The sequence below is a fragment of the Pan paniscus genome, chromosome 21 (assembly GCF_029289425.2).
Source record: "Pan paniscus chromosome 21, NHGRI_mPanPan1-v2.0_pri, whole genome shotgun sequence".
NCBI lineage: Eukaryota > Metazoa > Chordata > Mammalia > Primates > Hominidae > Pan > Pan paniscus.
This window is the reverse complement of record NC_073270.2, coordinates 62,746,978-62,819,066: the sequence shown is the minus strand read 5'-3', so window position 1 is coordinate 62,819,066 and position 72,089 is coordinate 62,746,978.

Here is a 72,089-nt window from a genome sequence, read left to right as displayed (position 1 = left end):
GGCCAGCAAAGGCGGGGTTGTTGGTAAATGCCTCATCTTTACTCTGTCACATGAGAAAGGCTGCCACAGGAGAAGAACTTGTGTGCCACTCCCACACTCATCTCCCCTCATCCTGCCAATGAGGGAGACTTCCTTCCATCACAGTAATTTTACATGTCAACTTGATTGGGCCACAATTAATGCCCAGATTAAATATGATTCTTGGTGTGTTGGTAAGAGGGTTTCCAAATGGGATTGACATTTGAATTGGTTCACTTAGCAAAGCAGATGGCCCTCCCCAATGTGGGTGGGCCTTGTCCAAATTGTTTAAGGGCCTGTATAGAACAAAAGGCAGAGAGAAGAGGGCTTCACCCTTTTGCTTCCTGTCTACCAACTGGAGCTGGGACATCTCAGCTCATCGTCTCTCGCCCTTGGACTAGGATTTGCAACATCAGCTCCCCAGGTTCTCAGGCCTTCAGACTTGGGCTGAATTATCCCAGATCCTCCTGGGTCTCCAGCTTGCAGATGGCAGATAGCAGGGCTTCTCAGTCCCCGTATCTATGTAAGCCAATTCCTCTTCATATATATATATATATATATATATATATATATATATATATATATATATATCTTCTATTGTTCTGTTTCTCTGGAGAACTCTGACTAATACACTTACCATCCCCGTCTTCCAGGGGTGGAAACTGAGTCTCAGAGGTGAAGTCACTTGTCCTAGGTCCCCCAGCCAGGAGGAATTTTGTCCTGGAGTGGAATTCACATCTGCCTGTCTTTGGAGCCCTTACTGAAGCCCAAGGCTGTTATGAGGGCTTTCTTGTGTTGCTATAAAGGAATCCCTGAGGCTGGGTAATTTACAAAGAAAAGAGGTTTAACTGGCTCACAGTTCTGTAGGCTGTACAGGAAGTGTGATGCCAGCATCTGCTTGGCCTCTGGGGAGGCCTTGAGCTGCTTACAGTCCTGGCAGAAGGTGAAGGGACAGCCTGTGTATCACAGGTCAGAGCAGGAGCAAGAGAGAAGTGGGGGGAGGTGTCACACACTTTTAAACAACCAGATCTTGTGAGAACTCACTCACTACCATGAGGGCAGCATCTGCTAGGAAGGATCGCCCCTAGGACCAAAACACCTCCCACTGGACCCTACGTCCAACACTAGGGATCACAATTCAACATGAGATTTAGAGGGGACAACATCCAAGCCATATCAGCTTGTGTCTTCCCTGTTAACTCTTCCTTCCTGCTAATGATACTGTAATCAACAGAGCGCTGAGCCACTGGCTGGAGGAGGTCTGGTTGTGATTTATTCCAGTTTGGCCTCATCTGTAATCAGAACCACCCTAAACAGGAAACAAAGAGGATGTCTCCATCCCTGGGACCCCAGGAACCCCGGCAGGGCCTCCAGGAGGTTCTGCCAAGGGTACGACCCGTGTGGGCTGCAGCCCTGATGTTATTCCTGCCCTGAAAGTGCAGCCCCAAGCAGATTGTCACGGAAGGTGCACTTGTGATCAGCAGCCTGAAATTGAGGTTTCCTCACCCAGGGACAGAGCCATGTTCCCAAACACCTGGAAAAGATGAGTCCAGATCGCTTCTCCCAGCCAGCAAAGTCAGAAAACTGACTGCAGCTTTTCATTTCTCCACTGGTCTTTGTTGTGCAGACAGAACTTAACAAGGAGAAAGGGTTTGGGAGGATCTGCGTGTCTGCTCAGTTTTCTGTCTTTTATTTATTCCTTTGGTGGGTTCATGACATGGGAACTGCTAGAATATGCCCATTGTAGGAAAATTAGCAGATGCAGGCAGACCAACAGAAAATTGTTTTAAAACCTCTACTGTGACTCATCCGCAGAGCATCACAGTTGATAGACTGGTATAGAATGGGTGTTTCTTTTTTGAAAAATGAAATACCTGCTTACATTCTGCTTGGTGACCTGCTTTTTGAACGTGATGATCTTCATCGGTGCTCTCAACATTGGAAAGCATGGTGTAGTAGCTATCTGTTTTGTGGGACTGTTTTCCCTCTGTTTGTTTATTAGCCAGGCCAGCTCCATCCTCCCTTCTGACAGGACTGCTCTGATTTTCCTTTGAGAATCCTTTGCTCACAGCATGCAGCCTTGGTCCCCCTGTCTCTCTCTCTGTCTCTTTCTCTCTCTTCTCTCTGTCTGTCTCTCTCTCCCTTTCTTTCCCTCTCCTCTCTTCCTTTTGTTGAGACAGATAACTTTCTGACGCCTTCCCTTCACCCCCCACCTGATGTTTTTCTGTAATTACCAGGATTCCAGACTCTGGGACATAACAAAGCCCTAGGTAAACCACAAGCATTTGACATGGCCTCAGTCTCAGTTTGCAGAGGGCCTGTTTGACAGCTTCGAGAGCCACATAAAGAAGCTTCTCAGTTCTGAGCAGGGCTACCCTTCTGGGCTGCTCAGTGACAGATAATATTTTCTAAGACTTTAATTAAATCCAAACCCCTGATACAAAGGGGTGGCCCTCCATGGTCACTCAACAACCCAGGGGCCATCTGGGGCATGGTGGGAGCCAGGGTCCCTGGGGAGTCTGAGAGCCGCTGAGGCTGAGGGCTGTCCTCAGCTGGATGTGGCGATTCCACAGCTGAGGAATCTTGAGCTTAGAAAATCCAAATCATTGATGATGGGCAAGCAAACATGATCAGCCTTTGCCCTGGAGGGAGACATCAACTATGTAAACTACGGCAAACAAATCTGGCTGCTGCCCCAGAGGGAGACACTTTTCTGTCTACTAAGTTGTTTTCTTGTAAAGACAGTATAGAAGAAAAGCTGTCAGTGCCTCTGCTCACAAGATGTGCAGAAATGGGAGACACCATAGAGAATTTTCTCTCAATGTGAATGAAACAGGAAGAGGAGAAGTGTCAAGAAAGATGTTTCTTTGATGTTGTCAGAGTGTGAGGCTGAGATGCTAGGAAGCTCTAATCCAGCTATTCACTCATCATCCTGTAGCCTCTTCCCTAGTGTTCGGTATCTCCCGTGGCAAAACCTAGCCTCATGGCTCTTGTGGCACAGTGGCTGGCTGACGTAGCAGTCAGGATGTGCTTGGCAGCAAGACACAGAAGAACCATCTCCAATGGCTCCAATAATAAGGAATTTGTTACCTCACCAACATGAAGCCCGAAAAGGAGTCAGTGGCTCAAGGACGGGCAGATTTGGAGGTTCAGTGGTGCTACTAAGACCACAACTTTCAGCCCTGCCATAATCCCCAAATTGTCCTCATCCTCAGGCTTTGCTCGTGGTTGCAAGGTGGCTGCCAGAGCTCCACACATAATATCTTCATACCAACACAGAAGGAGGGAGAGCAGTGTCTTCTTCATGAGCCCGCTTAAGAGTGGTAAGAAAAAACTTCCCCAAAGCTCCCAGCTTCCAGATGTTCTGTCAACTCTTATTGGCTAACATCGTGTCACATCCTCTTTTCCTAAACCAATCACTAGCAAGAAATGGAATTACTATGACCACCTTGGACCAATCAAGTTTCACTGTTGAACTGAGCCACCCCCGAAGCCCATGGATTCCAGATAACTGAACCAAAATAGGATAAAGACAGGTAAGTGACAGGGCTTCAGATACAGCAAAAATATGTAAATAAAAATGTTGTGGACCAGGCCTGGTGACTCTTGCCTATAATCCCAACACTTTCGGAAGCCAAGGTGGGAGGATCCCTTAAGCCCAGGAGTTTGAGACCAGCCTGGGCAACATAAGGAGACCTCGTCTATACAAATCATTTTTTTAAATTAGCCAGGCGAGGCAGTGCACACCTTTGGTTCCAGCTACTCAGGAGGCTGAGGTGGGAGAATTGCTTGACTCGGGGCAGTCAAGGCTGCCGCAGATGTAATCACACCACTGCACTCCAGCTTGAGCAACAGAGCAAAGCCCCATCCCCGCCTTCCCCCTAGAAAACTGAAAGAAAAACCCAAAAATGTTGTAGACGCCCAGTTAAATCTGAATTCAGATAAATAACAAATACTTTTTGGCATACGTCCCATGCAGTTTTGGGGGGTATACGTCCCATGCAGTTTTGGGGGGCATACGTCCCATGCAGTTTTGGGGGGTATACGTCCCATGCAGTTTTGGGGGGTATACTTATACTAAAAGTTATTCACTGTTAAGCTAGAATTTGAATTCAACTGGGCATATTGTATTCTTTCTGGCAGCCCTAATAGCCAGTCAACACTGTCTGCTAGAGTTGGATCATCCCAGCAGCTGTGTGGTGGGAAGTTTTTGTCTGATGAGAAGAAAGCAAATCTATTTGGCTGAAATGGAATTCTTGGTAATGATCTCTCCCTGATACCCACACTGCTCCTCATGCCCCAAGCAGATCTCAGCACAGATGATGCTGCTGTTCATTACGTTTTGCTACTGTTCATCATGTTTCAAGTTGGAAAACAGAGTCATTTTTCCCCTTAATACCCTTCCCCCAATTCAACCCATCAGTTTTAACTCTCTCAGTCCTATTTCCAAGATACATCCTGACTTTATTCCCTCTCTCCCTGTCCACTCTCATCACCCCAAGCCAGTGATTTTCAACCAGGGTCCATTTTGATGCCCAAGGGACATTTGACAATGTCTGCAGAGAGTTCTGGCTGTCACAGCTCAGGGGGAGGGGACCCACTGGTGTTTGGTGAGGAGAAGCCAGGGATGCTGCTCAACATCCTACATTGCACAGGACGGCCCCACAGTGAAGACTTACTTGGCTCAACTTTCAGTAGTGCCCAGTGGAGAAACCCTCGTCTAGGCCAAGCGTCTTCCACCTTGGCTGAACAGCTGCCACGTGCCCCCTTGGTCTGCCAGCTGCCACTGGCTCTTTATTGCCCTAAATGTCCCCTCACCTTATGATTCCCCAGTTAAATGGTTTCAGTGACCCTTCTCTACTCTTCTTTGTAAACAAAACCCACATTCCCCCATGGCCTACCTGCTGCCAGCCTCCCACATGCACCTTCACCCGGCTGCTTTTGCTTTGTTCTTTAAATCATGGCTTCCTCTTCCTGCCAGTCCCAGCTCCCATGTCATCTCCTTCAAAAAGGCTTCCTGGGCCTCTGCTACCTGCTGCCACCTGCCACACTTTACCCATTTTATAGCCTCCATGTGACACCGACAAGAGACAGGGAAATACTGGGTGGAAGAGGGCAGCTCCCTGGCAGAGGCCCCGCCCCCAAGCCTGGAAACCTGCAACCCTAAATGGGAACAGGCACTCCTGTTTTCATGCCCAAATGTTGCCTTTTGGCCTGCCATGGCCCCCTATCCTGTACCCAAGTAAACCCCAAACCCAGGTTCCACGAGCAGATGAGCAGAAGAACGGAGTGGTGGAGGAGGAGAGAAGAGAAGGAGCGTCTGAACATCTGCTGGGGACAGTCAGAGAGATCGGCCCAGGGACAGCCAAACTCCAGGGAAAGATCATCTTCCCACCCCATTCCCTTTCCAGGTCCCCATCTGTCCTGCTGAGAGCCACCTCCACCACCAAATAAAATCCCTGCATTCACCATCCTTCAAGTCCATGTGTGACCTGATTCTTCCTGAATGCTGGACAAGGACCTGTGTACCAAGACTGAGCTGGTTAACACTTAAGCCCTCCATGCATGGCAAGGCTAAAAGAGCACACTGTAACACATGCCTACTTGGGCTTCGGGAGTCACAGGATCCCACCTCCTGGATGCTGTTGTGGGGCTGGAGCCCAGGGGTGCTCACCCTAGCTCCTGCACCTGCCTGTCTGCGTGCTCTCCCTCCTGTAAGGGGTTTGAGCACACACGGCAGCTGAACAGATGAGCCGTACCCCTGTCGCACATCCTGCAAGGGGGTTCAGGGAACTCTCCTGTTTCACATAGATATCCTTGTCAGATTCCCAATCTTTTCAATGATCTTATTTATAGGCTTTCCTATTGGTGAACATTTTCCCTGTGGCCCCTCCAGAAGCAAAGCTTTCTGAGGCAGGCACACTCTGGATCCTGCCCTCAGCGATACTGCACATGGTGTGTCCTCGGAAACCAACACCGATAAGTGTCCAAGACATATTTATTGACTAACTGAAAGACACACGTTTACATAAATCCACCAGTGAAAATCAGGGTTGGGTACAGAATTTGCAGGGCCCAGTGCAGAATGAAAAGGCGGAGTTCCTTGCCCAAAAATTATGAAGAATTTCAAGAGAGCATTAAACCCAGGGCAGGATGCTTCTAAGTGTGGGGCCCTGGACACATGCCCGTGAAGCCATCCCTGACTACAATATTACAACCACGGCCAAAGAATAATTTCTTAACTAAAAGTTCTTACTTCACTCAGTGCCCCCCAAACTCAAGTCCCAGCAGGGGTTCATTGGTAGGAATCCAGCTAAGAAAAATGTGGACAATGGAAGAAGTTTTTTTCTCAAGGCTAAATTGATGTCTCAGGGCTCAGTCTTAACTATTCTGCAACTGCTTTCCTTTTCTATTTTTGCTGGGAAAATGTCTTCTCTTTTGAGAAGTGATGGTGATGCTGGATGTAATTACAGAGTACAAGGTTTGAGACTCTCACCCCCAGTGTTTTGGGTGCTTGCTTTGTATGTTGCCTTATTCAGTGGACTCCGGCATCTGAGAAGCGTCCTTTGAAGAGTTTAGTGGGATGGCTTCTATGTCCCTTCCCTTTCGGCAAAGAATCTGAGAGCATCATGGCCAGCAGAGGGGGCCGCAGGAATGCCGAATCCCCCTGGCAGGTCCCACATGTGGAGCTGCTCTCCCATCTCTCAGCTACCAGGGACGTACTTTATTAGGAGGAGAATCAGAATTCTATGAAACTCATCTGATGACCCTCCCTTTGGCATTTTGTATTTGCACAGTCTTCTTGGGCTAAAGCCTTTTTGGCTGAAATCCATGGTTCTGAGCCCTGGCTGCATGTCAGCCTCACCTGGTGCGTTTTAAAAACATAATGTCCTGAGCTCGCCTCCCAGCATTTCTGATTCAGTTAGTTGCGGATGGGACCTGGGCATCGGAGTTTGTAATGTCACTTCCCATCCCTGCTCTTTAATTCCAAATCTAATGAGTTGAGAACGCCAGCCAAACAGAATCGCTATCCGAAACTGGTGGTCTCATGGGAAAGGGAGTGAGTGCTTCTTTTTGGGGCCTGGGACAACTGTCTTCATTGCCTTCTTAGAGAAGGACAGTTTCAGCAAAGCACCAACAGGGCATGCCACAGGTTTGGGCAGGAAGCCTTGGGTGGTGCCCTGCCTCATGCTTGGTGGCACCTGAGCAGCTGTCCCTGACCTCTGCCTGGTCAGGAGCTTGTCCTGGTTTTCCTGTCTTGCCTGCGTCATGAGCAGGCCCCACCCCTGGAAGTGTGGCAGCCAGGTGTCTGGGCCCAGTGGGCTCTGGGTTGCAGCTGCTCCTTGCAGCCAGTGCACTGAGAGAACAGCCTGAGGTGCTGCCTTCTCCCTGAGCCTCCTCCTCCAAACCCTCGTGTAGCTCTGTCCCCAGCTGAAATATGATGACATTTACAGACTGCCTGTGAACGTGTTTCCTAATAGTAATCTTTTCAACAAAAAGAATAATTCAAAGTTTATGCAAGGGAATAGAAACCCCAAATGACTCAAAAGGTATTTTGGGAGTGGTTCCTCCCGCTGATCAAATGAGTAATCCTTCTAAGAGAGTACAAGCAATTTAATAAGAAAACTGTCTCCAGGGTGAAGTTGCTTGAACCTGGGAGGTGGAGATTGCAGTGAGCTGACTTTGAGTCACTACACTTCAGCCTGAGCGAGAGAGTGAGACTGTGTCTCAAATAATAATAATAATAATAATAATAATAATAATAATAATAATAACTCGTTCTCTGTCAGCAACTGCAGAGGCAAATCTCAAGACTCCACAGCCCTGCTCACCCGCACCCCACCCACTTCCCCACTGCCTCTGTCCTGAGATGGTTCCTTTCTAATATTCTGAAAAAGAGTTTGTGTCTCCCAGCATTACATTTATACAGGCATACCTTCTTTATTGCAATTTGCTTTATTGCATTTTTTACAGATTGAAGGTTTTGTGGCAACTCTGCCTCCAGCAAGGTTCATGGTGCCATTTTTCCAACAGCAGGTGCTCACCTGGTGTCTGTGTGTTGCATTTTGGCAGTTCTCACAATAGAGCTAATCATTTCATTATTATTATATTTGTTATCGTGATCTGTGGTCAGTGATCTTCGATGTTACTATTGCAGTGTTTTGGGGCACCACGAACTGTGCCCATATAAGACAGTGAACGTAATTGATAAATGTGTGTGCCCTAACTGCTCCACTGGCCATTCCCCCATCTCCTCCCTCTCCTCATGCCTCCCTATTCCCTGAGATGCAACAATGTTAAATTGGGCCAATTAAGATACGTACATTGGCCTCCAAGTGTTCAAGTGAAAGGAAGAGTCGCGTGTCTCTCACTTTATTATTTATTTATGTATTTTTTGAAACAGGGTCTCTCTCTGTGGTCCAGGCTGGAGTGCAGTGGTGCAATTATGGCTTACTGCAGCCTGGAACTCCTGGCCTCAAATGATCCTCCCGCCTCAGCCTCCTGAGTAGCTGGGGCTACAGGCAAGCACCACCATGCCCGGCTAATTTTTTAAAAAAATCTTTTTTTTAGTAGATATGAAATCTCACTAGGTTGCCCAGGCTAGTCTTGAACTCCCGGGCTCAAGCAATTCTCATACTTAGCCTCCCAAAGTTTTCTCAATTTAAATCAAGAGCTAGAAATGATTAAGCTTAGTGAGGAAGGCATGTCAAAAGCTGAGACAGGTCAAACGCTAAGCCTCTTGTGGTAAACAGTTAGCCAAGTTGTAAATGTAAAGGAAAAGTTCTCGAAGGAAATGAACTTTTCCGTGAACACATGTATAAAAAGAAAGTGAAACAGCCTTATTGCTGATATGGAGAAAGTTTGAGTAGTCTGGGTAGAAGATCAACCGTACATAACATTCTGTTAAGCCCAAGGATTGCTAATTCAGAGCAAGACTCTAGCTCTCTTCAATTCTGTGAAGGTTGACAGAGGTGAGGAAGCTGCAGAGGAAAAGTTGGAAGCTAGCAGAGGTTGGTTTATGAGGTTTAAGGAAAGAAGCCGTTTCCGTAACATAAAAGTGCAAGGTAAAGGAGCAAGTGCTGAGGGAGAGGCAGCAGCAAGTTCTCCAGAAGATCCAGCTAAGATCACTGGGGAAGGTGGCCACACTAAACAACAGATTTTCAATGCAGATGGAACAGCATTCCATTGGAAGATGCCATCTAGAACTTTCATAGCTAGAAAGGAGAACTCAATTCCTGTGTTCCAAGCTTCAAAGGACAGGCTGACTCTCTTTTTAGGGGCTAATGCAGCTATTGATTTTGCACTGAAGACAATGCTTATTTACCGTTTTGAAAATCGTATGGCCCTTAAGAATTATGCTAAATCTCTTCTGCCTGTGCTCTAGCAGTGGAACAACAAAGCCTGGATGACCATACCTCTGTTTACAGCTTGGTTTACTGAATATTTCCAGGCCACTGTTGAAACCAATTGCAGGGAAAAAAGGTTTTTTTTCACAATATTTGTTCATTCGCAGTGCACCCGGTCACCCAAGTGCTCTGATGGAGACGCACAAGGAGATAAATGTTGTTTTCATGCCTGCTAACACAACATCCATTCTGCAGCCCATGGATCAAGGAGTAATTTTGATTTTCAAGTCGTCTTGTTTAAAAAACACATTTCATAAGGCTATACCTGCCATGTATGGTGATTCCTTGGATGGATCTTGGCAAAGTAAATTGAAAACCTTTTAGAAAGGAGTCACCACTTCAGATGCCATTAAGAACATTTATGATTGATGGGAGGTCAAAATATCCACATTAACAAGAGTTTGGAAGAAGCTGATCACAGTCCTCATGGGTGACTCTGAGGGGCTCAAGATTTCAGCAGAGGAAGCAATTGCAGATATGATGGAAATAGCAAGAGAACTGGAATTAGGAGTGGAGCCTGAAGATGCGACCAAATTGCTGCAATCTCATGATCAAATTGGAACAGATGAGGAGTTGCTTCTTATAGATGAGCAAAAAAAAAAAAAAAAAAAAAAAGGGGGGGTGTATTTTTTGAGGCCGGGTGAGATAGCTCATGCCTGTAATCCCAGCATTTTGGGAGGCTGAGGTGTGTGGATCGCCTGAGGTCAGGAGTTCAAGACCAGCCTGGACAAAGTGGTGAAACCCCATCTCTAATAAAAATACGAAAATTAGCGGGGTGTGGTGGTGCACGCCTGTAATCCCAGCTACTCAGAGGCTGAGGCAGGAGAATCACTTGAACTTGGGAGGTGAGGGTTGCAGTGAGTGGAGAGTGCTCCACTGTACACTGTACTCCAGCCTAGGTGACAGAGCGAGATTCTGTCTTTAAAAAAAAAAAAAAAAAAGGTGGTTTCTTGATATAGAATCTACTCCTGGTGAAGATGCTGCAAACATTGTGGAAATGACAACAAAAGATTGAGGATAGTGGATCAACTCATTTGATAATGCAGCAGCAGGGTTAGAGAAGATTGACTCCAATTTTGAAAGAAGTTCTATGTGGATAAAATGCTATCCAACAGCACTGCATGCTACAGAGAAATATTTTGTGAAAGGAAGGGTCAATCAATGTGGCCAACTTTGTCGTTGTCTTGAGGAAATTGCCACAGCGGCCCCAACCTTCAGCAACTGCCACCCTGATCAGTCAGCAGCCACCAATATTGAGGCAAGACTCTTCACCAGCAAAAAGATTGTCTGGAAGCTCAGACCATTGTTAGCATTTTTTTAGCAGTGAAGTAGTTTAAAATTGGCCCGGCAGGGTGGCTCACGCCTATAATCCCAGCACTTTGGGAGGCCAAGGCCGGTGGATCACTTGAGGTCAGGAGGTCAAGACCAGCCTGGCCAAATTGGTGAAACCCTGTCTCTACTAAAAATACAAAAAAACGGGTTGGGCGCAGTAGTGGGTGCCTGTTACTTGGGAGGCTGAGGCAGGAGAATCGCTTGAACCTGGGAAACAGAAGTTGCAGTGAGCTGAGATTGCGCCACTGCACTCCAGTCTGGGTGATAGAGTGAGACTCGGTCTCAAATAATAATAACAATAATAATTTTAAAAACAAATTAATTAAATTAAGGTATGTACGTTGTCTTTTTAGACATAATGCTATTACACACTTAGACTATAGCCTGGTGTGAATATAACTTTTTATGTGCTGGGGAACCAAAAATTGCTCATGACTCACTTTAGTGCCATATTCACTTTATAGCCGTGGTCTGGAGCCAAACTCACAGTATCTCCAAGATGTGCCTATACTTTAAACAGCCAGGAGAGAATCCACAACTACAGACACACCAGAGTGCAGAGGACTTGAGTCATCCTTTCTTCCCACAAGACAAAAGAGCAGATGGACCGTCAGACCCGCTCATTGACCGTGCACCTGGTCACCCAAGAGCTGTTTGGAAAGAGGTGGCTGGGAGAGGTCAAACCCCATGTCTCTCTTTTTAAAAATCCTCACATCTTTGACTCCTATGCAGGGGATCTTACTCTAATCCAGAGATTTTTTTCAAATGCCACAAGCAGAAACGTGTCGTGTAACACTGTTGACCCTAAGAAGGAAGAGAAACAGTGAATAAGGAATTAAGAAAAACCAGGACAAAGTAAATGTGTCTGTCCAAGCACTGTGACCTTGACATAGACCCCAGATTCAGATCAGGGCTCCAGCCCTTGCCTTTTGCTTTTTGGGTACATCAGTTTCCTCTCAGGAGTCTTTGTTCCCTTAAAAGAGTAAGAGCAGTAAGTGCCCCCAGAAGGTTGCCGTGAGGTTTAAATGAAATGAACTGCTTTGGGATATCAAATCCAGGCAAAAAAAAAATTAACTGCGGAGTCCCATGTCCAGGGTCTGGTATGCAGCCTGGCTCCATAAATACCAGTTACTACTGAGTAATAAACATAGAAACCACAATATATTTAAATCAATCAAATGAAGCCTGGTTTATCCTGAGTCTCCACGTAGTAAAAATTGGTTCCAATATAATTTAGCCCACATCAGAAGTCAGATTTGAAATAAGTATTACGGGGAAACTACAAATTACATTTTTAAAGATTGGTCTATAATTATAGGCTTAATTAATTACACAAGGGATTTGTTCTTGAAAAGTTGTGTAAAATGTGTCCCATTTTGCACCGGAGAGATGGCCCATTGGAAGGAACCCTGTCATTCCTACAGATCTGTGAACCTTGGAGTTTCCACACCTTAGGTTTTTATTAAAAGGAAGGCCACCTGCTGTTAGTTGGACATTCAGGATATACTGTTTAAAAACAAAAAACCAAAAACAAAGAAGTACATGTTCTCTGGATGAAGAAAGTTAACCCAAACGGAAGAGGTGGATTTAGAATTGCAAGTTTATGCCTTCATGTTCCCTCTCCCAGGTATAAACATCAGTTTGGGTCTTGGTGTGAACTCTTTCAGACTTTCTTCTACACGTGTACAAATATCTGCAACCAGTAGATCGGTTTTTTTGACTTGCAATTATCCTCTATATTCCATGCTGCAACCTGCTTTCTTCACTGACCAATATATCCCACCTGTTCAGCACCCATTCTCACGAATGCCTGCTGAGCATTCGGTAAGAAGAGTGTTACGTTTTAAGAAATTTCAGTTCTGCTTTATAGCTTTCCGGTCTCAAAAATTGGTGAACAAAGGTAAGCAAGACAGGACAGTCTAACATAAAGGTCCGCTGCCCCCGAGTTCCCCAATCCCCCTCTGCAGAGGGCCTGCTGTTTATGGGTGTGTGTGGCCCTGCACTCTGCGTACACGAGCACATGATTACCTATCTCCAGTTCTGTTTTGTTTTTAAACCCACATGGGATTATGCTACATAGACTTCCTTGCACCTTGTGCCAAGAACAAGAGGAAAATTCAGCCCAAGTGAGAATGATCTTAAACAAAAGCAACTTTAAAAAATAAATACCTCTAAAGTGAGATTCTCCCATGAGGGTACTGACTGTTTATTTTCGGTTGGGTGTAAGACTCTTGCCCCGTGGCTGCTTGTGGTTTTCTGTAGGTTGGACCGATTCTAAGTCTTTCCTGAGAAGGGTGGTGTTCAGCCTTCCCTGAGAAGACACCAGCACTCTCTAACCCCTTTGCAGGCAGTTACAGGTTTTCCTTCCCCATCCCTGGAAATGAGGCTGTCTGTGGAAAGCAATGGTGGAGATTGAAGGGCGAACCCATCCCAGTTCTGAGACAGGAGAATCGCTTGAACCTGGGAGGTGGAGGTTGCAGTGAGCCGATTTCGCACCACTACGCTCCGGCCTGGGTGACAGAGCGAGACTCTGTCTCACAAAAAAAAAAAAAAAAAAAAAAAAAAAAAAAATTGTCTCACAGCCTGGGAACCCCCTCAGTCCCAGGCAAACGAGGACGGTTGGTCACGATGGGTAGAGAACGGCCTGCAATTGGTTCTTGGGAGTTCTGCCAATGCCCAGAAGGTTAGGTCAGCTACTGGAATGCTCTCCCTGGAAGGCGGGCGTCGGGGCAGACAGTGGGCCTCTGTTGGGGGCGCATTCCCTAGCCTTGTTTGTTGAGCTGCCTTGATGCTGGCGGGAGGCTGTGTCCACACAGCAGGCAGCAGGGTTATCCCGAACACTCTTTGTGCTCACAACAGACTGGGTTGTGTTTGCGACTGGCATTCAGCTGGTGACGAAATGGCAAGCCGAGATACTGGTGTGGCGCCTGACGTTTTGGCCTCAGCTGTGAGAGCCAGAGAGCCGGAACCCTGAACCCCCTTCTCTAGAACTTTCTCTTCCAGGTCAGGCCGGCTGACCTCCGATTCTGTGTGGGTTGTGGGCCCTGGATCCCAGACCCCTGGGTTGAGACCTGGCTCATCCCCAAAGGAATACACCCCGAATGTGGGAGAAGGCGCGGGCTGTGGGAGCGCAGGCCGGGACTTGATCAAGTTTCGCCCTCACCCGAGGCGCTCATGAAATGATTTGGTGCAACCCCCCACCTTCACCCCCTCTTCACGTGGCCTGGCCCCAGCACCTCTAGGGAGGTTGGGAGATGTGGGTGGTGATAGCAGACAAGGAGGGCTGAGTGGGGGGCCCAGGGACCCCTCGCTTGGCCGCCCCCGCAGCCACCCAGTCTCAAACATCTTTCAACCTCAGTGGGTTTGACTGTGTTTGGTGAATCATCTCTCTTCCCGCTTGACAAGTGATACACACATTTCATCAGATAATCCTATGAGGTGCAGTTATTTTATTTTCCTGTTTATAATCAGAGGATTATAAACAGGAAACAGCCACACCCCTCACTCTGGGTCAAATCCTGCTGATTTTATTTGTCACCCACATTGTTTAAAATTTTTTTTTAGTAGCTGCGAAGGCAGCATTTAAAAACGAAGAGATCACACTCTACAATCTAGATTGCTTGATGCTCTTTAAAAAAAAAAAAAAAAAAAACACAAGAAATTGGGATCAGTAGGTCCGGTTCCGACAATCAGCCAGAGTGATGAGCAGAGGCTCCTGGAGACAGGCACAGGCATGGACCCTCCAGGTTGCCGCAATCCCCACCACTCCCTGCTGTCACACCTGGCTCCGTAGGGATTGGTGGCGGAGACCCTGCCCTTTACCACCACCGGGCAGAATGAATTTCCTGTCTGCTCCTAGGTGTTTGCGGGCAAAGTAGCTACACTTTGTACCGTGTGTGACTGTGGGGTACCTATCCAATATCTCCCCTCTCCTCCCTCCTTCGTTTCCTCCTTTCTTTCTTTCAGTTAAATGACTTTATCTCTAGAATCCCTGCAGGCAGAGCTGGCTCATGAGATGTAAGCCAGAGTCATTGCATGGGGCTGCTCTGTAGGCTTCTTAAAGTCAAGTTGGCTCAGCTGAGAAGTGCGCCCTTTCTCTCGTTGCCAATTCCCTTGCTTCTTTCTGCTGCCTGGAATAAGTTATGATGGCTGGAGCTCCAGCAGCCATCCTGGACCACGAGGAGACCTACGACTCTAAGAAGTCTCATGCTAAGAATGAAAAGCATAAAAACAGAAGGAGCCTGGGTTCTCGGTGACTATGTGCCCTTGCCAGTCCTGGTTTGCTCTTCTCTAGACATCTTTTAGATGAAAAGGAAATAGGTACCCCTTGTTTAAGTCACTTATTTAAGTTCTCTGTTATACGCAATCAAATGGAATTCTAATAACATACTTTTTACCTTCATTTCCTTTCTTTAAGAAAGTAATTTGCAATACTACTTTAGGTGTTTATCAGGGCTGTAACTTTGCTGTGTGGACTTGGGCATCCAAAAATTCTTATAGAAATCAGTACCCAGAATCAAGCTGATCCTGGGATTATATATATATATATATATATATCTGAACACAATATATATATATATCTGAACACGATATATATATATATATCTGAACACGATATATATATATATCTGAACATGATATATATATATATCTGAACACGATATATATATATCTGAACACGATATATATATATATCTGAACACGATATATATATATCTGAACACGATATATATATATATGAACACGATATATATATATATCTGAACACGATATATATATATATATCTGAACATGATATATATATCTGAACATGATTATTTCATCAGACAATCCACTAAGAGGTTAAAAGAAGAAAGCCTGCAGTGGAAGTGTACTCTTTCTTAAGAGTGCTAGATTGTTTTCTTAAGGTTCTATATTTACCATGGGAGTTTTGGGGTTCTGGTGCTCTTTTTCCTTTGAATTTTTTCTTAGGGCTGTGTAGTCTTTCTCACAGGAGCCCAGAACTTAGGTTTTATCCTCAGGCTTAAGCAACCCAAATATTAAGATTGAATTTTTCATTTGAAAATTGAAAATTTCATTTCTAATTTTTCTTGGAACATTTAGACACAGAAAAGAAACTTTTCCCTAGTGCCTACACCAGTGCGCAACAATAGAAGTTTCTGTGATGATGGAAGTGAAGAGGCCTCCATACCTGCTCTATGCAAATGGCAGCCAGTGGCCACATGTGGTCTCTGAGTTCTTGAAAGTGGGTAGTGTGACGGAGGAGCTAAATTTTAAATTTCATTTAATTTTTATTAGTTTAAATAGCCCTACGTGTCTCATGGCAGCCATATTGGATAGATCAGCACTAGCTTCTTCTCTGTAGATTATCGGAATTTCCTTTTAAGCTTCTAGGGGAGAATTCGCTGCCCTTCATCTTGACCTCTCCAGTTCTAAACCTAAATATTGCCTCAATCCCTCAAGCTGCCTCAAGTCCAGGTTTAAGTTTCAGTCCCCTGCCTTCCAGTTGACAGTGGGGGCACCTTCTTCGTCCTATTGAGTCTTGGGAGTTCCCTCTGTACACAGCCTCTCAGGGCTGTCCTCCAAATTGCATTAAATGGCATGCCATATGCAAATGACACTCAACAAATAATAGTTGTTCGGTGAAGAGTAGCTCCTTCCCTGGCCTGATTTAGCCTTATTTGCCCTCATAGCTCATCTCTTCTTCCACGGTTTCAGCTCCTGGAGAGCAGATTTCTGACTCTGCAATCATGTGTCACATAAAGATGTTTCAGTCAATGACAGATTACATATATGATGGGCTGCATATACTGTATATGATGGAGTCCCATAAGATTATAATGGAGCTGAAAATTTCCTATTGCCTAGTGACAGTGTAGCTGCCATGATGTCATAGTGCAATGCATTCCATTTTCTATGTTTAGTTATGTTTCAATACGCAAGTACTCACCATTGTGTTACAGTTGTCTACAGTGTTCAGTATAGTAACATTCTGTACAGGTTTGTGTCCTGGGAGCAGTAGGCCGTACCAGGTAGCCTAGGTGTGTGGTAAGCTATACCTTCTATATACCATTTAAGTTCATGTGAGTACATGCTACAGAGTTCACAGAGTGACAAAATCACCTAAGGATTCTTTTTTCAGAATGCATCTGCATCGTTAAGCAATGCATGATTGTACTTTGAACCTGGCCCGGTGCTCAGAGCTGTGCAGGAATTGGAAAGGCAAGTGACTCAAATAGTTTCCAACACAATCAGTCACCATGTCCTGGTATGATCTCCATAGCAGCGAGCCCAGCAGTTAGATGTGGGACTGGGGAGTCAGTCAGGATTACCTTTCAACTGGTTCTCAAATTCAGGAACAGTGCCTCTAACCAGGTGGCCCCAGCACAGTCCCTGTGTTGCTACTGGGGAACTGTGCAAAGTGTGTCATGGTTTTGTCCTGGTTGGACCCCATAAACACTCGAAGGCAACCAGACTGACTTTGAAAGCAGAAGGTCCTAGTTTTTTGGGGTCCAGCCCAAAACATTAACCTTGGGGCCATGTTTTCTTTTTTCGTTTTATTTATTTTAAGAGATAAAATCTTGCTCTGTCATGCAGGCTGGAGTACCAGTGATCACTGCTCACAGCAGCCTCTAACTCCTAGGCTCAAGCTATCCTCCCACCTCAGCCTCTTGAGTAACTGGGACTGCAGGTGTGTACCACCATGCCTGGATAAGGGGCCATGTTTTCTTCCAACACAGGCATTCTGATCTTGTCCTTTTAATGGAAAGGCCATTAGAAGTTTGGGATATGGATTCCGTAGGAATGAAGTTTAAAACACAAAATGACTCCAGCTAACATGTGTTCAAGGGCTTACTAAGTGCCAGGCTTTGTACTAAGTGCTTAATATGAAGTATGTTCGGACACCATCAAAACAACGTTATGAAAGACAGTCTTCCTCCCTTATCTGTGGGGGATGCTTTCCAAGACCCCGCAGTGGATGCCTGAAGTCACAGATAGTACCAAACCCTATGTACGTTTTTCCCTGTACAGTAAAGGGCAGATAGTGTGGCCAGTGTGGACACCCTGGACCAAGGGAGGACTCACATCCCGGTGGGACAGAGCAGGATGGCTCAGGATTTCATCACACTACTCGGAACAGTATACGATTTAAAACGTACAAATTGTTTCTTTCTGGAATTTTCTAGTTTCAGAATATTTTTGGACCGCAGTTGACTGCAGGTAGCAGAAACCTAGGAAAACGAAACTGCCAGTGGGGGACCACTGTATTCCTGTTATCATACCCGTTTTGCACAGGGAGAAACCGAGGCTCCCAGAGGTTAAAAACCTGCCCAAGATCACACAGGTAAGCAAGTGGCTGAGTCAGGGCTCCGACGCGGGCCCTGAAGCCCCATCTCAGCTGCTGTGGATATTGCCTGCTGCAAGCTCACTGTGTCAGCACCCACCAAAGATATACGCCGTGGAAGGGCCCAGTGAGAAAGCAGTGACCATGTTTTGGATTTCTCTCCAGGTAAATATTTTTTCAAACAGGCCTTCCATGTGGAAAGGAATCACCAGATCAAATACAGAATAGCCAGTTAAATTGGGTGTTTAGATAAACAATGAATAACTTTTTTTACTGTAAGTATGCCCTGACTTGCTTGTGCTGAGAAGAGTTACTCATTGTTTCTCTGCAGTTCAAATTGACCTGGACATCTTATATTTTATCTGCTCTGTCTCTGGCCACGCTGCTGGGCAGGCTTGACCACACACATCTGCGGAACTCTGGGTCTCCGCCGTACGAGTGGCATAGACGCCATCCTCAATGCAGATCCCCATCAAACCTGGAAAAAATAAAATAAGGCCTCCCAGGTAACTGTGAGACCTATAGGTGCTTGTTAGTTTCCTAAGCTGCTCAAGCTGCCGTGCTCTGACAGCTGTACTTGTGCTTTGCGGCGTAATTTACAGGCCCGCTGGAGGGGATGGCAGGGTGGGACCCTGCTCCTCTTATTTGCTGCCAAGATTTGGGGCTACCAGTTGCTCTTGTCAATCTTTGGCTTAATCATTTAGCAGTTGTAAAGGACTCATTAAAAACGCCCAAGTTTATTGGAAACACCTCCCGCCGCTCGGAGGCAGGCCAAATCGGGAGCCCGTGTACCCACATGTTCAGCTTGAGCCCAACAAAATTGCTGACTTTAATTACACTACTTGGTTTAGAAGGTGGTGAGAGTGGGGGGTTGGGGGAGCCATGGATGATGAGTGGGAAGCGAAGCGGAGGAGCGGCCCTGGAATCTCAGGGCCAGGTCTTCAGAGGGTGCGATGCTGTGTGCTGACCCCCATCCCAAACCCCCACCCCACTGGTTTCAGGCTCAGGCCAGCCCCTGTCGCGCCCCAGAGGTGGGCCTGCCCCTCTCCAGACCTCCAGGCTCTTCCTGCCTCCCTCATGCCTCTGGTGGGCCTGGTGAGTGTGGCTGTTCTCTTTTGTCTGAGTACTCATTGCCTGGATTTTATTACTTGAATAAATATCAAAACAAAGAAGAAAATCCTTCAACCAGCTCTGTCTTCATTTTCCACACATCCTTCCAGCCACGGGGTCCAGCCACAGGTTCATCCCCCAAGCTCCTCCAGAGGGGGTGTGTGGGAGCCCATGGAGGTGCTGGCCATGATCTCCCTGATGGCCCAGGTGACACACAGTGATGGAGCCCCTCTCCAGGCAAGGAGGCACCTTGGAGAGCAGGCTGCCTTTTCAGAGTTCCCACCCCAGCTGTGCCTGTCTGGACCCCTATTGTTGAATGAATGGGGATGTTACTCCCAATTTTGTCTTTCAATCATAATACTAGCCTCCTTTGTGAACCTTTTTTTTTTTTTTCAGTATGTGCCTATTTCTTTAGGCTGGTGCCCCAGGTTGGAATTACTGGGTGAAGGTGAAATCACAGGTGGGGACTCTGATCCATTATCACCTCTCCTGGGCCACCACCCTCTCACCTGGGCATTCCATCGGCCTCCTCCCTGGGCTCCCTGCTGCCCTCCTGGCCTCTGGGCTGCCCATTCTCAACTTGGCAGCCAGGGGGTGCTGCTGCAACCAAAGTGTGGTCTTAATGCTCCAACCCCTGCAATGGATTCCTCCCCTCTCAGGGTGACAGCAAGGTCATCGCAGTGACTTATAAGCGGAGCAGAGCCAAGCCCTAGAGCAGAATTTCTCAACTACTGCACTTTTGACATTGGGCTGGGTCATTCTCTGAGCAGGGACTGTCCTGGGCATTGCAGGGTGTTTAGCAGCATCCCTGGCCCCCACCCACTCGATGGCAAGTAGCACCCCCCAAATTATGACAATGGAAAAATGTCTCCAGATGTTGCCAGATGTCCCCTGAGAACCGCGGGTGACGAGAGCCTCTGACTTCCCCTCCTCCCCTCCCACCTGCACTTCGCTGTGGCCACGCTGGTGGTCCTGCTATTTCTTAAGCCCTCAGCAGCTTTGCACTGGCTGTTCCTTCTCCTGGATGAGCCCTTCCCCAGATACCTGCCTGGCTCAGGCGTTGCCTTTTTAATGTCGTGACTCAGATGTCCCCTTCACACTGAGGCCTACCTGGACTCCCTCTTTAGAATAGCACCGGGCCCCCGTGACTTTATCAGGCTTTGTTTCCAACAAACTTGTCACCCGACACACTGTATTTTTATTTACTTATTAAGTAACTGGTATGCTGCCTCTGTCTCTCCGCCGGGATGTAATATCCAGAAGGGCAGGGATTTTTGTCTGTTTTCCTTGCTGCTGTGGCACCGGTGCCTGTCCCAGCACAGTACCTGGCCCCTAGCCAGGGCTCACTGAACGTCGCTTGAGGAAGAAACAGGGGATGACCTTTGATGCCAAAGTCAGAAACACGGTTTTTGGTGCCGCATGTCCGCCCCTCTCTGTGGACAGGGGGAGGCGGTGGGGAAGGCCCAGGCCTCCCAGAGCAACTGGTTTTGCTCCCTGAGGGGCTTGCTGGCCTCCTGGGGTGGAGGTGTCACCAGGGGCAGGATTCCTGCTGAGCAAGTGAAACACCCGCTGCAGGCAGCAGAGGGTGCAGCTGAGAGTTGGTCACGATTGCACTTCCAACTTTGGAGACCCAGAACCACTCCAGCGGAGGCCCTGGGGGAGCCCCTTCCCTTTTGGAGGAAGGAAAGGGAGACCTCTGTTTGCTGGCTGAGTCGGGGTGTGAGGCAGGGTGGGCAGGATGAGGAGGCCGAATTGGGAAGGAGGGGGAGGTGGGGGCTGGATTTAAATGGGGCCAGGCCTGAATTTCATCTCAGCAACTGCTCCGTAGGCCCCAGCTTTAAGAGGGGGTTCGCCCTCCACCCGCACATCCAAGACTCCTTGAAGCACTGGGGTGTGGTCTCCGGACAGTTCACAGGGATCTGCATTCCTGAGGCTGGGGGTGGTCAACGGATGGTCAAGATGAGCATGTCCCAATCAATGGAGGGCCTCCTTCCCCCTCCATGCAGGGTCTCTGTGCAGGGCGCTCGCCCAGGGCTTTGTCTGGGTCCTCTCCAGTTACCCACTCCGGAGGGGTCTCTGTGATGTGTCCTCGGCCACCCACCAGCATCACTAGTCCACAGGAGAGCATGTGAGGAGGGGAACCCCCGCCTGCACCCTGTGCCTGATGGCTCATTTGCTTCCATCCCTTCCTAGCAGCACTAGGAGGAGTCACTCTCAGGAGACCCATTTTATAGCTGAAGATACTGAGGACCAGAGAGGTGAAGTCTCCTGCCCAAGGTCACACAGCCCCTCAGTGGAGAAACAGAGATTCCAACTACAGTTCACTTCCCAGAAGTTTCCAGGACTTGAGCTTGAGGGTGAGGCAGGAGAAATCCTACTGAGAGCTTCTTTCCTCCTCCACTCACCAGCCCTGTTCTAGGGGCTTTGGACCTTGCTACTCAAAGTGTGGCCGAAGCCCATAGCATCAGCCTCTCCTGGGAGCATGTTTGAAATGCAGGTTCTTGGCCGGGCACAGTGGCTTACAGCTGTAATCCCAGCATTTTGGGAGGTGGAGGTGGGCGGATCTCTTGAGTCAAGGAGTTGGAGACCAGCCTGGGCAACACAGCAAAACCCTGTCTCTAAAAAAAAAAAAAAAAAAAATACAAAAAAATACAAAAATTAGCCAGGTGTGGTGATGAGCACCTGTAGTCCCAGCTACTCAGGAGGCTGAGGTGGATGAATCGTTTAAGCCCCGGGGGCAGAGGTTGCAGTGAGCCGAGATTGTGCCACTGTCCTTCAGCCTGGACTGACAGAATGAGGCCCTGTCTCAAAAAAAAAAAAAAAAAAAAAAAAAAGAAGAAAAAAAGAAAGAAAGACAGAAAGAAAGAAAGACAGACAGACAGACAGACAGAAAGAAAGAAAGAAAGAAAAGAAAAGAGAAGAGAAAAGACAAAGAATTGCAGGTTCTCAAACCAGCAACTCGTTTTAACAAGATTGTCCCTCATTCCCAAACTTTACCTTTGAATCATCCCCCATGGGTCTGGAGTGGGGCCCAAGAATCTGCATTTCTCTCCAGGTGATGCAATAGCGAAGTTTTGTTCCCAGGGTCTTACTGTTCCCTGGCAGAGGGGGACCTCCAACACATCGAGATAGCTGAGAAGAAGGCTGGTAAGACACAAGAAGCAATTCTGGACCTGGGCTTCTTGAACTTGAACATGCACCCGAATCACCTGGAGGACTTGTTAAAACACAGAGTGCAGAGGGATGGGGGGGAAAGAATGTGCATTTCTTTTTTTTTTTTTTTTATACTTTAAGTTTTAGGGTACATGTGCACATTGTGCAGGTTAGTTACATATGTATACATGTGCCATGCTGGTGCACCGCACCCACTAACTCGTCATCTAGCATTAGGTATATCTCCCAATGCTATCCCTCCCCCCTCCCCCCACCCCACAACAGTCCCCAGAGTGTGATGTTCCCCTTCCTGTGTCCATGTGTTCTCACTGTTCAATTCCCACCTATGAGTGAGAATATGCGGTGTTTGGTTTTGTGTTCAAGAATGTGCATTTCTAACAAGTTCCCTGATGCTGCTGATGCTGCAGGCCCGGGGACCCCACTTCAAGAACCACTGCTCTAGCCCTACAGGTGAGCTACCAGTGCATAACATGGTGCTCAGGGATTAGGGTGGTCAGAGACCCAAGTCTGCAGGGCTCCAGTTCCAGCCATCCCCTGCCTGGAGCCTCCTCTAGGGACCCTCGGAGGATGGCCCAAGCTGGGTGAGGTGAATGGCTGCCCCATACTCCCCACACAACCGGCACAAACTCTGCTCTGCCTGATGCTCCAGGTTCAACCAGGAGATCATCCAGCATCTCAGCATCTTCATCCACATCCCACAGCAAGCACATCTCTGCTGTCATGGACAAGGGCCCCTGGGGGCGCTGAGGGAGCTCGTGTCTCAGGTGCTGAAGGTGAATGATGTGCCGCCCCAGGTGTAGCTGGAGGGAGGTGGAGGCAGGAGGCTGGGTGGAGGCTGCAGGTGGGCAGGGTCCAGATGGCCCAGAGCCCAGCTGGTGTTGATTTGCAGCTGATGTGTCCTTTTAGCATCATCCAAGCTGGCTTCAGAGTCACCGCACTCACAGTTCATGTCTGTTCTCCAAATTAGAGCATCACTGTTATTTCGAAGTACGTGGTATGGAAAAGTTCAGTTTGGAATTCTTGCATACAATCATAAGAAATTACAATATTTTATGTTGTTAAAAGAATCTTTGGATTCTTTCAATATAATTTTCACCTGTTCTTTTATGTTCCTTTTTTGAATATTGTTTTAAAAATGATTTTAAAAAGTATATTCCTTATTTATTCAAAATTTCTTATAAAGAGTGACAATTAGTAATTTCCAGATATCCCTAACAAAATTCTTGCTGAGAAATTGCGTGCTATCATGTCCAGCATAAAATCTGGCATAAGCTAGGAACCTATATGGAAGCAAGTTCAAGTTCTTTTTTTAAGGTAAGAAGATTTTATTTGGAAGCTTTAAACAAAACTCAGTATTAAATATACCCCGTAATCCTTTGTATTTTGTCTTTATTATCATTACACAGTACTTTAAATGCCATGAAGTTTTTCACCAAGCCCCATAACGGACTCCCCAGAGCCTGGCTGCCTAAGCCCAGGATACTGTCTAGATGCTACCATTTTCTATACATGCGGTGTTGCCAAGAGGCAAGAGCTGCTCCAGAGAAGAGGGGCTAGACTCGGGTCCAGCACAGGGCTTGGCATGTAGAAAGTACTCAAAAGATGGAAACGTGGGTTTGAATGAATACATTCAGGCTTTCTTTTGGCATATAAGAAAAATCAGTGCATCTTTGCTTGGTCTTTCACAGGGCCCCAAATATCCATATCCAGAAGGGCAGGGATTTTTGTCTGTTTTCCTTGCTGCTGTGGCACCAGTGCCTGTCCCAGCACAGTACCTGGCCCCTAGCCAGGGCTCGCTGAATGTCACTGGAGGAAGAAACGAGGGATGACCTTTGAGACCAGAGTCAGAAACACGGTCTTTGGTCCCGCATGTCCGCCCCTCTCTGTGGACAGGGAAGGCAGTGGGGAAGTTAAAGCAGCAGCACACATCCCTAGAAGCAGAAAATAGGAATCAAAGGCTCAGACGCCCTGCTCAGAGTGCCGGTCCAGGGTGAGCGATCCTTGTGTGTTCAGCACGCATTTTGGTATGCTAAGTTGTGCCAGGCCTGTTCTAGGCACACCTCTGGTGCACAGCAAACCAAAGTCCCTGTCGCGTGGAACTCACATTCTGGTGACAAAAATAGTAATGACTGCATGGTAGGCCTCTTACACGTACTTTACATGCATTAATGTACTTAATCCTAGCATCAATCCTTGAAGGAAGGTAATAATATTATCCTAATTTATAAAGGAGAAAACTGGTGCTCAGAGAGGTTAAGTGACTTATACAGGGTCACACAGTAGAACCTGGGGTTTGAAGCATGTGCTAATCTTACTGTCAGAGAAGGTAACATAGGTGAAGATGGGCTTGGGAATAGTGCCTGGTGCTTAAGGCATCTTTTGAAAAGCCCAGGTGCTCTGAGCTAAGAGTTTTAAGCAGGGAGGGCAGGGTTGTGTCCGGAGAACCTGGAGCCTAGAGTTTCATGCTGGGGCATGACCACACCATGTGTCTAAACCTCTGCTGCTGGCTGTCTCATCCTTGTGATTCCCTTTCATCCTAGGAAACCTGGCAATATTCACTCGAGATAAAAATCAGCCTTTCAACCCATTCCAAATTGCAACTGGGTGAATCCTGGGACAGCTGCCACTGGCTCTTCAGGTTTAGGACTGAGCTTATGGCTCCAGTCAGCAGGAGTGGAGTCCAGGCAGAGCAAGCCCTGTGAGGAAACTCCAGGCAGACATTTTTGCAATGCGAGCAAGTTGTGTATTTCTGGGAATGGAGTCCAGCGTCCCCAGAACCTCTTTTGGCGAGCTAGTGCTGTCTTGCTTTTGTGTTCGGCATTGATGGAGAGCATTGTGGTTTCATTGCACCAAAGTTTGTGTTGGCAGCTGCAACATGGGCACAGATGTTTCAGAAAGAGCCGAGATTTCATTTTACTTTCCCCAGGTAGATGTTCAGACCATTCCAACGTTCGATAAATTATTGAATTCAGCAACCTGTTCTCCATATCCCCACCCTGGGAATTCCAGTTAGCTCTAAGAGCATCAACATAAAATTAGCAGAAGATTCATACTGAATTAATTTTAACTTTAAAATAGTTGCATTCTCTGAAGATGAAGACATCTGAGAAATCTGTCCTTAGGCCACGTTCAGAAATGTGGGCACAGATTCGTGGCCAAATGCCTTCAGGGAGTTGTATGCAAAGGGGAGAAGCTAGAAACGACCTAACGGCCCAACGATGAGGGGTGGTCAAAGGGTGGCACAGCCACAGGAAAGAGTGGCTATTGTACAGCCACAGAAGTAATTGTTTTCCAAGAGAGCAAAATAACATGGGAAATTCTCATAGCTTAAAATTAAATGATTAAAACCTGTATTTTATACTAGTCATGAGTTTATATAATTAGATCTCAAATTTGTAGTGTGTGTGTGTAAATAACAGTCATTATCTCTGTGTAGTGCAATTTTAATCTACCTGTTTTATATCTTTATTTTCCAAATTTTTTACTTTAATAACCTTTTGCTTCAGATAAAAATCAGGAACAAAACCATTATTTTAAAAGAGTGAGTATCTCTTGGAGTGCTAGGAATCTGTTTTTCCCCTTTCTCTTCTTTCCCCACTGCTTAATTTCCAACATAAGCACACTACTCTTTTAGGGAATAAACGTATTATTAATTTTACTTTTGGGGAAATAATAGAATGTATATTCCATTATGTATGGTGTGAGCGAAGAAGTGCATTTGATTCAGTGAAATGGTGTAACATTAAAGCAAGACACCTTTAGAAGAAAAGAAATTCACAACTTAAAATGGCAGTTAAAAAAATAGGGGATTGTTTTTGAAACCATTGGCACATTCATAATCCCAGGCTCCTGAAAGATATCAAAACACAAAGCACATAAAGCAAAATGCCAACTAGAGAAAAGATTCATCTACTTCCATTTCCAAAAGCGCAGAAACAAGACTTCGTTTGTTTCTTGCTAAAGATGTTCCCCTTTTCTCATCCCTCCCTCCTATTGTTTGAAGCCACAATAAGCTGCAGTAATTTTCCGGTGTCCTAGCATTTTACCAGCATTAGCCTGTTTTCCCCATCTGGAGTGCTTCACCCCATGTTCTCCATCTTGGGCGTCATCGGGGTGGTTGGCTGGGCCTGCCCCGGGTGAGGAGCCCCCTCAACCAGACCTCACATGTTCTCCTACTCCAAAGACGCACTTGCTGGCGTTTCCTTACTCAGACCTCACAGCAACACTGTGACGAAGGGGCTATGATGATTATGATTCCCATTTTACAGAATGGGAAACTGAGGCTTGGAGGGATAAAGGAACTCATGTAATCTTCTCCAGCCAAGAAGTGATGGAGCCAATATCACGTGCATGTCTGTCTTCTTGCAAACCTTTTATAGAATTCCATAAACCAGAAGGAAGCTCTAGGTTGAACAGAAAACCCCCAGATAGGTGTTTGCCTGGAAAACAGGCAAAAATTCTATGACTTGAAGCAAGGGGTGCACGGTGTATTTATCTGTAAACCAAAGATCACAGCAGTCAAGTAAAAGATTGCCGTGCCCACTGCCCAGAGTGGGTCCCCAAGGGGCCAGAAGCGGGGCACAGCTTGGCGCTGTGGTGGAAGCTGCTGCAGCTACTCTAAAAAAAAGGACAGTTTCCACAACCTCACAGATGTCCCCAGCACGTGAAAAGGGCCCAACAGGCAAAGAGGGTGGAACAGGCCTCCTCTCCCAGCTTGGGTCAGCCCAGCAAAAAGCTATAAATCACGAGATTGCAACACGGGAGCTGTCTGAAATGCAGCCCAGTAATAAACAACCACGCAGTCATTTTTGTTATTATTTTTTTCTTTCTGAAACTAACCAGTTCAGTGTGAGTCACTCTGTAGATGCTGAGACCATTCCCGTGGAAGTCACGGTGCACTGAGCAATTGTATCGATGGGCTCATCTCAAAGATCACCCCCAGGTTCCAGAAGATTTCAAGGAAACTAGTCGTTGTCCAACCAGCCATGCCTTTGCCAGAGCTCACTGGGGGACTCCAAATTCAGTGACTATGGTAGGACTGCCAGATAAAGTATAACATGTACTCTGAGACATAGTCACACTAAAAATGTATTTGTTGTTTATTTAAACTCAAATTTAACTGGCCTCTTGTTTTTTTATCTGGCAACCCTACCTATAAACAGTGCTTGTTCTTTGAGCAAAGGTGATACATACCCAATGAAACTCTTCAAGACAGAAGGGAAACTTTTCCAAAAGTTAATCTGGTCCTCTCATTGCTTTGCTTAAAACACTTTAACCATTTCCTATTCCCGGCAGCAGTGTTTTGCAAACTCTGAAGTGCATCAAATGGATGCACTGGAGGGCTCGTTAAAACAGATTTCTGGGCTCCAACCCCTAGAGTTTCTGATTCAGAAGGTCTGGGGTGGGACCTGAGAATCTGCATTTCCAGCAAGTTCCTAGAGGATGATGGTGATGCTGGGCCTGGCTCTATATTTTGAGAACTGTGTTTTTAAGATGCAGCCCAAACCCTCCACCATCAACGACCGTTGAGCCCCATGTGTCCCTTCATGGTCCAGCTCCTGCCAATCACTCTAGCCAGTCTCACACTGGTCTCCCTCACTCACCAGAAATGCTTCCCAAGTCCCCACAAGGCCTCTGCACATGCAGTCCCTGCCTCCCACTGTGACCCACTCGATCCTTATTACCTTAAGAGGGAGTTACTCTCATTTTACACATTTTACAAATGTAGAAACATTGGCAGACTTATGTCCTGGCCAAGAGAAAATCAATAACAAGAGACAAAGTCAGGGACTTAAAATCTCATCTGCATGTCTCCAAGCCCACCTGTTTTCTGCCTTATTGTGCTACCTCTCCAAACTGGAAGTATTAACTTCCATTTCAAGGCTCTCTTGAATGCTGGATTTTGTGAGCTTGCCACTTGATAGATATTTATTTGCCCTCAAACTAAGCCCTTGAGGTTTAATACTTTGGGATTTGGAAAACAAGTTCAGCTTCTCCCCTTGACAACACCCTTCAAGATCTAATAGACAGCTCACATCCTGTCTCAATGTCTCATTGTTTGTCTGAACTTAAGAGTGCTAGTCTCCCCACCCCTAAACACACACACACACACACACACACACACACACGCACACATCCAAAGTCTATAGAGAGAGCTCTGATACTTAAAGTTGCTGTGGCAACCAAAAACCTGTTCTCTGAATCACTCCTTAATGGTAGGATGACATCAACTTCCTGTCTTCTTCTTGAAACTAATCTCAGCTCTTGGCATCTGCCAGTGAATGTGGAGCAAGAACTTGGGGACTTGGGCTCAGGTTGGGGAATGGAGCACAGGTTGTTGAGTTTAAAAGTCCAAGAGACTTATTCTCTTTCTTGAGCATCTTTGGACTTTCTTGGTTGTCAGAAGCTTGGGTTTCACATAGGCTCTTTCCAGTCCATCCATCATCCATCCATCCATCCATCATCCACCGAACCATTCATCCATCCAACCAATCATCCATGCATCCATCTATGCATCCATCCATCCATCATCTATCCAATCATCCATCCATCCATCCATCCAACCATCCATGCATCTAACCAACCATCCATCCATCCATTCATCCATCCATCCATCCACCATCCATCCATCATCCATCCATCCATCCAACCAACCATCCATCCATCCATTCATCATCCATGCAACCATCCATTCATCTTCCATCCATCATCCATCCATTATCCATCCATTTATTCATCATGTGCTCACTGAGCACACCAGGCACAGTCTTGAAGCTGCGGCTCCAATGGTGAAGAGAAACAGAAGTGGCCTCTGGCCCTCTGGCCCCAGCAACCTCACCGTCCAGTGAGACATAGGAGAACTGCTTGGCATGTGCTCAGGACACTCAAGGAGAAGAACAGAATACTGTGGGGGTGCCTGTCAGAGCCACCTCCAGGCTGGTGGGTTCCAGAAGAAGCCGGGTTTGAGCTGAAACCAGCAGACACTTGGCACTTAGCCAGGTGAATGAGGGGCAAGTACATTACACATAAGCACCCGGAACAAACCAAACCCCCTCCAGACCTGGAACAAAACACATGCTGCTTTTACAGCCTGGAACACTCTTCCCCCTAGGTCTTTGCACAGTGGCTCATTCTCACTATTCAGTTATCAGCTGTGAATCTGCCTCCCCAGGAGGAATTTCTCTAACCACCCTATCCAAAGCAGCCCCTTTTGGCAGCTAACGATGGATTATTTCAGGGAGTCGTTCATGCAGTATATTTTTATTGGGCACTTGCTCTGTGCTAGGCACTGGGGAAAGCAGTGAGAAGACACTCATGGCACCTGCTCCTGGAGCGGATGCACTGTCATCACATCCCAGATGCTCACCACCCTCTGCACTCATCTTGGGCATTTATTTGTCTGCTTGTCTCCCCTGCTCCACTATAAGCTCTCAAAAGGCAGGGATCTTCCTGCCTTGTTCCCTGCAGCATCCTGAGAGCTTGGCACACAGTAGGAGCTCGGGAATGAATGAATCAATCAATCAGTCAATGAGGTCCACTCTCCAGAATGGTCGTTCTCAACCCGGCATGATTTTGCCCCCTACCCGGGGACATTTGGAAATGCCTGGAGACATTTTTGCTTGTCACTACAGGGGGCTTCTACTGATGACCAGTGCATAGAGATCAGGGACTCTGCTCAACATTCTGCAACGTCCAGGACAGCCCCCACCACAGATAATGATGCAACCCAACATCAATAGTGCCAAGACTGTGAACCCAGCTCCACAGCCTCCACGCTCTCTTGTGTCCCAGACGGGCTTCCACCCTGCTACATGGAGGGTTCATAGACAGATAGTTCTCCTCACCTTTTCCCAAGGCTAATGCTGCATGTTTTCAAGCTTCAACAGGGGCAGAGTCTGACTTGCAGGGAGCTTTGAGTGGGTGCCAAGGAAATAATCGGTGATGGTGGATGCAGCGAACACCTGGGGAGAGCTCACCTGGCTTTTGTCTAGAGCTGCAGCTATACCTCCACAGCCCTGGGGCTCACTCAAGGATGCGGAAGGCCTTGCTGCCCCAGCTTCCATTTGGGCACAATCCCAACACTGGGGAGCTCTCCTGACACCAAAGACTACAGTGATTCATGCTTTTTATATTTTACTATTATTTTGTATTTCTTGCACATTGTTTAACTCTTTTGTTCTGTTTCAGCATCAACCTTGGACTTGATCTATGCTCATTGTTAGGGATCCAGAGATCCCCATCTCTGCCCTCATGGTGTTTACTGTCTCGTGGGGGAAAGATGCTGATGGATCATGTGTGCAAATGACAATAGAAATACCAAGATGGTGTATCTCAGGCCAGTTAGAATGGGAATCATTAAAAAGCCAGGAAACAACAGATGCTGGAGAGGATGTGGAGAAACAGGAACGCTTTCACACTGTTGGTGGGAATGTAAATTATTTCAACCATTGTGGAAGACAATGCGGCGATTCCTCAAGGATCTAGAACTAGAAATACCATTTGACCCAGCCATCCCATGACTGGGTATATACCCAAAGGATTATAAATCATGCTGCTATAAAGACACATGCACACGTGTGTTTATTGTGGCACTATTCACAATAGCAAAGACTTGGAATCAACCCAAATGTCCATCAATGATAGACTGGATTAAGAAAATGTGGCATCATGGAATACTGTGCAGCCATAAAAAAGGATGAGTTCATGTCCTTTGCAGAGACGTGGATGAAGCTGGAAACCATTCTGAGCAAACTATCACAAGGACAGAAAACCAAACACTGCATGTTCTCACTCATAGGTGGGAATTGAACAATAAGTACACATGGACACAGGGTGGGGAACATCACACACCGGGGCCTGTTGAGGGGGTGGGAGGCTAGGGGAGGGATAGAATTAGGAGAAATATCTAATGTAAATGACTAGTTGATGGGTGCAGCAAACCAACATGGCACATGTATACCTATGTAACAAACCTGCACGTTGTGCACATGTACCCTAGAACTTAAAGTATAATAAAAAAACAAAAGAAATAAAGAAATATCACGATGGTGTGCGACTGATAGGAGATGCACGCTGTCCTAGGAGAGGGGATTTGACCTAGTCAGGGAGGGCTCCATTAGGGAGTTAAGGTTGAGCTGAGAACTGAAGGAAGAGTCAACTAAGAGAAGGTGGCTGGGGTGAAGGAGGGGTGGGCGCCTTCAGGACTGCCCTTCAGAAGGGAGCCCAGTGCCTTTGGAACCCAGCAGGGAGCAGGAGGGTAGCTTCCCATGAGGCTGAAGACATAGGCAGAGGTGGATTGTGCAGGAATTTATGGACCCTTAAAAGGAGTTTGATTTTTCCCAGGAGTCTGGTGTTTATCCTAAAAGCAACGGGAAACATTGCTGGGATTTTTGCAGGGGGGTCACCTTATCTGATGTTTATGGTGAAAAGATCATTCTGCTGCTCTGGTGGGAGAGGATGGACAGAGGGCAAGGAGGTGACTGTGCAGTCCCAGCTGAATGCTTCCAGCTAAGTGGCAGAGGAAGAGAAGGACCCGGGTGCATGGATTCAAGGTCTGATGAAAAAACAAGAGGATCTGGTGATGAACTGGACGTGGGGAGGAGAGGAAGGGGCTGAGACCCCTCCTCAGATCCTGGCTGCCTCACCAGGATGGATATGGATTCTGTCACAGAGCTGGGAAGCTGGAAATGTCAGGGAGGACAGAATCATGAGTGTGGTTTTAGAGGACACTGGGTCGGAAATGCATTTGACCCACCCAGTGGGCACATCAGGCAGGCTGTTGGACAGACAGTTTAGAGCCTGGAGGAAAGCCCTAGGCACGTGTGTGTGTTTGAGAGTCACAGTACAGAGGTGGAACTTGGAGCCACGGTCGCAGGTAAAACCACTGAGGCAAGTGAGAGTGAGAGGAATGGAGGTTCCCTGACTGGACCTGAAAGCCAATGTGTAAACCCTCAGTCCATAGGAGACAGAGAAGGAGCAGCCCGGGGAGGAGACTGTGGGAACGCTGGACCATAACATCAAGAGAAAACCATTTTCCAAAGAGAAAGAACTTCTGGGTAAAGATGGTGGGTTAATCACCAATGTTCATCGTTTCTCCCACTGCAGGTTCCAACCAAAATGCAAATAAAGGATCAGAAAGGGTATAAACTCTCAAGGAAAGCAATGAATGGAACAACCCTTACTGCCACCTCCACTGCTCCACGTCACCCTTGGTCTCCCTTGGGTGGTCCCCACTGTTCCTATGTACTAAGCACCTCCTCTGTGCTGAGAAATGCCTTAAAGCATTTTACAGGCATGGTCTCTCCTGCCCTCAATAACCCTATCAGCAGGTTGCTGATTTTTACGGGTGAGAAAATCAGGGATCAGAGAGGCAAAGAACCTGCTCTGTGTTGCACAGCCGGAAATGGCTTAGCTGGGCTTTAAACCTAGGTGTTCTTTGCTTCCATTGTTTGTGCTTCAGTGGTTTTCTTCATTATTAAAGTGTTTTTTTCTTTCCTGATGCTGTCCTCTGTAGTATTAATTAGAAATTCCCAGGTGGAGAAGAATGATTTTGTTCTGCCCTTTGATCTCCCACATGCAGACCCATAGTAGCTACTTCATCCTCATTGAATTAAACCCTCATTCCTCCACTGTACTTCCCATAGCCTCACCTCAACCCGTGGACTGAGATCAGAATTTGCTACTCTTTTCTCTAGGCTTATAATTCTTTATCATGTCCTTGAATCTGTTGGGAGAGAAACATAGGAATAACCAGGCCTAATTCCTCTGCCGGATTTTAAGTTTGAGAAGTCAGGGGCGGCGTTTGTCCGTTACTGCACCCTCACTGCCAGGCAATGGGCATGGCATAAACTCCTCATTCATTTATTCCTCAAACATTTGCTGAGCATCTTCTGTGTACAGGCATTGCCCCAGGAACAGGGACACAGTCCTTTCCAGCAAATGTAGCAACTCAAAACAACACACATGTGTTATCTTACAGTCTTTGCGGGTCAGGAAACTGGGCAGAATTTAGCTGTGTCCACTGTGCAGGGTGTTTCACAAGGCTGTCATCAAAGTGTCATGCAGGGATGAGGTCTCATCTGAGGGCTTGACTGGAGAGGATCCACTTCCACGCTCACTCAGTGGTTGTTGGCAAGATTCAGTTCCTCCTGGGTTGTTGGACTGAAGTCATCATGTTCTTTCTGGCCACTGGCTGGAGGCCACCCTCAGTTCCTTTCCACACAGGCCTTTCTGGCAAACTGTTTCCTCAAAGCATGCAAGGCTAGAAGGCCATAGACAGAGTCTACTAGGAAGATGAAAGTCACAATCTTTCATAACCTGATAGTGGAAGTGATATTTCATCACTTTGCCCTGTGCAAGGTGGCTGGAAGCTACTGTTGGCTAGAATCTTCTACTGGCTAGAAGCGAGTCCCTAGGCCAGCCTACACTAGAGGGGAGAAGCTCTTACAGGACATGAATAGCAGGAGGTGGGGGCACCTTGGAATTGGCTTTCCACATGGAGAGAGCCACGAAAGACACAAGCCAGCAAATGACTGAGCAAGAGAACTTCAGAGTCATAAGTAAGGCAGTGGGTGCCATGTTTGTTGGATGACTAACAAATACCTTCTCCACGAAGACAGGGACGGGTTGCCTGCCCTGTGCCATCAGTTTCCTGCCTGGATCCTGGCACGTCATAGCCCCAAGTGAATGCTGAATGAATGATGCAGTTATTTGCCTGGGCCCAGATACCGTGAGTAATTGCAGGGAAGGGGCCAGGTCTTTGGCTTCTGGTTCCAGGCGAAGATCAAATCTACCAAAACGCTCCACTTAATGGGTTTATTTCCTGTTTGGGGTTTTCGCCTTTATTTTTTTATTTTCCTAAAAGCCACTTATTGAATTTTCTTAACTCTGGGTTGGGTTTTTAGTGGTTGCTTGGGTTCATGTTTTTTGGGGGAATTAATAAGAAAGTTTCCAGTCTCACCCTGGAATGTGGTTTCAGGGCGTTTTCCCCTCTTTCCCTTAGCAAAGGCAGACACATTCATTTCAAGAGAGACAAGCACCTTTTCATGTAAACAGAAAGATCAAGAGGTTCTTTAATAAGCCATCAACCGCCTGCCCCTCTCCATTCTATTTTAACCTGAAAAACAAGACCCGAGTTTGGCTCTAAAAAACATTTGCCAGTGTCTGTTCCCCTGCAGCCCAGAATGGTGTGGGGAGCAGGCCTGCCCCTTGCAGCGGGAGGTTAGATGGGGGCCCTGGAGGATCTGCTCCTGGAGTTTCTGCCGCTGGTATTTTTCAAAGAAGCAGAAAGCAAGCTGAGTAAACAAGGACACCACACAAGCACAACCCAAACACGGACAGCCTCACACGCGGCTCGTGTCCCATTTATTTCAAGGAAAAATTCTCCCTCCAATCCACCCCCTTCTCTCCAGCCCCGCTGCCCTTCCCTAGTTCAGGGTTTTTCTCCTCCAGCGCTACTGACATTTGGGACAGGTTAATTCTTCGTAGTGAGAGCTGTCCTGGCATTGCAGGGTGTTTAACAGCATCCCTGGCCTCCACCCCCTAGAGGTCATTAGCAAAGCCCCACCTCCTTATCCCAATTTTGAGAACCAAAAATGTCTCCAGATATTGTCAAGTGTGCGGGGAGAGGGGGTGTGAAGACAAAGCTGCCCCTGTTTGAGAACCACTAGCCCAGTCTAAGCTCACAGTTCTCACCTTCTCGGCCGGCGCACTTCTCCTCCCCTCTAGCCTCAAAGCTTCCCCCAGGGCCACCTAGTGCTCTGCCCACACAGGCATTCAACACGTGTTCTTTGATTGCATGACAGCAGGACAGCACCTGTGTCCTCTAGGCCTAGGACAATGCCTGGGATGTAACAGATGCTCAGTAAGTATTTGCTGAAAGGTTGCTGGAGGCTCCCGCTGGAGGACTTGGCGTCTTCTGCTCTGCACCCCACCATTCAGCTCAGCCAGCCCCTGGGTTTCTATCACTCACAGTCAAACTCATCCTTCCTGGGCAACTAATGATAAGGTTTTTAGGGTAGCCTTTATTTCTCTCATTTCGTCGATGAAGAAACCGATGTTCAGGATGGTTAAATAAGTTTTGCAGGATCTTACAGTGACATAGCTAGAGTTTTAACACAGATCTGTCTGACCCCAAAGCAAAAACAGATTGAAAGGAATTTCTCTGAAAGAAACCTCAACCTGATATAAAACAGGAAAGAAATCTATAGGAAACTGATCAAATATTGGGCTCTTTCCTCTGCCAGCCTTTTCTCTTTGGGGAATATATGACAAGTTTTGTCATCTCTCCAGGTCTTGGTTTCTCCCTTTCAAATTGCCAAGGTTGTAGCAATACCCCTAAACATCCCGGTAGCTCTAAAATGCTTGGATTCCAGCTCCTGCCTCTTCTATCCACAGACACCCTCGCACCCAGAGCTACAGACACCACCCCACCTGGGCTGACATTTGCAGAAACCCGGAGTGGGGCTCTGAACTCTGGGAGGGGCAGCAGGACCTCTCTGGAAAGCACTCTCACTGCACATTTGGTTTCAGTTCTACTAATTTTTTTGCACATTTTGCTGTCACAATGTGATAAAATCGAGCAGATGTAAATTAGGAGCCAAGGAAGCCTGGGAACACATACACACACACACACACATACACACACACCACACACACATACACACACACACGCATACACACACATACACACACCACACACACACCACACACACACACATACACACACACATACACACACACACATGCATACACACATACATACACATACACACACACCACACACACATACACACACCACACACATCCACACACATACACACACACACATACACACACACCACACACATACACACACCACACACATACACACACATACACACACCACACACACATACACACACACATACACACATACACACACACATACACACACCACACACATATATGCACACACCACACACACACATACATGCATATACACACACACATACACACACCACACACACACACATACACACACCACACACATACACACACACTCACACGCATACACATACACATACACACACACACATACACACACCACACACACACGCGCATACACACACATACACAAACACACACCACACACACATATACACACACACCACACACATACACACACACACATATACACACACACCACACACATACACACACACACACACACACACATACACACACACACACACATTTAAAAAGAGAAAAAGGAAGGAAAGAAGAAAAAAGAGGGAGTTGTTGGAACTTCCTTCCCTGAATCAATCCACCAGGATGTGGGGTTTACCTGGGGCAAGGGGTGAAGGGAGCCAGGAGGGCTGGCTGGGCCCTGCCTCCCAGTGAGAGAGAGGCCGACTGTGGGGGCCGCCCAGAGTGGGGGGCAGGAAGACAGGAAGAGGTGGTCCCTGTGGCGCTGGGACTTCTGAGGCTGCAAGTATTTTTAAAGAGATGGAGGAGGAGCTACAAAATCCCATTACAGGTTAAGGCCCTGCAGGGCCTCAGGCTCCAGGGCAGCCGGTGGACAGGCGGGTGCTGGGAATGGTGCCAGATCTCCTGGATTCTTCAATCAAAACCAGAAATTTACATTCTTGGGTGAAGTCTTTCCGTTTTTAAATGTCAGGAAACCACTAGGGGCCAAACCACACGCACAGGCTGATCCCATGTGGTCTATGGGATGCAGGGCTGCCACCCTGGCCAGCTGTACTGCTTTGACTTTCTCAGGTTTCTCCCTTGCTCTGGGACATAGCCACATTTGATATTGAACAGCACTTACTGCGGGCCAGACACAGACCTCAGGGGATGGCCAGTCTGCATTCATTCAATCCTCATAACAGTTCTACTAAGGGAGAACTGTGTCATCTCCCTTTTACAGATGGGGAAGCTGAGGCCCAAGGAGGTGCAAACCCTCCTTGCCCTTAAGTAATTTACAAGTCCTGGACAAATAATTCTCTGAGCCTCCGTTTCCCCAGCTGTAATAGTAACACATGTCTAGGGGTTTTGTGGAGGTGAAGTGAGATGCAGGGTAGTCCCCCTTTATCCATGGTTTTGCTTTCTGAGATGTCAATTACCCATGGTCAACCACAGTCTGAAAATATGCAATGGAAAATTCCAGAAATAAACAATTCATAAGTTTTAAATTGTGTACCCTTGTGAGTATCTTGATGAAATCTTTCTTTCATCCTTCTGCTTCATCCTGCCGGGGACATGAATCATCCCTTTGTCCCGCGGACCCCCACTGTCCATGCACGTTAGTCACTCCGTGGCCATCTGGGTGATCAGATCGACTGTCACGGCATCCCAGTGCTTGTGTTCAAGGAATCCTTACTTATTTACTTAAAAATGGCCCCAAAGCACAGGAATAGTGACACTGCAGTATATTGTTTAATTATTCTATATTACTAATTTCTTACTCTGCCTAATTTATAAATTAACCTCTATCATAGGTATGTCTGTGTAGGAAAAACATAGAATAGATAAAGTTGAGTGCTATCCATGGTTTCAGACATCCACTGGGGGTCTTGGAATGTATCCCCCAAGAATAATGAGGGGCTGCCATGCTATACCCCTCACAGCACATACACTAATGCCCTTTAGCAATTACCATTTGTTATGGGTTGAATTGTGTTCCCTGGCCTCCCCCCAACCCCCATCATATTTATATGCTGAAGTCCTAACCCTCAGTTTCTTAGAATGTGACCTTATGTAGAAATAGGGTTGTTGCTGATTTAATCAGTTAAATTAAGATGAGATCAGATTATTATTTCTGTCCCAAATTAACCTGGGAGTTCCAACTTGGACCTTTGAGCTGGCGTCAGCATGGCACTGGACTCAAAGGAGATACAAACAAAATCCCCAAATCCTTGAAAAGGCACATTTATCCCCAGTAGGCCTTCCTAAGGATTAAGGAGGTTATTCAACGTATCAAGCAGCAAAACTTTGCACAACTTTCCACAGACAGGTCTGCCAGTCCACAAAGTCCCAGGGGACAGGTGGCTGCTCGACCTCTCCTTCTCTTCTCAGTTGTGGTCTTTTTGTCTTCCTCTCGCTCCCTCTATCCCCATCCCAGACTCTCTGCGACAGGCCGTTAGCCTCACGTTCCCATCCTTCCCTGCAGTGCCCTTCCACGGGGGAAGGTGCACTCACACCCTCTGCATGCAGCAATTTCCTGTGACTTGTTTTGGCCAATGATATGTGGGTGGGGGTGGCGATGTTAATGAGCAGGATGGGCCTATCTGGAACACCCTGTGATATTTGAAGTTGGCTACAAAAATTGATCAAGGTCCTCCCTGTTTAAAACCTTTCATAATCCCCCGTGGCTCTTTGAGCGTGGAATGAAATCCCATCCGGAGTCGTCCAGACCCTGCTGGTCCAGCCCTGCCAAACTTCCAACTCCTCATGTACCACATCTCCCCGCTTAGTCTGCTTTCAGCCCTGCCAGCCTCCTGCCCCTCGAACCTGTTCTGTTCACACCAGCCACAAGGTCTTTGCACACACCTTTCCCTCTCCTGGAAGGCTTTCCTCTCCCTGAGCCTCGTTCACATTTGTATCCTCCCACCGTAGGCGTAAGCATCACTGGCTGGATGCAATCCCCCTGCAGAGATGTCTCCCCAGAGCAGGTAAGGCAAAAGCTGCACAGAAAATTCCTCAGGAGCTTTCTACTTAGAGATCCACATGTCATCTCTTGGGAGGGCCAGCCCAGAAAGAGTGAGGGGCTCCGGGCCCTAGAGTGGTCACTGAGTGTGAGGCCCCCAGCCTTGACCTCTCCCATGCTCTACTCCCCTGAAGAGCTGAGCTCCTCATGAGGTAGCTGCTTTTAGGGTCAGTGTCCTACCAAAAACATGCGTCAAAGCTTTCGAGTTTGCTTAAAGGGCAGAGGGACTGACAGGATTGGAGGGAGGGTCCCCTGTGCCATTCTGCCATGGGGCCCAGCAGGTCTCTCTCTCTCTCTCTCTCTCTCTCTCTCTGTGGAATGCACATGGCGAGTCTCTGTGAGGTGAGCACTTGTGGGATGGCCTCTGTCACATCCCCTCTGCAGCTTCTCTTATGGTTGTAATTTGGCATTTATCCCCACGGTTATTTGATCAATGTCATCTCCTTTATTAGTCTGCGAGCTCCATGATTCTACGTCCTCAGCCCCTAGCACTGAGCCTGCATATGGCGGATGCCCGGTGAACATTGGCTGAATAAATGATTCACAGTCTGACTTCAGCTCTCAATGTGAAGAATCCAGGCATAGAGTAGTCTGCTTGGGGGCCAAGCAGAGCAAGGGGAAGAGAATAATCAACCATCCCTCAAAGACCCTCAACCTCGATGAAAATCAATGAAAGTGTAATATAAAGGCAGACAGAAAATTTGGGTGGATGGATGGGCAGACAGATGAATGAATGGGTGGATGGATAAAAGGGAGATAAATTGATAAACACAGAGAAGCAGAGGCTGAATCTCGAAGTAGAAACATACAGAGAAGCATACAGAGAGATATCTTTGTAGGCATGCATAATCCACTGATGGAAAAACATAATGCAACTTGCATTGGGTGCCATGTAAATTTGTTCCCAGAGAAGTCACCGAAGAGTTTCTTTGCAGAAAATTGCTAATCCCATTGTGATTTCCTGGTTAAAGAAAAGGTTAGACAAACACTCATAGAAATGGGCCCTTTCACTGAGGGGCAGCTCAAGGAGGTGTTCTTTTCTTCTTTCCTTGCTCTGGTGGCTCCTGGGAATTCCACCTTGGTTTAATTTAGAAACAAAGTCTTTAGCTCTTTCTCTGCTCACTCTTTCCACTCTCTCTGTCCCCTGTAATTGGCAACATGTGTCCATATCCAAAGCAGACCCTACCCTCAGGAAGGGGAATGATGCAGCCTCCAAGTCTTGGCCTTTCCTGAGCTTGCCACTGGGTTGCTATCTTGTAGTGGAATCTACCATTGGATACCCATCATCTGCTCTTCTCTGCTCCTAGTAAAAAGTGCAATAAATGTCTCTGGGACCTCCCCTCCCCCACTCTAAGCTCATTCCATCGAGAGTGCCTCAAGGCTTCCATGATTGGTTCAGGGTCACTCAGTGACCCAGGGATTGAGCCACCCAATTAAAGTCAATAACACATGCAGAGATGTTTGCTGCAGCTATCAGCTCCCTCTCTTTTATCAGATGTTGGTGAGCATGTGAGATCCGTAGCTGCTGCTGCCATTTTGTAAGCCAAGACGCCAATCTTAGTGACATTGTTCGAATCTGGAATTGAGCTGCATCTGATGCCACGGGGTGAACTCACACTTTGCTTTTAAATCAAGTCAGACTGTACTGAGTTTTCCATCACTTGCCATCAGTAGTGGACACTGTTGGTTGTTCAGTGAACATTCCCATTCTTCCTTCTTCCTCAATGAGAATGCTCATTAACTTCAGGTAGCTCCTCCTCAGGAGAAGCGACCCTACTCCCAGCTCAAGTGTGAATCCTGATCTGTGTAAGTCAGTTGTGGCAATCCCACTCTACTAAGCAGTGGGTTCCAGGCATGAGCATTTGAGGCAATTCCAGCCAGTGAGACATGAAGGGAGGCTGCCTAGAGGCTCATGGGAACATCGCCTTGCTCACTTGGCCTCTGGAAGTTGTGGTGTTGGGATGAGATGTAGAAGGGTAAGGCTGCCACCATCATGGACCATGAAGGGGCCCAGCCCAAGGGAAGTTGAGCCGAACCTGTCAGTCCACTGTTCTGTGGTTTCTCCACCGAGTTTCTGTGCCGGGGAAGAGGTCCTCTCTGATTCCCCCTTGCACCTTCACCTTTCGGCCTGCATGGGGCAAACCTGGCTTCAAACAGCCCTTTCTTCTCTGCTGCTGCCTTGAGACATATTGAAAAATATGTTCAATTACCTAAGAAATCCGTGATCATTATAGATCAGGGCTGTTACACAGAATGTTCTGGGACGATTGAAGGGTTCTAGTCAGCACCATCCAGTTCCATAAACCAATTGTCACATGTGGCTGCTGAACAATAGAAATGTAAATAGTGTGATTGAGGAACTAAATTGTTAATTGCATTTAATTTTAATTAATTAGAATTTAATCGTCACATGTGGCTGGCCACTACTGTATTGGACATCACAGAACTAGAACAATTAGAATGGTAGAAATAAGCATAAAAGGAAAAATGAATCATTCCTGATACCTCTAAGACACAACTAATATTAAACTCTTGATTATGTTTTTGCACGTTTTATCCTATGCATATATATCCACTACCAAGCCTCTTTCAGTAATACATAAGGCTTAAACTTTATTTTCCCACTAATATATTGTGAACATCTTTCTATCTCACTGGATACATTTCTGAAGAACATAGAACAGGCCGGGCGCAGTGGCTCACGTCTGTAATCCCAGCACTTTGGGAGGCCAAGGCGGACAGACCACAAGGTCAGGAGATCAAGACCATCCTGGCTAACACGGTGAAACCCCGTCTTTACTAAAAATACAAAAAATTAGCCAAGCTTGGTGGCAGGTGCCTGTAGTCCCAGCTACTCGGGAGGCTGAGGCAGGAGAATCACTTGAACCTGGAAGGTGGAGGTTGCAGTGAGCCAAGATCGCGCCACTGCACTTCAGAACAGAGTGAGACTCTGTCAAAAAGAAAAAAAACAAAACCAAACAAAAACACTCCATCTCCTCTAAATGGCCACATTTAGCAGGTATGTAATTGTAGCCACCTTCAAATAAAGAAATCACTTAGTTCTCTCTAAGAAATCCCAAGAATCTTAATACTTAATCCAGCAGCCATGCTGAGTTTAAAAAAAAAGTAGGAATTTAAACTTTCACGTGAAGTTTGAGTTTGACTTGAAACATTTAATTCATTTAAAAATAGAAATGTAAATGGAATCTGTATGTTTTCCTCCCTGCTGTCAGGAGCTCTCTTCTGCTCTGACTGACTCATTAACAAATTAACATGTTGTGATTCTGCTGTGAAAAGTTGCAAGATAATTGTTACAGCCACAGTCCTGAGGCTCCAGCGCGGTGCTTCCCAAACTCTTTTATAGAGTACAAATTAGATGCTTTTCCTATATGCTATCTAAATTTAATTAAAATTTGCCCTGAAGCTATGCTTAACAGCTTTGAAGTTACTGGAGTTTTGTCATCTTGGGGTGGTGAACATTTGCAGCTGATAATGTCAAAATCTGTACCCATGGAAACCGTTTTCCCACTGCTTCTTCCCAGGACAAGCTCAAATCTGCTGGGGTTTGATTTCAACTTGGTTCAAAAATTATTATCTATGTAGAGAAGGAGTGTGCTTCCATGGACAAAGTTGAGGTTTGGAGACTGTAACTGAGAGACACGGAGAATCCTCTCAAAGCTCTCTGATGAAGGAGAAGGTTACAGCCCCTTTGAATGTTTAATTTTTCTTCACCTATAAAATAAAAATCATCACCATTCTGTGTCCTGCTCAAATGGCTAAGTCACTCAAGATTTTGAAATTTAGAAAGATGAAGAAAACTGTTTTTCGAAGACTGAAAAAAAAAGAAAATTGTACCAGCTCAGCCCTGTGACCAAGGCATGCTGCAGTTTCATCTGTTTGTTTTAGCAAAGGTGTTTTGAAAGTTACATGGAAAAAGTAGTCAGACCATGAGGTCCTTGAGGAGCCCCGGGAAAGCACTGGTAAGTTGGAACAAATGTTACAGATTCCCTCCAAGGTTTCATTGCGGGTGTCTTGGAAGCTTTTGGGGTCATACTCCCCACCCCAGGGAGATTATATAATTGGGCAAAAAGTCATAATTGCCCACGCTCTGCCAGGATCCTGGTAGTTGAAGACATGGACTCAACTATCTCAACATAAGGTAGCCCAGAATCATGCAGAGATCACCCAGGCCAGCTTGGAGGCCCTGCTTCTGCCTTGGTCCAGGCCTGTGGTATAATAATAGCATTTCCTGGGCTTTTCTGGGGAGATTTTATCAACACTGGCAATGACCCAAGGGCAACAGATGGGAGGCTCTCTAAAAGCAACAAGTACTATCGTCCTTGCAGTGTGAACCCACGACGCATAACTCTGAGGCCACAACCACACACTATATGTAAGGGGAAAATTAAGTTCCAGAGAGCTCACTGATGATGGGACCACTCACCAGGAGAACAGCAAGGGCTCCTCTTGACTCGCAAAAGAGATGGCAGATGCCATCATTAAAGAGCTCACAGAGTCCTGTGAGTTCCCTGTGTCCTGCCAATAAATTCCCTTTTCCTTACATCAGCTGGTCAGTTTCTGTTGCTTGCACCCACTAAACCCTGGTGATTTATACCACGTGAAGCATTTCGCAGCCCAGTTACAAACACTGGGTCCTGTGTGCAGCCACAGTGAAGGCCTGCCCTCTGTCCAAAGCTAGAGGTAATCAGGGTGAATAAAGGCTTGTGTGTTGGAATGTGTGAAGGGGTGTGTCATGGGGTCAGGGGGCTATAAAAAGCATGATCTACTCCTAGCCCTTCCCTTTCTGTGTCAATGGTTTCCACCCTGTAATGGATGCATGCTGTCTGTCCAGCATCCTTCCTTTGGGAAAACACATCTCCTCCATTCCCTGTGGTTGAGGTAGCACTGAGTTGAAGGAAGGATAATTTTAACCCAGACTCCAAGGCCCTGAATTTTCTATCCACATCAGTACCTGCACTTTTAGATCATGATTTGGCTGTCTGAAGTCTCCATTTCAACAACTTGGAGTTTTCTCCTCCAGTAACTGATTGGAGCAAGCCGGGGCTCTGGGCATCAATACCATCTGCGGAAGCATCATAAGACCCACAGTTTCCCTCCTCTCATGGTCCAGCCAGAGATCCTGCTTCTGATTGGCCCCCTCCCATTGGGCTGTGACGTCAGAGCCAGGGGCCCCCTTCTCACTGGCTTACTTACCCTTAAGACGGGGGCAAGTTGGCTGACTATTGGCCAAATTGCTTCATATTACTGCGAAAGAGTCATTTAACAAGAGTAGAAATCAACAGAGTTCCACCGCCAGGGAGTTGAAACCCCTACAGCGTTATCTCGGATTCATGGTTCCTATGAGGCCAAAACACACTGAACTGACACATCCACATGAGGAGATCTTTGCTTCTCCTTTTCAAGGGAACTCAACTGAATTACACACGGCAATTTTCAATACCCACGTGCCATATTGGTTTCCCAGGGTTTCTGTAACAAATGACCACAAACTGGGTGGGTTAAGACAACAGAAATGGATTCTCTCTCCGCGTTTTCTGGGGCCAGAAGTCCAAAAGCAAGGTGTCGGCAGGGCTGCGGTCCCTCTGAAGGCTCCAGGGGAGAATCTGTTCCTGGCCTCCTCCAGCTCCCAGTAGCTCCTGGCATTCCTTGGCTTGTGGCCGCCTCATACCCATCTGTGCCTCAGCCTTCACATGGCCTTCTTTTCTCTGTCTCACTGTGTGTCCTTTTTGGTCTTATAGAAGATCACCCTCATTGGATTTACAGACCACCCAAATCCAGTATAATCTCATGTTGATCTTTACCTTATCTACATCTGCAGAGATCCTATTTCCAAATCAGGCCATATTCTAAGGTTGCAGATGGACATGCATTTTGCAGGGAAACTGTTCAGCCCACTACACAAGTGGGCACCGGCTTTACCTTATCCCAGCTTCAAAGCCAGGGTCATTGTGAACAGACTTCTAAGAAATGTTCTCTACCCTCCCACAGCACCTAGTAGGAGGCACCCAATGGGATCCCAGGAGAGGCCTGTCTGGTGATTCAGTGGTTTCCATGCCCCTCAGCTAAGTAGCTGATTATGTACAACAAGGATCTGCAAACTCTAGCCCCTGGGCCAGCAGCCTGTTTTTATAAATAAAGTTTTATTGGAACATAGCCTCATCCATTCATTTCCATATTGTCTATAGTTGCATTCATCCTACAAAGGCAGCATGTGTTGACTGGCTGGAGTGAGACTCTATGGACCACAAGCTTAAAATGCCTGCTGCATGACCCATTACAGAACAGTTCCCCAACCCCTGATGTGGAAGAATGAAAAATTCTCTCAACCCAGCAGGTGTGTCAGAATTTTTCTAGGGTAGATAATTGGGAATTAGGAAAATACCCCAATAAATATTCAAGGATGCAGAGGCCAGTACCCAAACAAAGTGTCAGAAAGACAAGACCCTTGAATTGATTAGGCTTAGCTAAATTTAACTGTTTTAGAAACAAAGCTGGCGGGGAAGAGCCAGGAGAGGGAGACAGGGGACGAAGCTGGGGCTCCAACTGGTAGAAATGGCAAATAAGTTTTTGGCAGAACACTCTTTCTTTTGAAGTCACCCATGTTGCAGCAGAGCAACCCTCTGTTTTTGCCTCAATTTTCAGCCATCAACTGTAAACAGCAGGAAACACAGAGCCCTTGTGGGAGCCTGAATTGGAAATCAAGGGAAGGGTCTGGGTTCTACAGCCAGATGCCGCCAGTTGAGGGCCAGCAAATATGGACAATAAGAGACTTTTTAGTTGGACACCAGAGGGAGCCCAGCTAGAGGGGACCAGGAGAGCGAGAGGCACGCCCTTCCCCGTAACCCCAGCAAGACCTGGGAGACACACTGTGCATCTCAAAGGACGGACGGCTCCACCAACAGGTGGACGAGAACGGCATTTACATACCCTGAAGCTGGAGAGAAGGGAGAGATACGGCAGGTTCTCCAGCCCCTGGAGATTCCCCCATACTCTTGTGTGTGTCTCTATCTCTGGATGTCCTTTTCCAGGACTCTTTCAAATGTCACCTCCTCCCACCTGCCCTCTATGTCCCTTCAGCCTCGGCCTCGTGGCTGTAATGGGCTCTGGGCCCAACTTCCCAGGCAGGTTGCCCCCTGGAAGAATTTGGCTCACCTGGGCTGAGATTCGGAAAAGGCTGAACACATCCCCGCACACAGACCTCAGACATCTCACCCTGCGGTGGGCTCCGCTTCAGAGAAGGATGCAACTGTGAGGAGGGCATGAGACATGGAGGCAGAAGTCTCGAGTCGGAGTCCTGGCTGTGCCACTTGCATGCTTGGTGACTCTGGGCAAGTCACTTCACCTGGCTGAGTTGTCGCTTGCCCCTTGGTAAAGTGAGGCCATTGCCCCTGCTTTACGTGGTTCGTGTGTGGATCCAATGAGACATGTGCAAACTGTAAAGCGCCAGCCCCAGGGGGCTCTCATGAGAGTCGGGAGATGCTTGGGGCAGAGAGACTGGAGAGCTCAGGCCAGGCTGGGAGGCCTGGACCAGGGCAATGGTGACAAAAGCATCCCACGAGCCAGGACCACCCTCCATCTACCTAGTAGGTCTGCTCTGCCCACGCCCCTCGTCCCTCCATCTCACCCACCTAACCCAAGCAAGGAAGAAACAGCTAAGCTGACTTGGGATCTGATAGCCCCAGTGTTAAAATCTCAGAAGGGAGTTTTTGTTTGGGGGGTGTTGAAAAAGTATACGTGACACTCTTACAGGGCAGGGAGGAAACACTAATAAAAAGCGCCCAGAAAGTCATGTTCTGCCCTGGGCTGACTTTCCAGCTGGTTCCTTCATTTCCAGTGCCGTCTCTCCCGACCCTACTCTGTATTTTAGTATGCACGGAAGGGACATAAGTCATAAATGTCAAACGTCACCTTCTCAGAGAAGCTTTGCCAACCCCCCAAGTACAGGCACCCCGCAGCAACTCTCAATTCCTCTGCTGGATTCCCCACAGCACTGCTCACAGGGGAGCACCCGGGTTTACCTGGACGGCACCTGTCTCCCCAGCCTGACAGGACTCCCCACAGGGGCCGAGGCTTGGTTTGCTTTCTATATTCCCGATGCCTGGCCCAGCGGTTGGCACACAGTAGGGCTCTGTGAATATTAGTTGAATGAATGAATGAATGAATGAATGATGGCAGCATCTGGCATAGGGATGCCACTGGCTCTGAAAATGACCGCATTTCTCAGCTGCTGAGTGCTGAGGACAGACCAGCTGCATTTTGTTTTTTGCCTTTCCGATTGTTTTTGAGGCTTTGCAGGAGGAAAATCTAATCCGTATGCTTCTGACGCATTTATAGTTTTCTCCCTAAACCATGGTACTTGGGGAGCCGTTTCAGGTCTGAAATGCCTGTTTTAAAAAATAGCTTCTTAAATGTGTTGTTTTCCTCTTCCTCTTCTGAGAGTCAAGAAGTTTGGCTTTACCAACAGCAAATGTGGGTGAGCCCCAAATGTCAGGTGGCTCCAGGAGTGGCAAGGCGAGTGCCCCCGAGGGTCTCCCAGGATACCTCCAGCAGCCAACCCCAGCACCCCCTCTCTCCTGCCTGCAGGGTAGGAGCTGGGAGGCCCTTGGGTGGGGAGCACAGAGCCATCCAACATGAAAGCCAGCTGGAGGTGGAGCTGTCAGGGCTGTCAGTCAGCTGAGAGAGAAATATTTCATAATGGGCACTTAAAAGGAAGGGGGGCGGGGAGGCCGGCTGACCACCTCACCGCTTCCCTCCACTTTCATGATCCCTACCCCATAATTAGCGGTGTCGACATTTGAATGACACCCGTCTTTAAAGGGCGCTGCCAGCACAGACATGTGAATGGGTAATTATGCCTCTCTCTCTTTTCATTCTGGACGCTGAGCTGTACGTGGGCAAGTGTGCAGGGAAGAAAGACCGCTGGAGAAATTTCCACTGTTAACTGCCTTCCTTGAGTGCAGAACCTGGGGACAACTCAGGAAAGTTCCTCGTATTAATATTATTTGGCAGAGAATAACATGTGCAGACCATAGAACTTGCCAGAAACGGAGCCACAGGATAAGGCAGGGATAACAACACTTTTCTGTATCTTGCAAAGTTGGAAGATATCAGTAATAATCCTTAACATTTATCCTGGGTTTATATGAATCTGGGTGAATCACAGACTCTAAGCCAAAGGATCTTTAGGATATAAACCAAGCCAGTGCTTTGAATGCATTTTCTCACTTATTCTTCCCCAAAACCAAAACCATATGAGGCGGGCACAATTATCATCTTCATTTTACAGTTGAGAAAACTGAGGCAAATCACTAGGAGTCGCTGGGATCAAGAGATCTTTAAGGGGAGAGAATGGAAAATCCAATTTCTTTTTTACAGGTGTCTAGTCCAGCCATTCCTGGACTCTGGAACTTCACTCCAGTAAAACTTTAAATAATAATAGTAATAATGGGTGGATTGACATTTATCAAAAAAAAGAAAAGGCGGACATCCTTCAGCATCAGCACTTCATAAAAGACGTGTTTGTGCTAACAAATAAGATGGCCTGGAAAAAGACATTTCCTCACATCAATCACGTGTCCCTAGAAAAGATTCGCTCTGTTTTGTTTTTTTTTTCCTCATCCTGCCAAGGGCTAGCTGAATTGCAGGCTCACGGTGGTCTGAGGACTTGCATTTAGGATATGACTGCCCTAGAGTAGCGGTTCTCAGCTAAGGGAAGGGGAGTAATTTTGTCCCCAAGAGGACATTCAGCAATGCCTGAAGAAATTTTAAAATTTCACAACCTGGGCTGGGCGTGGTGGCTTATGCTTGCAATCCCAACACTTTGGGAGGCTGAGGCGGGTGGATCACCTGAGGTCAGGAGTTTGAGACCAGCCTGACCAACATGGTGAAACCCTGTCTGTACTAAAAATACAAAAATTAGCCAGGTGTGGTGGCGCGCACCTATAGTCCCAGCTATTCAGGAGGCTGAGACAGGGGAATGGCTTGAACCCAGGACGCAGAAGTTGCAGTGAGCCGAGATCGCACCACTGCGCTCCAGCCTGGGCGACAGAGCGAGAGTCTACCGCTAAATAAATAAATAAATAATTTCACAACCTGGGGGTGGGGGTTGCTCCTGGCATTGAGTGGGTAGGAGTCAGGGATGCTGCTTAACATTCTACAGTGCACAGGACAGCCCCACAGCGGAGAAGGCTCCCGCCTCGGTCCAGCAGCATAGTGTTGGGAAACCGTGGTACACAGAGGTCTGTGGGGATTTGGAAATGGTGCCATACACCAGTTTGTCAGAAGGGCAGAAGATGGGTTGCTTGTCTACACTCCACTTATGTCCTGAGGGGACATGAGGTGTGTTGCCAGGGAAAGGTGAGTGTATGCTCTGCCCCGTGCATGCCCCTCACTGTTAGGGAAACTTTGCCTTCAGGGGACCCCAGCATCTTCACCTCCTGTGAGTCGAATGATCTTCTATCATTTGGGAAAGGTCTCCAACAGTCCAGCAGCATGACCTTGGAACAGGATCTTTCTGAGGTCTCTTTCCTTTCTTCTGGCAAGTTCCATGGTCCCTCCTTGGGCCTCCGGGGCCTCCCGCTCTTGGACTGACAGTGTCGGCCTACACAGCAGCGGTTCCACTGGCAGGGCTGAGTTATTTTAGTCTGCAATATAGGGTGCTGTGTACACACCCCGACAAAGGAGATCAGACAGATCTGTGAACCGTGGTTGTGATGGGAGCTAATTAGCATTTCATAACATTCGGCAGGGGAGAAAAAAGCAATGACACTTCAGAGCAAATAAAACCCATTTGCAAATTTAATATTTTTCTGACGAGTTAATGTCTCTAACCATTACCTCCACAGTTCTGTAATTTATTCCTTCAACTACTATTTGTCAAGTTCCACTCTAGGGAGGCTTTGCTCGCTGGGAATTCATTGGTTAAAAGTCACCGTTGCATCTGGATTGGGACCTCACTGAGCTCACGTCTGCGACCTGGGATTGGCTATGGCTGAGGGGTCAAATTCCACCCGTCCTCTACTTTCGGACAATCCACAAGCTAAGAAGGAGTTTTAACATTTTAAATGGCTGAGGAAAAGAAAAATAGAAAGAAGAACAATATTTTGCAACACATGAAAATTATGTGAAATTCAAATTTTAGTGTCCACAAAGTTTTGTTGGAACAGAGCCACACTTATTTGTTTTTGTTTTGTCTGTGGCTGCTTTTGCACTACAATGGCAGAATTCAGTAGTCGTGACAGAAACTTTAAGACCTGCAAGGCCTAAAATATTTATCATCTGGTTCTTTATTTTTTAAAAAATTGCAGATCTCTGATTTAGGGAGAAACACTCAAGTAAACCAGGCAATTATAATTCTGGGAGAGAACTGCTAAGTTAGAAAAAGGATATAGCTCATGGGAGCCCAGAGGAGGAACACCAGCTCCACCGGGGATCAGGAGGGAAGGCTTCCTGGAAGAAGTGGTAAGGAAGTTGAGCTGTGAAAGATGAAGAAAGTGACCTTCAGGATTCAGGGCCCCACAATGTCAGTTCTCCTCTCTCATCCCCCAGCTCTCTTTTTCCTGCACCCCACACCGCAGGGGACCTTTATTTGGGTAAGGGGAGGGGAGGGGGAAATGTTGTTACTTTAGTGCCTCTTTCCCCAAATCTGTGGTCTCTCCACTTGAGCCCTTCCTTTCCCTCTGAAGGCTGTTGGGAAGATGATTCTAGTTTCAACCAGACCTTTCCCCAAACATTCATTTCCACATCCCTGAAAGTAATAACCCTAAGGTGTGTGTTCATTTTGAATCTGCCATGATTTCTAGGAAGTGGCCTGGATTTGTCTGGTCCTGGTCCAGGTGCAAGAACTTCTTAAAGTCTCCCCACAATGTCTTAACATTTTACTGATTTTCACTAGACAGAGGTTGGACAGTAGAGTGCTCCTCTTTAAGAGAAGCTGTTTCTTTAAACCTCTGAGTGCCCAGCTCATTGTCTGGCTCATTTGGATGAGCAGTAAATATCTGAAGAGCTGTATCGCTGGAGTCTGTTCCTGCTTGTGAGGATTTACGAATCTGGTCTGCCATAGGACAACCATCTCATATTGCCAGGTACTAAGCTGAATGGCTTACTGTTAGGAAATCCCTAATGCATTCATTCATCACTAGGAATTCATTAGAGGAGAGAATATTGGAACAATGGATGTAGATCCCTTTGCACAGTGCTTGGAAGACAGCAAGCTCTCAATAAATGTTGGCTACTATGTTTTAGAGACAGGGTCTCACTGTGACCCAGGCTGGAGTGCAGTGGCACAATCATAACTCACTGCAGCCTCAAATTCCTGGGCTCAAGCAATTCTCCCACCTCAGCTACTTGTGCAGCTGGGACCACAGGTATGTACCACCATGCCCAGCTAATTTTTAAATATTTTGTAAAGACAGCATCTTTCTATGTTGCCCAGCCTATTCTCAAACTCCTGGCCTCAAATGAGCCTCCTGCCTTGGCATCCCAAGTGCTAGGATTACAGGCATGAGCCACTGAGCCTGACCTTGGCTACTATTTTTATTTCAAGGCATAAGTGAAGGGCCATGGAAAATACTAGAATTTTCTAGACCTGCACTGTCCAATACAGTAACCACCAGCCACATGCAGTTACTGAACACTGGAAATGTGGCTGGTCCAAATTGAACTGTGCTATAAGTATAAAACATACTGTATTTCAAAGACTTAGTACAAAAGAAAGAATGTAAAATTCTCACTAAGGATTTTTATATTGATTACCTGTCGAAATAATATTTTGGGTACATTGGGTTAAATGAACTTTATTACTTATTATTTGTTAAATTATATGATATTAAATAATTATTTGTAAAATCATTTTCTTAAATTTACAGAATTAACCTCACTCATTTCTTTTTATCTTTTTGAATGCGGCTCCTAGAAAGTGGAAAATTTGGCCAGGCACAGTGGCTCACGCCTGTAATCCCAGCACTTCAGGACGCCGAGGCGGGTGGATCACCTGAGGTCAGGAGTTGGAGACCAGTCTGGCCAACATGGTGAAACCCTGTCTCTACTGAAAATACAAAAATTAGCTGAGTGTGGTGGCGGGCTCCTGTAATCCCAGCTACTCAGGAGGCTGAGGCAGGAGAATCGCTTGAACCCGGGAGGTGGAGGTTGCAGTGAGTCGAGATGATGCCATTGCACTCTAGCCTGGGCGACAGAGTGAGACTCTGTCCAGAAAAAAGAAAAAAGAAAAAAAGAAAAGAAAGAAAGAGAGAAAGAGAGAGAGAGAGAGGAAGGAAGGAAGGAAGAAAGGAAGGAAGGAAAATTATAAGAATTATAAGAATTAGCAAAGTCATGTTTCTGGAACATTCTATTCTTTCTCCTGTGCAAGTGATTGGCCCACTCTGTGATTTAGACACCACCCTCCCCAACATCCTGTCCCAAACCTAAATTAGGGGCCTCCTGTTCTCATCCCTCGTAGCATCTTACCCATGTACCTGTGTGTGTAGCATCTGTATTTGTTTGTGAGAGTTGCTGTAACAAATGACCACAACCCAGGTGGCTTAAAACAGCGAGAATTCATTCTCACGTTGTTCTGGAGGTGAGAAATCTGCAACCAGGTATCAGCAAGGCCACACTCCCTCCTGAGGCTCTAGGAGGTAATCCTTTCCAGGCCTCTTCCCATTCCTGGTGACTCCTGGTGTCACTGGACTTGTAGCAGTGTCATTCCAATCCCTGCCTCCGTCCTCACATGGCTTTCTTCCCTGTGTCTTTCTGTGTGTCCTCTCCTTTTCTAGGAAGGACACCAGTCATTGGATTTAGAGCCCTTCCTAATCCAGTATGGTCTCTTCTTAACTAACAACCTCTGTCAAAACCTATTTCCAAATAAGGTTGTTTCTGAGGTTCTGGATGGACATGAATATTGGGGACTCTGTTCAACCCACTACCTTAGTTTGAAGTTTGTCTCCCACAGAGATCATGGGCTCTATGTGGGCTGAACCATCTCTCTCTTGTTCACTGTGGTATCCCCAGGCCTTGGCACTGTGCCTGGCACATAGAAGCTGCTCAATAAGCATAATGAAACCTAACCTAACGTAGCATACTATAAGAGTGAAATTGAACTCTAGACAAACAAATTAGTTCAGATTTCTCTGGTCAGGCCAACCTGGGTTCAAATCCCATCTCTTCCACTCAGCTGTGTGTTATGTCACTTAAATGTGCCTCTGAGTCTCTCTAAATTCTGCTCCATCTGCAAAGCAGAGATAATAATACTATCTACCACATTAAGTTATGGTGAGAACTCAGTGAGAAAGTGAGCATGATAAGCTTAGCCTAGTGCTAGCTCAGAAAGCCCTGGTGTTAGCTGCTAGGATTATCGTACACCAAGCATTGCAGAGAGTAGCTGCTCATTGCTGGAAGATGCCCCAAAGAACACCATCCAGTGTCCTATGGACCTTGAGTAAAGCTTGCTGCCACTTGTGTAAAAAGAAGGAAAAGTGACTATATGCACATATTTGCTGACATATCCCTAAAGCATCTTTGGAAAAGTATAAGAAACTGGTAATATTAATTGCCTGGGCGGGGCATGGTGCCTCACGCCTGTAATCTCGGCACTCTGGGAGACCAAAGTGAGTGGATTGCTTGAGCCCAGGAATTTGAGACCAGCCTGAGTAACATGGCGAAACCTCATCTCTACAAAAAATAGAAAAATTAGCTGGGCTTGGTGGCATGTGCTGTGGTCCCAGCTACCTGGGAGGCTGAGCTGAGAGGATCACTTGGGTCCAGGAGGTCCAGGCTGCAGTGGGTCATGATTGTGCCACTGCACTCCAGCCTGGGCGACAGAGCGAGACCCTGTCTCAAAAAATATAGACAGACAGATAGATAGATAGATAGATAGATAGATAGATAGATAGATAGAGATAGAGATAGATAGATAGATAGATAGATAGAGATAGAGATAGATAGATAGATAGATAGATAGAGATAGAGATAGATAGATAGATAGATAGATAGATAGATAGATAGATAGATAGAGATAGAGATAGATAGATAGATAGATAGAGATAGATAGATAGATAGATAGAGATAGATAGATAGATAGATAGAGATAGAGATAGATAGATAGATAGATAGAGAGATAGAGATAGAGATAGATAGATAGATAGATAGATAGATAGAGATAGAGATAGATAGATAGATAGATAGATAGAGATAGATAGATAGATAGATAGAGATAGAGATAGATAGATAGATAGATAGATAGAGATAGAGATAGATAGATAGATAGATAGAGATAGATAGATAGATAGATAGATAGATAGATAGAGATAGAGATAGATAGATAGATAGATAGATAGATAGATAGATAGATAGAGATAGAGATAGATAGATAGATAGATAGATAGAGATAGAGATAGATAGATAGATAGATAGATAGATAGAGATAGATAGATAGATAGAGATAGAGATAGATAGATAGATAGAGATAGATAGAGATAGATAGATAGATAGATAGAGATAGATAGATAGATAGATAGAGATAGAGATAGATAGATAGATAGATAGATAGATAGATAGATAGAGATAGATAGAGATAGATAGATAGATAGATAGATAGATAGAGATAGAGATAGATAGATGATAGATAGATAGATGATAGATAGATAGATAGATAGATAGAGATAGAGATAGATAGATAGATAGATAGATAGATAGATAGATAGATAGATTGATTTGCCTCTGGGGAGGGCAACCACATGGCTGGAGTGAACGGGGGAAAGGAGTTTTCTTTTTCTCTAGCACATTTGTACATCGACTAATATAAAAATTATCTATTTAAAAAGTAAATCCGTTTTTACAACACAAGGTGCCCTATCAATGAAAATGATTTGAAGATATTAGGAGTGGGGTCAAACCCAGCATTCGAGTTGAGGGTGAGGGGCGAACATGAGAACTGCAAACAGGTAGAAGGAAAACGCAGAGGTGAAAGATTTCAGGTGCAGCTTTTGACATGAACTGCCGTTCCCTCGAAGCAGCAGTTAATTTCATGAGTAAACGAGCTGGGAGCAGAACTCGTTCGCTGGGTGAACACCGGCCAGGCGGCAGATTCTGCAGCAGCGCTCTCCTGCGGGAGGGGCAGGTGGAGGCGGGGCCTTCCTTGGAGACCTCTGATAGGGGATCCTTCCCTCAGCACCCGAGGGAAAGGTCTTGAGCGCTCTGTAGCCCCGGACTGCGCGGGCCGGTGGCATGCTTGTCGAGGCAGGCACTTTCAGAAAATTGCTTTTGACATGTATTCCCTTGTTTAGGTCTTGGCCATCCCCCGCACTCTATGTGCTCAGTGACCTTTGACATGAACTTGCTAACAAAGGTCACACCAAATCAAAATGGCATTCCAGAAGATTCTTTTCAGCAGCAGGTACTCCCTGACCTAGATTAAGTTTTCTCAAATGTCAAAACCCTGAAAAAGATACTGAAATTGACCAGAATCACTTGGGCAAAAAATACATTTTTTTTTTTTTTGTGACCAAAGGAATGAAATCGGGAAATAAAAACAAAGGAAAACATAGGAGAGAGTGCAAAATCAAAGAGAAACATTCACTTTTGTAAAAATGTTTAAATTTTTTTTGCCCTTACAAAAGTAAATAAATATTATTATACATAGCAGTGTTGGATTAAAACTAAGCCATGTGCAATGGAGATTTTGCCATAACTTGGCAGAGAGAGACAGAGAGAGAGTGTGTGTTTTAGTAAGGGTGAGGAGAGTATTAACAAGATGATGGTTTTATGAGTTCGTTTTTCACTCTCTCCAAAGTGAAAAAGAACTGAATTGGAACTTTTATTGATAAACAAAGGTTTTTCATAGATTACAGTCTCTTAAAGGGAGTCATATTAGAATAAGCTTAGAAAATGTTCACTATTTTAAACGCACAGCAACTTATTTTGAGCTTTAAAAATTGCTTTCACATTTTTACTGTTACATTTCATGTTATTTGAATGGCAGAGAATTACTTAGCATAGCTAAAAATACGTTTGTATATACATACACAGGAAAGAAAGGAGAACAATCCAGAATGGAAAAAATTAAAATTCTCACAGAGAGTAGGAACACCAAAGGGGCGATTCGGGGGTATCTCACGGTGGTTTGGAGCTGGGGCCTAGACAGACCTGGGTGTAAATCATTGATCTACTGTTTATGAGCTGTGTGATTCTGGGCAGGTAACCCACCTCTCTGAGCCTCAGTTTTCCCCATCTATTAAATGGGCATAATAGCAGTAACTATGTCACCGCTTGTGTGAGGTGAATGGAGAGGATGTTGGCTATTATTTTGATGGCAGCCAGGTGTGGTTTTTAGGTATTTACTTTTCCTCCTCTTGGTCTCCCCACCCCTGCCTCTTCCTTGTCTCCTTCGTTCCAGTGGGACGAGGCAGGGGAGAGCAGAGGGGCCTACAAGTCCGGCTGGCCTTTGTTTTTCAAAAAAAAAAAAAAGAGAGAATTTAGAGAGAGCACAGAGTAGCTAAAAAGGAGAGTGAGGAGGATTTGTGGGCAGAGACGAAATACAGCTACGTGCTGCAGGGCAATGTTTTGGCCAACCATGGACGGCATATACGACAGTGGTTCCATAAGATTCTAACACTGTATTCCTCCCAGACCTTTCCCACGTTTAGATACACACATACTCACCGTTGCCTGCAGTACCCAGTACAGTCACATGCTGTGCAGGTTTGGCGCCTAGGAACAATGAGCTACACCATGTAGCCTAGGTGTATATAGTAGGATATACCATTGAGGTTTGTGTATGAGGTTTGCACAATGACACCTAATGACACATTTCTCAGAACATATCCCCAGCATTAAGTGATGCATGACTGTATCTTCTATTTTTTTTTTTTTTTTTTTTTTTGAGGCAGAGTCTCTCTCTGTCGCCCAGGCTAGAGTGCAGTGGCACCATCTCAGCTCACTGCAACCTCCACCTCCCGGGTTCAAGTGATTCTCCTGCCTCAGCCTCCCACGTAGCTGGGACTACAGGAGTGCACCACCAAGCCTGGCTAATTTTTGTTTGTTTTGGATTTTTAGTAGAGACAGGGTTTCACCATATTGGCCAGGCTCATTTTGAACTCCTGACCTCAAGTGATCCACCTTTCTCAGCCTCCGAAAGTGCTGGGATTATAGGCGTGAGCCACCACGCCCGGCCATGACTGTATCTTTGAAAATTGGGGAGGAGAATGTGTCCTCTTACCCCCACAACACACACACGCGCGCACACACACACACACACACACACACTCAGGCTGGCAGGAGGAGAGAGAGAACTGTTCTCTGGCTGCTCCTGGAGCCCAGGGGGACTGGCCCTGAGGCTTGGCGCGCAGGCAGGCCATGGGAATCCTCGCAAGCATTCTCATCCTCAAGCATGGGAATGACCCCATATTTCCAAATGAGGTTCTGGGAAGGGCATGGAGGGAACATAGGAATGTAGAAGGTCAGGGCTGAGCCAGCGTTGCACATGCAGGGTTTGAGGGGCCTAAGGAGCCCATCGCACCCCTGTTACCTTGGGCTCCCCTGGCAGGAACCCACCTGGTCCCACGCTCGCTGCTCTCCCATCCTCGTCTTACGGCTGCGCTGCTGGGAGATTACCTCTCAGGGGTACTTTGGGTCCAACCATCCAGTGAGTTGGGTCTCACAGGTGAAGCCATCAAGCTTCTGAGATGCTTTTGGAACGAGGGAGGGATGATAGGAAGGCACAAACCAGACACGGGGCACTCATGGAGCTGAGATTGACTAATAACTGGGTGGCCAAGTGAATTACATTATATCCCAAGATTTAATCCCATGAAGCCAAGACCAGTGACTGTGTAGAAGAATATTTAACGGAGAATATCTGCAATGTGGGAAAAGCACTTTGTAAAGTGTGTAGATTTCACTCCCCTAAAATAGATACATACGGAAAAACTTGCACTTGAATGCTTGCAGAGATGTTATTCACAATAACACAATAAAAAGTAGAAGCAAGGCAAATGTTCATCGACTGGTAAGATGCACAAACCAATGCGGTCTATCCATAGCCTGGAATATCCTTCAGCCATAAAAAGACATAGAGTGCTCGCCATGCCACAGCACAGTTGAACCTTGAACACGTGAGACCAAGTGAAAGAAGCCAGGCAAGACTCCATGCATCAGATGCCTCCATTTATGTGAAATGCTCAGAACAGGTAAACCCACAGAGACAGGGAGTGGATTCATGGTTGCTGGGGCTGGGCAGAGAGAAGAAACATGGCGTGACTGCTAATGAAGATGGGGTTTCATTTTGGGGCCAAAAAATCTTCTAAAATCAGACTGTGATGATGGCCATCCAAGTCTATGAATATACTTAATAGCATTGAATTGTTCACTTCAAATACATTAATTTTCTGTATGCAAATTGCATCTCAGGAAAGCTAAGATAGAGAGGTAAATGTGTATGTCATATATATCCGTTTACATATATGCATATTTCTATTTAGACTTAGGTATAATTATATGCATTGAAAAAGGACTGGAATCATTTTCACCAAAATGTTCATCCTGGTTGTTTCTCATTGGTAAGATTATGGGTGATTTTTTTTTAACCTTCTTTTTGCTTTTCTGTATTTTCTGTTTTTTTTTTTTTAAGATATGTTAAGTGAAAACATAATGCAATAAAAGTTGCCTACAGTTATTGAGAGCCTGTTGAGTGCCAAACACATTATAATATGTCATTTTCTGTTTCAACAGCCACTCATGAGGTGGGTACCATCATCATCCCATTTTCTACAGGGGGAAGGTGAGACTTCGGATGAAGAGGTGGCTCGCCCAGAGGCACAGTCAACAGATGATGAAGCCAGGACAGGAACCTGCAATCTGGTTCCTGCTAGTAGGTTAGGTTTGAACGCTACTTCTATCATGTGTGTGATTTGGGGCTTGTTGCTTTTCGGGTAGAAATGAATGAAGACAACAGAGGTTCAGCTGGAAGCAATAGGATTGTCACTGTGATTGACACCTGGGTGGGAGAAGGCTGGAGGCACAAGGCTGGGGCCTGGGGAGGCAGGCAGGCATGTGGGTCTGCCAGTGAGGGTGGGGGCACAGGGAAAAGGCAGCTCCAGTCCTGGGGCATCAGGGGAGTAAGAGTCCAGAGCACCACGGCTGAGTCTAGGCCACTGGGCAGGACTGGGCTCCAGGGCCTGGGAGCCACAGTCAGAAGCCTGGACGGACCCAGGGGCAGCGGGGAGCAAGTGAAGGGTTTCGCCTGAGGATCAGACAGGATCCCATTTGTTCTTAGAACGATCACTCTGGCTCCTGGGTGTGGAGTGGAACAACCTGCATTTAGTTAGAGATGAGCGCACAGACATGGGTGAGGGCCTCTTCTGCAAAGATCAGCCTCCTGCAAAAACTTTTAGTGCTGAGAACTTCAGGATACACCTGCTGAGAGGGGCATCAAGGACTTCAGCTCCTAACCACCCAGAGTGGAAGGCCATTTGACTTCATGGAAGCTTTTCAACCACAAAAGCCAGCTCCCACTCCCACAGCTGTTTCTGATTTGAGACTCAGCTGGGGGCCATCCCTCCTGGGGACAGATGTCAAGAAAGAGATCTCCTGAGTTCACCTGTGCATCCAAGGGAGATGGCTCCGAGATTTACAGAGGGACCCCTGGCCGGCTCTCATTACTTAGGAACCAGCGACCTAATCTCAAAGGGTTGGGGCCTTGTTCCCACTTCCTGAGAACATGACATGCTTGCAACTCCAGTTTCTCCTCCATCGGGGATATTTTTCTTTTTCCCAAGCTCTCAAACCATTGGGTGTCTGGAAGCCTAAGTTGGCCCAAACCACACAGAGTAGGGGAGAGAGAATGCAGCCCCAGATCTCCTCTGCGCCAGGCAAATGCTCCGTGCTGTACCTCAAGTACTGGGTGAAAATATGTGGGGGCGAGGGCCCATCATCAGAGTCCAACCCTCGTCAACCACCGCCACATCCACCGTGTCCTGAATCAGGGCTCACATCAACCCACCATGTGGGCTCCATGATTAAAATCATTTCAGGAGCCGGGTGCGGTGGCTCACGCCTGTAATCCCAGCACTTTGGGAGGCCGAGGTGGGCGGATCAGGAGTTCGAGACCAGCCTGACCAACATGGTGAAACCCTGTCTCTACTAAAAATACAAAAAAATTAGCTGGGCATGGTGGCACGCGCCTGTAATCCCAGCTACTTGGGAGGCTGAGGCAGGAGAATCGCTTGAACCCGGGAGGCAGAGATTGTAGTGAGCCGAGATTGCGCCACTGCACTCCAGCCTGGGTCACAGAGCGAGACTCCGTCTCAAAAAAAAAAAAAAGAGAGAAAATAAAATCATTTCAAGAATGAGGAGCTGAGGCACAGAGGGGTTAAGTAGGTCCCCCAAGGTGACAGAAGCAGTCAGCAATGGCCCCAGAATTCAAGGCCAGGCTGTTGGGGTCTTTCAGAGCCCATATGTGTCACCAGACTCTACATCTTCTCTCTTAGGAGTGCAAGTCAATGAATTATTCACCCCTGGATTCCAGGCAGGCAGGAATTCTTGTTCATCAGCCTGAGCAGATGCCACATCTTGAATTTTTCCTGCACGTTAAGTAAGGATTTGGCTCTTGCCTGTTCTCTCCTCCCCCACCCACCTCTGCAGCTGACTTTAATGGCTTTTGACAGTTATTTGTATAATTTGAGTTTTGTGGCATCACAAAGATCTTTCTCCTGGGGAAGATTACATGAAACTGTTTTGACAGCTCTCACCAAAGGGGTAACACTTAATATATAACAGTTCATCAAACAAAACCGGGATCCAAGAATACCTTTTGCTGTTAGTCATGATGATATCACCTTTAGGTCTAAGAAAAAAGAAGGGAAAAAAAAGACAGAAAACCTTCTTTATGCTGTGACATTTCTGAGAGAAAATCAAATCGTTGAACTGATGTATTTTGTGAAGGTGAAAGACCTGTCTGTTCTGCACATGTGATTAGAAAGTTTTGGAAATGAATGAACACCATTTGTAAGATAAATTTAAGGAGTCCTGAGTTGACTCCAAGCCCTCTGAGCTTTTTCTTTATTCTCTCTTCTCTGGTTGAGGAGTTGTTAAGTCTCTAAATCAATCAGCTATCTCCTTTTGAAATCCTGTTTGAAAACATACATTCTCCCTGAGGCCAGCTACTCTGTTTTTTTCCTCTCTCACTGCCTGGGTAATTTGTTTTTAACTCTGCAACCCTGTTTTTTCCTTTTGGGGAGCATTTTCCATAGAATTTGTGTTAAAAGAGCTTTTGAGAGATAAAGGTGGACCCAGACCTTTCTGGAAGAGGACTGGAGTGGGGGATAGCAGCCGGAGAGCCAGGTACCAGGTGCCTTAATGCTAATAAGCAAATGCTGCTGTTTCTTTTCTTTTCTATTTTTTTTTTAAGATGGAGTCTCATTGTGTCAGCTCACTGCAACCTCTGCCTCCCACATTCAAGCGATTCTCCTGCCTCACCCTCCCAGGTAGCTGGGATTATAGGCGTGCACCACCATGCCCATCTAATTTTTTGTATTTTTGGTAGAGATAGGGTTTCGGCATGTTGGCCAGGCTGGTCTCAAACTCCTGACCTCAGGTGATCCACCCACCTCAGCCTCCCAAATTGCTGGGATTACAAGTATGAGCCACCGCACCTGGCCAAATGCTGCTGTTTTTTAAATCTCCCCTGTACCACCAGCCCCAAACCTCAAGCAAACACACAAAAAAACCAAAACCAAAAACAGAAAGAAAGAAAAGATCCTTAAAATAGAAGAAGCTTTATTCTCAAGGGACTGGAAGTTCCTTCTGCAGATTTTTGCAAACTAGTCATAAGGGCAATTAACTAATTACTAGAAGTCAAAGAGGCAAAGAAAAAAAAAGCTTCCTGTTAGAAATCTTGGAATAACTGTCCTCAACCTCCATGTTTAATGCTTGGCTCAGGAGTCCCCTGAGCATTTGCTCTTCTCTGGAGGATCTTCCCGGGCTCAGGCTTTAACGTTCTTTGGAAATCCCAGTTTTCCAAACCTTTCAAGGTACAGACGTTTGAACAAAGCTGAGAAAGGCCTATTAGTCATGGGGATGGGAAGGGGGAGATCCTGTTTAAAAGGCTTATCAGTGTCTTAAATCTAAGCAGGAGGTAAGGTGAGAAACGGGGGAATTCCCTGGATGGTTCTTGTAATTGCTGTGAATCGCCACGGGCTTGGATGCAACAGAGATAGGGTTTTATATGGGCAAAAACTCTTAGGAATTTCTGATTTTGTTCTTGCAGCCTCCCTCCGCTCCTCTGTCATCAAGAGTCATAAAAACATTGCTCATTAAAGTGATAGATTTGGGGTTTTGTTTGTTTGGAGGTTTTTTAAAGGGAGCAACAGTGCTTGAATCGTTTGATCATGTCATGGGGAAAATACCAAAAACAAGATCTGAAGACTTAATTGAGGTAAATTTAAACCATGTTTTGTTCCTTTTCTTCAGACAGGGTCTTGCTCTGCCACCCAGGCTGGAGTGCAGCATTGCAATCATGGCTCACCGCAGCCTCAACCTCCCGGGCTTAAGTAATTTTCCCACCTCAGCCTCCTGGGTAGCTGGGACTACAGGCATGCGCCACCATGCTTGGCTCATTTTTAATTTTTTTTTTTTTTTTTTGGTAGCGATGGGGGTCTCACTATACTGCCCAGGCTGCCAGGATCTAAACTCTAAAGACACAATCTTCAGCTGCAAAACATATCCCCACTTTTTCTGAGCTTTCATCTGAGTCAATTAATAAACAAAATGGGCCGGGCGCGGTGGCTCACGCCTGTAATCCCAGCACTTTGGGAGGCTGGGTCGGGCAGATCACAAGGTCAGGAGATCGAGACCATCCTGGCCAACATGGTGAAACCCCGTCTCTACTAAAATACAAAAAATTAGCTGGGCGTGGTGGCGCAAGCCTGTAGTCCCAGCTACTCAGGAGACTGAGGCAGGGGAATCGCTTGAACCTGGGAGACGAAGCTTGCAGTGAGCCGAGATCGCGCCACTGCACTCCAGCCTGGCGACAGAGCAAGACCCCATCTCAAATAAATAAATAAATAAATAAACAAATGTTACATAATATCATGTCAGGAAGTGATAGGTGCTCAGTGATAAAAATATAGCAGGAAAAGAGAGGGCTGGGGGTGTGCTGTGCTGCTTTAGCTAAGCCAGTGAGGAAAGACCTGCCTGAGACTGGAAAGAGAGGCTGGAAGGAGGTGAGGGAGGGAGACCAGCTTCTACCTGAAAGAGTTGCAGGGAGAGGTTTTCTAGATGTGATTAAAGCCTGCAGTCAGCTGACTTTAAATAAAGGAGGGTGGCCTGGATGACCCAGGTGGGCCTGGTCCAGTCAGTGGAAAGACCTTGGAGGTGGCAGAGGCTCTCTGCATAAGGAGAAATTCCTCCCGTGACAGCGACCTGGGCCCATGCCTGTGAGTCACAGCTGTTCCTGACAGCCTGCCCCACGGACTCGGGACTTGCCTGGCCAGACCCCCACACAGTCACCTAAGCCAACTCCGTGCAATAAATCCCTTGATATCTGCCTCCTACTGATTCTGCCTCTCCAGCTGAACCCTGACTGATACACCAGCCATTAGATTCTCCCCCATGGGTTAATGGTCGTAACCCACCTCGACGTCACCTTCCTTCCTCCTTAGGATTCCTGGCAGCTCTGACCCAAGGCAAAGGTCTCAGTTTCCCAGATAGCCTGGGCATCCCAGCCCCAAGACGCACCTGCTCAGGCTGTGTGTGTGGTCTGCCTGAGTCTCCTGCACTCTCCTTCCCTTCCCTGCTGGTACCTCACTGCCCTGGGGGCTCAGCCAAGACGCACCCCACCCCGACCTGGGGCGATTTGCTTATCACCCAGCTGCCAGGGATGCAGCTCCTCCAGATTCCAGGAGTTTCTCTCTCCACATGTGTATCAATCTGGAAGCCCTTTGAGGATGGCATTCTTTTTCGGTCCCAATTAGCATCACCTAACAGCTCATGCTTATCAATACCTTCTCAGTAAGGGACTGTGGACCTGAACTGGCCAGATCAATGGATGAAGGAGGAGGAGCCTCCTTTTTAAGAAGCCGCCCAGGACCCATGCTGGTTAATAATGCAGTTCCAGCCCTGTGGCCATCCTGATAAATTGTATTGCCCTGGGGCTGTCACTTAGGGCTTTGGAGTCAGAGATGTGCTGGTTTGGAATCCAGGCCCCACCACTGCAGTGTCCCCATCTCCAGGACAAGCATAATCAACCCCATCTCATGGGGGTATTGTGAGGACTAAGAAAATAAATGATTTCACTAATGGACAAGTATTCTTGGTGTCACCAGGTGTGAGCCTGCTCTGGGTACTGAGGGTGCCTCAGTGAATGAGCTGGTCCTGGTCCCTGCCCTCATGAAGCCTGGAGTCAGGGGAGGTCTTGCAGAGAAGACCGGTCCCCACCATGCTGTGTGGACAGGGCTCTGGTGGGAAGTGCTGTCATCAGCACCGGGGCTAACCACCCAACGGGAACGGCGCCAAGAGTGCACTCTTCTAGGGCCATGCTCGGCCTATCCTAAAGCCTTAAAGAGCTCTTGAGCTTCTGCTGACACCAGTCACAGCAGGGCACCCTCCCTGCCTAACCTCCATCCATGCCTTTGACAAATCCTTACCCAGTGTCCGTTCTGTAGATGTTCCAGAGCTGGGGAGGCAGCTGTGAACTGAACACACAGCAATCCCCCCTCTCTTAAGCTCTTGAATGTGCACCAAAAATCAAATAAATAACGGCACAGGAGATGTCCAAGGTCGGTGAATCCTGTAGAGGGATGCAAGGGCGATGAGGGGCACAGGAAGTGCCAGGGTGGGGTTAGAGTTCCTTTTTTTTTTGAGACAGAGTCTTGCTCTTGTCTCCCAGCTGCCAGGCTGGAGTGTAATGGCACGATTTTGGCTCACTGCAACCTCCACCTCCCAGGATCAAATGATTCTCCTGCCTCAGCCTCCTGAGTAGCTGGGATTATAGGCACCCGCCACCACACCCAGCTAATTTTTGTATTTTTAGTAGAGATGGGGTTTCGCCATATTGGCCAGGCTGGTCTCGAACTCCTGACCTCATGATCTGCCCACCTCAGCCTCCCAAAGTGCTGGGATTACAGGCGTGAGCCACCATGCCCGGCCTAGAGTTCCTTTCTTTCAGAGGGTGGTCAGGAAAGACTTCTCGAAGGAGATAACATGGTGAAGGACATGAGAAAGTGAGACATATTTATATTGTGGGGAAAAGAATTCCAGGCAGAGGGAACAGCGCATGCAAAGGCCCTGGGGCGGGAGGATGCCTGGCACGCCGGAGGAACTGCGAGGGGGTCAGTGTGGTCAGAGCAACAGAGCAAGGCCAGGAGGTCAGGGCTGTAACTGGGACGGGGCTGTATAGAGTCCTGGGGGGCGGGGTTGGCCAGGACTGTGGCTTTTTCTCTGAGGGCAATAAGAGCCCTGCAGGGCAGTGAGCACATGGCATTCTCAGGATCTGCTTCTGGCCTATTCCCTTGGCTTCGGGTCTCCTGAGCTATGAACCTTCGCCATGGCTTCTCCTCCTCCCCTCCTCCAAACCTCCCGTCCCTGTGTCTGGATGCAGACACAGATCCTACACTGACTGTTAATCCTAAATAACCAGGAAGAAGAAAATCTCCGAAGCATCCCACGAAGCCCTCCTGATGATTTTAACGAGCTTCCAGTTACTGTTTTCTTACTAAGGAACAGTTCAAGTCCAAAGCAGTCTTTTGTTCTTGGGCTGGTGCCTAGAGAGAAACTTCCCTCCTGCTTGCCCGCAGCCCACAGCCCAGGTGGCTCTGAAGACGATGTTGTCATTTTCATCTGTTTGCCTTGAAGTGGGCCTGGGTGATAACGTGACACACCTGCACAGCGTGTGGCAGCACTTCCTTCAGCTCCACAAGCGCCTGCAGCCAAGCAGGGGTGTGCATGGAAGGGAGGGCTCAGGACCCTCTGCCACCCCCAACCGTGTGAAGAGAGCTGGGCGCAGCAGGGGGAGAGAATAGGCTCAGAAGTGCTGAGATGACACATCCTTCCCCCGGAGCTCTGACACCAATCCCCTGCCAAGGGAGAACAGTGTGGCTTCCCTCCTGATAACAAAAGCAGCCATATTTGTTTCTATGTGGCTGCCAGGGCTCTAAGAAATAGAAGAGCAAGAGGTCTCAGTGGACCTCAGGGGACAGAGAGGCCAGGCTGTGAGTTGTGGCTGGAGACGGGTTCCATGGCTTTGAGGGGAGATGGCATCTGAGGTGACTTTATTTTCCAAGGAGATCTCACACTGTCAGTGCTGGAAACGCTGAAAGCCATTGCTATGGACTCCAAGAAATCCAGACAACAAAAACAGCCTTCTTACCTTATAGGTAGGGAAACTGAGGCTCACGCTGGAAAAGGGTCTTATCCAATGGGGAGGTATAGGCAAGCCAGAGCTTCGACCTGGAACTTCTGGTTTTAGTATCAGGTTCAGACAGGCGATGGGACTGACTGGGTCAAAACCAGCTCCCAGTTCTCCATGCCTTTGCTCTGGACTTTAGCAGCTCACCTAGCTCAGCCCACGGACCCTGGCCCTGCCTCTCCAGATCCCCAGATCCACGGCAGGAGTGGACAGGAGAGGAAGGAAGGAGGGAGGGATGGGGCTCCAGATTCCATCTCACAAAACAGGAATGGTTAGGGGCCCTGTGGAAAAGTGGAAGAGCAAGAAACGCGTTTAATTCTATGTCTACATTTACAAAGGCTGCCCGCAGAGGTTCTGGAAGCAGTGACGTGAATATATGGGCAGGAGGGAGGAGGTTTGGAGTGTTTACGTACCTGAGCGAAATATCCATCCATCGCCAACTGCGCCTGTCGGACCTGCGTAGTCGATACACAGCTATTTGAGTGCATTTTTTAGGGACAGGGTAGAAACCACAGGAAGAGCCAATCCTTGTGAGCCACCCTCCCTGGTGGGTGTGGGGTGGGGAGGGTGGAAACGGGACTTTGCTTTCTGTTAGAAGTCCTCTTGCACCATATCTGATGTTTGTAAACCCCATGAGCATTCATTTCTTGAATGAATTTTTGGAAAACAAATTTATTTATTTATTTTTGAGACAGGGTCTTACTCTGTCACCCAGCCTAGAGTGCAGTGATGCGATCATAGCTCACTGCAGCCTCAAACTCCTAGGCTCAAGCGATCGATCCTCCCACCTCAGCCTCCCAAGTAGCTGGGACTACAGGCATGTTCCACCAGGCCTCGCTAATTTTTTTTTTTTTTTTTTTTGGAGAGACAGAGTCTTGCTTTGTTGCTCAGGCTAGTCTCGAACTCCTGGCTTCAAGTGATCCTCCTGTCTTGACCTCCCAAAGTGCTGGTATTACAGGCATGAGCCAACTTGCCCAGCCTGGAAAACAAATATAAAGAACCCTTTAATTCATGAAGATGAGGGATTTCAACATGCAAGGAGGCGAGGTGTCATTCTGTTCTCTGCACCAGTAAACCCCAGACGGTGACGTGTGTGTGACCTGGCCAGGGTGCAGACTCTGCTCAGCAGGTCTGAGGGCACCTGGGCCTCTGCATTTCTAGCAAGCTGTTCACTTGCGAAGTGAGGGTCTCGGGTCAGCTGGGAGCCAGAAGTGTTGTTATTATGGGCATGGACTCAGGAATCAGACACATTTGGATTCCCTTCCTAGCTTCATCACTTATGAGCTGTGTGACCTCAGGCACGTTGCTTAACCTCTCTGTGTCCTCATCTGCAGACAGTGTTGCATTTTCTGTCCTGTTCTGGTGAGGATTCAAGGAGATGATATCTATAAAATGCTTAGGCAGTGACTGGAGCAGACAGAATGTGCAAAAAAGTAGCCATATTATTATGGTCGTTTTGTCATGAAAGTGAAATGGCTTTGAGAATTGCACAGAAGGTTTGTGGACAGTGTTTGTCCTCTGGAGTTGGGTGGTCATGGATTTGAATCCCAGATAAAACAAAATGCTTTGGAGCATCAGTTAGAGATGCCGACTGCATGATGTACAGTCATGCAGGGAATCGCATGAATGGGAGCCCGTGGTTTCCAGCGACCTGCTCAGACCTGCTGTCTTTTTGCCACCCATGCGCATAGGAGTGTGCGTTCGTGTGTGTGCACATATGCATGTGTGTGGAGGTTCCCTCTGAGGTTTAGATTGGCAGTTCCGGGGCCTTGGTTCAGAGGCGTGTTTGTTTGGTGTTACCGTCTTGGGTTGCTTCCCTTCAAAGGCAACCTCAACGTACACAACGGTAAACTTACCCACATCGTGTCTGTACATGAACTGGGACACTGCCTCCCTTCTCTCCTGGGTATACCAAACATAACTGAACCTGCGCTGGTTTCTGCTTGTGAATGGTCTGGTTTGTTCTCCAGAGTGAGTCACTTTGGTTGTGTTTTGTCTACACTCTTCTCTTGCAGCCAGGGGAAACCAAACTCCAAGATCTGCGGCAATCAGGTTCCACATGAGGGGCTCCTCTGTCTCCCAGGCGTTCTACATCGACTCATTCATTCCGTTCATGTCGTCATCCAGCAACACATACGTCCCAACCCTCTGGGCTTCAGGTTGCACAGAGGCAGCTGACTTGGATCACTAGTTATTTCTTCCTCTTTTCACTATCATCTCACTGTCCTGGGCTGGTGTTTCTCAACTGCGGGCAATTTGGTCCCTTCAGGGGACATTTTGCGATGGCTGCAGACATCTGTGGTTGTTAGGACTGGGGATGGGAGTGTTCCTGGCCTCCAGTGAGTAGAGGCCAGGGATGCTGCTCGACACCCTACACTGTGCAGGACAGCCCCACAAAAGAAGTATCCAGGCCACAATGCCACAAATGCCAAGGTGAGGAAACCGTGGTCTAGGTAGCATCTTGCTCTTCAGACTGGCAATGCTGATGTTTCCTGGAACTTGTTAGAAACGCAGAATCTTGGGTCTCACCCAGATCTGCTGAATCAGAATCCACATTTTAACAAGACCCACAGGCGACAGATCAAGACAGGTGCAAACACAGATCTGGAATGTTCAGCCTCTGAATTGTAATAGCCAAGGAGCTCCCATTTATTTCGAACCTACTATGTGTGGACCACGAAATGTCCACGCCCTCACTGATGCTCACGAGACCTCATCTTCCAGGCCCAAGGAGTTGAAGCTCGGAGACTGCAAGCTACCTCCCCAAGGACACCCAGCTGGTGAGCTGCAATGCCAGTATCCCGACCCACTCAGCCTATCCGAGCCTTAACCACCTGACCACCCATTAGGGTCATCATGCCCTCGCTGATTCATTGAGGATCTCTGTGGGAGGGGACAGAACATGGATCGAATTTTAAATTTCCTGGGTGATTCCAGTCCGCAGCCACGGTTTTGAGCCACCACTGAAGCAGGGTCTCGCTCTGTCACCACGATGGAGTGCAGTGGTGCAATCACAGGTCACTGAAGCCTCCAACTCCTTCGCTCAAGCGATCCTCCTGACTCAGTCTTTTGAGTTGCTGGGACTATAGGTGCACACCACCACCCCCCACTAATTTATTTTCATTGTTTTAGAGATGAGGTATTACTATGTTGTCCAGTCTGATCTTGAACTTCTGGCCTCAAGGGATCCTTCCACCTCAGCCTCTCAAACTGCGGGGATTACAGGCATGAGCCACCTCTCCTGGCCCACATGATCATTTCTAAAACTTATCTGATCATAAGAATCCCCTGAGGCCCTTGTTAAAAATGCAGATTCCCAAGTTGTTCTCTTGATAGTTCTGAATCAATAGGTCTGGATCAAGGCCAGGGATTTGTATTGTTAGGAGGGTTCCTCTGTCAAGTCTGATGTTGGGCTAGTTGGAGACACTCTAAACATAAGGTCTGTCTCTCCATGCAGTCTCAGCAGGGCAAAATTGCCCCCAGGAGGGCAAATATTGGTTGGGGAGGATGAGGGAGAGTGGATAAGAAAGTCTTACTCTTTTTATTGATAAAACACAGATAAACAGACAACCTAAAGAGATATGCAATATATCCATGGCATTAAGATCTCATAAGAAAGAACAGTTCAGGAGAAAACAAAGCCTAAAAATGATTATTAGAGGAAAAATCATGAAAACAAGTTATTGTATATTTAACTAGATATGTGGCTGACCCTAGACCCAAGCCTGACACCTGCCTGTCTCTGCTACCAGGAGAGATGAGCAAGAGTCAGAGACAGATTACCTAGGAGGTAGAAAGTGACCTGAACAGGAGAGAAACAATACATGGTTCACAGTAAAATCCAGTGTGGCTTGAGGTACTGTTACTGAACATCCTATCTCTGGATAGACTGGCCCTTTGTCAGGTTCCTCCAAACCTCCATCCCATGTCTGAGGAGTTCTCTGCCCTATAAGGCAAAGAGCCATTCCCTATAGGAGCTCAACATGAGGCAAACTTATTTTACTAGACTCCCTTGCAGCTAGGACATGAACACATGACCTAGACTCAGCCAATCAGAAGCACCCATCCCAAACACATAGTGAAAGCTGCCAGTGCAAAGCTGCAGCTCCGGGCAGCACCGATGAAGCTGTGGGGAGGTGGCAGCTGCAATGGCTACAATGGGTTCCAGAAGCAGAGTCCAGAGAACAGTCTGGGGCAAAGTGCAGCATCTGTGCTCAGCAGGTGCAGCGGTGCACCATGCCATCACCTGACCAGTTCCACATCAGGATGAAGGGCATTGTCCCTGGCTGCATGAACCTGGCTCTGCAGCCTCTAGATAATTTCAGGAGCTGCCTGATACCATAAAAATAAATTGCATTTCTGTTCCTTGCAACTAGCAAATCTCACCAGTATGGAATTCCCTCAAAGATCCCAAGGGTTTATCAGCCTTGGCACTATTGCCATCTGGGCCAGAAGACACTTGGTTGTGGGGATCCTATAATACATAAGATGTTCGCAGAGCACCCTTGATCCACTAGATGCCAGTAGCTCCTGCCAAGCACCTGCATTGTGACAACGAAAATGTGTCCAGGTATTGCCAAATGCCCCTGGATTGCCTGGTTAAGAACAACTGGTCTGGGCCCCGTTGTCACCAGAGTGGGTTGGTGTGCAATTTGGGAAACATCACCCTGGGTGTCACCCGAAATGATAGGATCTCCCAACAGTTGCTAGGTGACAATTTTATATTTGTATCCATGTCGTCTATATGTGTAGCTGAAAATCTGAAACTGTGTGTGTCAAAACTGCTTTATAGTATAGTGATTACTTTTGAAGATTAGAATTGGAGGGTGAGAGTTTTTTATGTTACATATTCCTGTCCCATTTATATTTGTTACAGTGAATGTATATTAATTGTGGTGAAAAATATTTAAAAGACAGGCTGGAGAACTAGATGGAGGCAGCTGAATCCATTTTCCACGCTGCAAACAGGGTGATTTTTCTTTTTTTAAATTATTATTTTTTCAATAGTTTTTGGGGTACAGGTGGCTTTTGGTTACGTGATAGGTTCCAGAGTGATTTTTCTACTTTTTTTTTTTTGAGACAGGGTCTTGCTCTATTGTCCAGGTTGGAGTACACTGGCACAATCTTGGCTCACTGCAATGTCCACCTCCTGGGCTCAGGTGATCCTCCCACCTCAGCCTCTCAAGTAGCTGAGACTACAGACATATGCTGCCACCCCACTTGGCTAATTTTTGTGTTTTTTTGTGGAGAGCGGGTCTCACTATGTTACCCAGGATGGTCTCAAACTCCTGGGCTCAAACGATCCTCCTGCCTTGGCCTCTCAAATTGCCGGGATCACAGTTGTGAGCCACTGCTCCCAGCCAGAGAGTGATTTTTCTAAATGCCAACCTGATCCTCTTGCTGCTTAATCTCCTTCCAAGACTTCCCGTGGCTTTCAGGATAAAGGCTAAACTCTGTGGCATCAATGACAAGGCCCTTTGGGACCCTCACAGAGCCCTCCTCTTTCTTCAGCTTCATGCCCCACTTCTTGGTCTCCCACTTTTGCTCTCCTGCCTGCGGAGGCCCCAAGTGGCTGCCAGCCTGAGACTAGCTCAGCTCCTC